General features: G+C 39.6%; 1 protein-coding gene and 1 pseudogene across 5 annotated transcripts; one reads left to right on the forward strand and one right to left on the reverse strand.

Annotated features, from left to right (window-relative positions):
* Positions 1–14,676: 14,676 nt before the first annotated feature.
* LOC128928057 (putative G antigen family E member 3) lies at positions 14,677–53,227 on the forward strand. 5 transcript variants are annotated; one of them, XM_078362804.1, is made up of 6 exons: positions 14,677–14,730; positions 50,176–50,267; positions 50,606–50,714; positions 51,290–51,415; positions 51,729–51,854; positions 53,106–53,226. In XM_078362804.1, exons 2-6 carry the CDS (start codon positions 50,184–50,186, stop codon positions 53,126–53,128), a joined length of 468 nt encoding a protein of 155 aa, XP_078218930.1. In that variant the 5' UTR covers positions 14,677–14,730; positions 50,176–50,183; the 3' UTR covers positions 53,129–53,226. The 5 variants fall into 5 exon arrangements, with proteins under 5 accessions (XP_078218930.1, XP_078218926.1, XP_078218927.1 ...); XM_078362800.1 differs by lacking the exon at positions 14,677–14,730 and adding an exon at positions 48,867–49,055 and having other exon boundaries at positions 53,106–53,227; XM_078362801.1 differs by lacking the exon at positions 14,677–14,730 and adding an exon at positions 48,867–49,013.
* Positions 43,089–43,869, reverse strand: LOC100411991 (eukaryotic translation initiation factor 5A pseudogene; annotated as a pseudogene).
* Positions 53,228–72,089: the final 18,862 nt, after the last annotated feature.

Raw genomic sequence — 72,089 nt, forward strand, 5'->3', positions numbered from 1 at the left:
TGTTAAATGATAATACTACTACATTGTCAAATTAGATGGTAGTTATGAAGGCCAAATTATAATGTATATGAAAGTACCTACCTAGAACAATATCTAACACATAGTAGAGGCTCACATATTAATTTCCATTTATCAGTTATTGTTACGTAGCAGTAGGGCTTACTGGCAACCTTACTATCATGTGCATAGATCATATCTCAATGGATCAAGATTCCTGCCCAAACTTTATTTGCCTGCTCCTATAATGAAAGGGATGACTCTGGGAGAGGAAGTATAGGAGAAGGCACAGGAAAAGAAGGTACAGACAATGAATATTTACTTTGTGCTTGGAACTGTGTTTGGGTGCTTTATATATTTAATTCAATATGTGCAATAGTCCCCTGATACTGATATGATCTCTATTTTATTAGCAAAGTAACTGAAGCCTTATATTACATTTCTTGCCCAAGGTGGAGGAGCTGAGATTTGAACACAGGTCTATCTGATGCTAAAATCTTTTATCCTGGAAAGGCTTTGGGCTGCAGATTTTGCAACTCCAGGTATTCTGATTTCAAAGAAGGGAAAGAACATATCAGAAATCATCTTTTCCTACCTCCCTTAAACCTAATCCTTCTCCCAGGCTGCTCTTTGGATAAATGACGTTCCTATCTACATGGTCCCCAGGTCAGAAGCTTGCTTGTCTTTCTAGACTCTTACTTTTTCCTCAGTTCCCATATTTAATCTATTACCAACGCCTCTTTATTCCTTCTAATCGCTCTCTTAACTTACTCCTTCTCTCTATTCGTAAAGTCACTGTTCCAATTTAAGCCTCATCTCTTGCTTAGACCAACATCTTCACTGGTGTCATTACCTTGAGTTTTACTTCTTATTATTGCTAGAATGGTCTCTCTAAAAATAAAATGTCCTAGTATAACATTTGTTGGCTTTCAAGATAATATGACATGACCCTTGTCTAGGTCTCCATCATTTGATGCCACCACTTCTCATTATGCATCCTCCTTAAATATGTCAAGCTCTTACACCTTCATGTTTTTTCACATTATATTCTTCCCTTTACTTGGACTTTTCTTTCTACCCCTATGTCCCTCACCCCCTTAACCCTTCCTAACTAGAATTACACTTAGTTAGCATTAGACTTCAAATATCACCTCCCCAGGGAAGGTTTTACTGACCTCAGCAGTGGTTAGATGCAGTTTTTTGGTGTGTCAATTGTACCCTATGCTTTACTTCTAGCTTTGTAGTTATCACGCTGTGTTATAATTATATATACCTGATTTTCTTCTATACCAGGCCATGAATTCTTGAAAGTAGAGATCTTTGACATAGATATTTCTGAGGCAGTATGGACAAGAATTAATGTGAATAATGGTGGTAAGGTAGAATCAGGGAGTTCTTACTCAGGCCTGGGCAACTGGGTAGATAACAATACCACTTACTGAGCTAGGAAATGTAAGAGTACACTCAGGAGGAAAGAAGGGCTAATTAGATCATGTCCTTGAAAATACCAACTTAGCCTTGACCTCAGCGATGATTCTGTCCATGTCCAGGGAGGGGCTGTTGTGTATGTAATGCACCACAGATGTGTCTGAGATCTGGGACTGCAGCTCCTGGATCGCCTCTCATACAACCTCCTGAGGAAGTTGATCTTATCAGTCAGCCCTTCCAGGCGAGACTCCAGCTCTATCGTGTTCATGTCAGGTTCATGTAAGCTTCATCCACATCCCTCTTGATGAGGGCAAATTTATTCTCCATTACTTTATGCTTGTTGATCTCATCCTCCTACTTGTTCTTGAAGTCCTCCACCAGCCCCTGCATGTTGCCAAGCTAAGCTCCACCTACAGCTTCAGCTTCTTCTGGCCCAGAGGGTCCAGCTGCCACTGAAGGTTGTTGATGTAGCTTTTGAACATGTTGTCCATGTTGCTCCAACTTGTCTTCTGCCACTGCAGGAGGCTCTACTTGGTCTCCAGCACCTTGTTCTGCTGCTCCAGGGCCGTACCTTGTTGATGAAGGAGGCAAACTTGTTATTGAGGGATTTGATCTGCTCCTTCTCCTATGTGCGCACAGCATGGATGTTGGGGTCCATCTCCCGCCTAAGGGAGCTTAATAGCTTCTGGTTAACCATGACAGCTGTGATGCCCCCCTACCACCCTGCAGCAGGGCAAGCAGGATATGGTGGCAGTTGCATGAGTACCAGGAACTGATGAATGTCAAGATTGACCTGGACATTGAGATCACCACCTACAGGAAGCTGCTTGCGGGCAAGGAGAGCCAGTTGGAGTCTGGGATGCAGAACATGAGTATGCATACAAAGACCACCAGGGGCTACTCAGGTGAGCTGAGCTCAGCCTACTGGGGCTTCACAAGTCCTGGCCTCCACTACGGATTGGGCTCTAGCTTTGGCTCTAGTAGTCTCCAGCTCCTTCAGCTGTACCAGCCTCTCCAGGGCTGTGGTTGTGAAGAAGATCAAAACCCGTGATGGGAAGCTTGTGTCCAAGTCCTCTGAGGTCCTGCCCAAGTAAACCACCATGGCAGCCACTCCTAGCCTACCCCTTCTGTGACTGCTCCAGAGCTTGTTAGGGAGGCAGCTATGCAGGGGGAGCATAGGTAACAGGAGACCCACCAGAGGCTCAGCCCTAGCCCTCAGCCCACCTATAGTGGGAGTTTACTGTCTGGGGTACCTGCCTTGCCCATGCCTCCAGCTACAAAACAATTCAATTGGGGTTTTTTCCCAAAGTAAAACCTCAGCTAGCTCTGCCAACTGTCAAGTAACAGCAACAACAACAACAACAACAAAGAAACAAAATACCAACTTAAAACCTTTTAACTTGTATATTATTAGAAAAAAATTGAAATTATAAAAATAAACCAGTATTTTTAGCCTTCGTAATTTAATAAGAATTATTGAATACCTAGTAATGCTAAGTGTAACACTATATGGGAGATTAAGTTCTACCGGAGATACTGCCAGTCTGAATAGGTAAATAACATTGAATACAATTTCACAATATAGAAACTAAAGGTAGTTAAATAGATACAGCTAAAGTACTATAGAAGGTCAGACCTATCAGAGATCAGGTTCAGATCTGGGGGAAAAAAACGCAAGCAAACCTTATAGCATTTTATATAGGTTTTGTTGATTATTCTTTTTTATCATGGTAAAATATACTTAAAATTGACCATATTACCATTTTTGGGTATAGAGTTAGATGAGTGGTTAAGAACAATCACATTGTTGTACAACTATTGTAATCATTCATCTCTAGAACTTGTTCATCTTCCCAAATGGAAACTCTGTATCCTTAAACAGTAACTTCCATTTCCCTCTCCCCCTGCCCCTGACAACCACCATTCTTTCTATCTCTATGAATATGATTGCTATAAGTACCTAACTTATATAAGTGGAATCATACAATGTTCATCCTTTGTGACTGGCTTATTTCACATAGTATAATGCTTTCAAGATTCATTCATGTTATAGCATGTGTCAGAATTTTCTTTTTTTTCAAGGCTGAACAATATTCTTTTGTATGTATATACGACATTTTGTTTATCCATTTATCCTTCAATGGACACTTGGGTTGTTTCCACCTTTCGGCTATTTTGACTAATGCTGCAGACATTACTTTTAAATATATTTCAGTTGTGTTCACTTCTGTCCATCTTCATTGCTACTGTGAAAGCTGATTATGTAAATTGGGTCATTCTTATCATACCCAACTAAAATAGAGTTAAGAAGCCAGGGGCAAAAAATCACTCATGGCACATAACATTGCTCCAAAAATATAATTTTCTGCAAGCTTGGCTGCTGAAACTGCCTGCTGTAACTTGAAAGCAGTTTTATTTCATGGCCACTGAAAAACAGCCTGCTGCAACTCTAAGACTATTTTTACCCACCATGAACACTCACCAATCAGAGCTTGCCACCTCCCTAAAAACATTACTAGTGCCAATGTACTTTCTCAAAGAGCAATATGTAATATTTCTGTTTTTAAATAAAACCTCTAAACTTCTCTTTGTTCTTTGGACATACTGAAGAACACCTGGTCTGCATGTATACTCCAAATTGCATTTTTTCTTCCCAAATTAAACGTTTTAATCTCAGAGATTTGTCTCTATATTTTGACTTCAACACTACCTCCTTATTCCAGGTTACCATCCAGTACTCACACATGAACTACTACAGTAAATTTCCTAACCACCAAATATCTAATTTTTAAATGCTAAATATAAGAATTTTAAATATCTAATATTGGATCTAACTGCACTTGAAGCATCATACCTAGTAAATTATGAAATTACAGAAGCTTCAGAAAATTTGACTCCATCGTCTTATTTATTGATACCTGCCTCTTCACAGATAGGTCAATTTCACTGATGGAAAGTAAGTGACAGCTAAACCCTATGTGGCCATTCATACAAATTCCTATTTAAATGTCCCTATTTAAAAGTTATCATCAAGTGTAAGTTGACAATTTGATAATTTCCAAAAACGTAGTAATCTCAGTAAATATATGCTAGGTCTGGCAGTGTTGAACCTATCATTTTATTGAGAGTAAATATAATGAACATATTCATGTTTTATAACTTCTTGAGACCAGTGATGTTTTTAATCCAGCCAGTTTAATGTAAACAGCTGTCAACTCATACAGGATGGGTGCTTTAAAAATTTCTTTGTTGACAAATGACGCTTTTTTAAAGACATAAAGTAAATACCATGCATCACTTATTAAATAAGGAAAGGCAAAAGTTTTCTTTACATATTATGAATATGTAAATTATATGGATAGAGAGCAGAATTGGATAAGCTTTTTTCTTTCCAGGTTTTCTTGCAGGTGGGCTGGGAGGGATTTGCTTGGGATGGGGGGGAAGTGGATGGAATTTGATGACGTTTTCATCTTTCAGTTTTTAATTAGGTTCAGCCTTTCCCTAATCACCCTTATCCTACTCTCAAAGTAAATCTGCCAAATGTCAGTCAAGGAAATGAGAAGCTTCTAACTTGAGAGTAATTATAGCAAAAGTAGACATGTAACTTTTTTCATTTCCTGCAAAATGTAAGTTTGCTATAGAAACAAGGTTATATTTGATGGCTCTTGTTTTTAGTCTCTCTTAGAAAAATATTTAATTGAACCCAGAGGGTGGATATGGGGAGAAAAGGAAGCTGGCTTAATGCAGAATCCTAAACGTTTTGGTAAAAAGAGTAAATGTAATACAGAGACGATTACTGAAGTTCAGGAAGCTCTAGCATAGTCATTAACAGTGAAGATTCTGGATACCTATCTGGGTAAAAATCATAGATCTACCGTTTTCTGGACATGTGACCTTAAAAGAATTGTATTTTCTTTATCAACTCTATGTGCTTCCTCTATGAAAGTCGGATAATAACCTAATAAATGGTAGTGACAATTATAGGATAGTCCATTTAAACTACTTAGTAGGTGATTAATAAGTGTTAGCTATCATTATTATCATTGTTTATGTTACTAGTGACCATCAACTCCTGGACCAGTGCTCCTCCTTTCATTACAGTAACCTAGGCACTAGGAGGATCATTGCTGGGAGGGCCCGTATTTAAAAAGGGAAGAGAAAGAGAGTGTCATAAGCTGATGAGGCTGACCTATCAATTCTCATGGCTCCCCTGCCATGTTTTCCTTCCATTTCCTTTTTTTTTTATTGTGATAACATAAAACTTAAAATTTTAATCACTTTCAAATGTACAATTCAGTGGCATTAAGTACATTCACAATGTTGTGCAATTATAACTACTATCCATCTCTAGAACTTTTTTGTCATCTCAAACAGAAACTCGTTGCCCATTAAATGATAATGCCTCATTCTTTCCTCCCTCTCAGTCATTGATAATCTCTCTTGGATGGTCTGTCTCTATGAATTTGCCTATTATAGGTACCTAAAATAAGTGGAATTATACAATATTTATCCTTTTGTGTCTGACTTATTTTACTTAGTATAATGTGTTCAAGGTTCATTCACATTGTAGAAAATAATCTTTATTTTTTAGGTTGAATAATATTCCCTCCATTGGATATATATACCACATTTTTTTTCTCCATTTCTTTGGTCATTTGGGTTGTCTTTGACTTTTGGCTATTGTAAATAATGCTTCTATGAATATTAGTGTACAAACATCTGAGTCCCTGCTTTCAGTTCCAGTAGTGGAATTGATGTATCATATGGTAATTCTATTTAACTTTTACTGGAGGAAAGGCCATTCTTGTTATAAAGTGGTAAGAATTTGGCTGAATTGTTTCTGTATCCTAGTGTTTCATGGAAGGCCCATGAACTAAAGAGTGATGAACTAGAATATTTGGTGGAAGAAATATATGAGCACAGTATTCAGGATGTCACATGGCTTCTCTTAAATACTTACAGTAAAATGCAAGAAGGGAGAAAGAAGCCAAGTGATAGGCACCAAGACAGTGCAAGAATGACCTCAAAGGCATTTCAGAGATCTTTGAGGCTACAACTCCTATCACAGGGCCAGAGTGCTAGGGCTTTGAGTGCAGAACAGTTTCAAAGGAGAAGCCCATGACACAATTGGGACCTCAGGGCTTACCTCAAGTCTCTGCTCCCTGCATTTCAGTGCAGTGCTCCTTGGATGCTCCAGCTATGGCTCAAGAGGGCCCAGGTATGGCTCTGGCCGCTGCTTTGGAGGGTATTGGTGGCATCCATATGATGCTAATTCTGTAGGCATGCAGAGTGCATGAACTTTAGAGGCATGGCTGCATCTACTTAGATTTCAGCAGATATCTAAGAGACTCTCAAGGTCCAAGCCATGAACTGTGAGGTTGGGGTCACTACAGAGAGTCCCCACTAGAGTAAGGCTTAATGGAGCCGTGGAAGCAGGGCTGTTGCAGAGACCCTAGACCACTAGAGCCACCAGAATGCAGTACCAGCTTGGGAGAGCCACAAGTAACTGATCCACCCTGTGAGAACTGTAGCATGAGCTGCACCTAGTAGAGTCATGGGGGAAGGGTCCCCTGGAGTCTTGGGGACTTAACCCCTACCACAGTGTGTCTAGAAGGCAGGACATAATGTCAAGAAGATTACTCTCAAGCTTTAAAATTTAATTTTATTTGGCCTCTTGGCTTTTTTTCTTACATGGGACCAGTTACCCCTATTTCCCTTTGGGAATGGCAATGTCTGTCCTGTGCCTGTCCTATTATTGTATTTTAGAAGCACATAACTTGTTTGATTTCACAAGTTCACTGCTGGTTAGGAATTTACCTCAGAATGAATTGTACCTTGAGCATCATATGATATTTAAATTGATATTTAAATGAGACTTTGAACCTAGACTTTAACGTTGATGCTGGAATGATCTAAGACTTTTGGAGCTATTGGGATGGAATAAATGTATTTTGTATGTAAGGACATACATTTGGGAGGCCAAGGGTGGAATGCTATTATTTGAATGTGTTTCCTTCAAAATTCAACTTTTTCCAATGTGATAGTAATATTAAGAGGTGGGGCGTTTAAGAGGTAATTCAGCTACTAGGGGTCCTCCCTTGTATATGGGATTAAGGCCCTTATAAAAGAGGCTTTACACAGCACTCAGTCCTTTGCTTTTCTGTCTTCTACCTTGTGAGGATACAGTGCTTGTGTCCTCCCCTCCAAAGGATCCAGCCCTTACTGAACAACTGCACCTGCTGGTGCTTTGACCTTCATGTTCCTGGCCTCCAGAACTGTGGGAAATAAATTTCTGTTCTTTAGAAATTACCCAGTCTGGTATTTTGTTGTAGTAGCACAAACAGACTAAGAAAGAAAAGTATTCACTTCTTTTCAATTTTTGGAAAAATTTCAGAAAGATTGTGGTTAATCATCTTTAATGTTTGATAGAACTCTACACCTGTGAAGCCATCTGGTCCTATGTTTTTCTTTGCTGAGAAGTTTGTTTTACTTCATGAATCTCCTTACTGGTTATTGGTCTGTACAGATTTTCTATTTCTTTGTGGGTGGGAGACCCCATAAGTGCCAAGGCAAGAATCAGAAGCCTCAGCCTCTTCCCATATAAATAACGAAGAAGAAAATAACTACAGATAGAACTATAGAAGTTATTCATAGGTGATCTTAGTCTTTCATAGGTGATCTTAGTTATTCACAGTTAACCGTTAAGATTATATATATATTTACTTATTTTCAGCATAATCTTTTACTAATGTTTCTCAGGTCGTGAAGTGTGAAACTAAGGTGACATTATGAAAGAAGTGACCCTAAGGCAAGATACTTTAAGCCCTCTGTCACGCCTGCGTAAGGGCTGCTGGAGGGCACCTTGGCTGTGCGGCAGCACCAGCGCTGGGAAAGCGCCCGCTGTTTAGCCAGCTGTGGAAGGAGACGTCTAAGATGTCTCCTTCCCCAGCAAAGCTAGGAGAAAATTCTGCTCCCCCAAGCTCTTGTGGTAGGCCTGACGGCTGTCAGGTAGGCTCACAGACATCCGGGGGCTTAATTGTCTCAGTGTGATGTTGTGCTTCAGTGGTCACGTTCCATGTCCACTTTCATGTTCCGCTTCTGCACTTGGTTCCTCTTTTTCTTAGAAGATATGATCAGTAAAAGTAACAAATCTTAACGTCTTGTTCTTTCTTGACAAGTATGGAAAAAGTGCTGACGCATTATGCTCCTTACCTCATCTCGGCTACTTGAAAGTCCTGAGCCCCTATCCCGATGACACATGATGTACTTGACCCTATCACTGACCACCAATGCCTTGCCCTACCTACCCTGCCCCCAGCTTTGTACTCAATAAAAGTAAGAGTGTCAGACACTCGGGGCCACTGCTTTGGTTGGCAGTGGACCCCTGGGCCCAAACTCTGTTTTCTCTTCTTGGTGTCTTGTGTCTTATTTCCACAGTTTCTTGTCTCCACACCTGTAGAGAGGGGCACACAGGACCCCGTAGGGCTGGACCCTACATTTCTTCATGATTTAGTCTTAGTAGGTTGCATGTTTTTAGAAATTTATTCATTTCTTTTGACACATGATTGTTCCTAGTAGTCTTTTATGATCCTTTGTATTTTGTGGTATCAGCTGAATGTCTTCTATTTTATTTACATTTTTATTTATTTGAGTCCTCTCTTTTCTTGGTTAATCTAGCTAAGGGCTTGTCAAATTTGTTTATCTTTTCAATTAAATGGTATTCTTCACAAAAGGAAAAGATTGTAAGCTGCTTTCCAGAAAAAATATAATCACATCTATATGTACATGATTAGAAATATGAATTTCATTTTTTTCAATGTGAAAGGTTGCCTCTAATCAGAAAAATTCTTACTGACAAGATTTTGAAAATTAAGAAATTGCAAGACAAATGCATTTTGTTTTACCAAGCTTAGCATTTTCAGAATCCCCAAATAGAAAATTATATATCACTTAAAACACTGTTATTATGAAAAGTCTTGATAACCCAAAAATCATATTATTTTTAACTTTTTCTGGATTTATCAGAACATAATGTCATGGTTTTGTTTTCACTTTTTAAAAATTAGTAGGCAAACAAATTTTTGATAACGTATTGGTCATTTGTGTTGTCTCCATTATTGGTTGGTGACTTATGCTATCTGCACAGTTCTCTTTTGAGATGTTTTTTGCTTACTGATTTTTAGTAGCCATTTAAAAACTTCATGATTTTTATCTTTTGTACTTCTACAATGTGGCAAATATTTTTGAGATTGTTGTTTGCATTTTGCATATGTTTATGTTCTTTAAAAAATTCTGTTGAATAGCAAAGACACGGAATCAACCCAAATGCTCATCAATGATACACTGGATAAAGAAAATGTCATACATATACACCATGGAATACTATGCAACCATAAAAAGGAATGAGATCATGTCCTTTGCAGGAACATGGATGAAGCTGGAAGTCATCGTCCTCAGCAAACTAACACAGGAACAGAAAACCAAACACTGCAAGTTCTCACTCATAAGCTGGAGCTGAACAATGAGAACACATGGACACAGGCAGGGGAACAACACACAATAGAGCCTGTTAAGGGGGTAAGGGGAGGTACAGCATGAGGATAAATAGCTAATGCATGCAGGGCTTAATACTTAGGTGATGGGTTGATGGGTGCAGCAAACCACCATGGCACATGTTTACCTATGTAACAAACCTGCACATCTTGCACATGTATCCCGGAACTTAAAAAAAAACTCGATTGAAATGTAACACACATACAGAGAGGTACTGTGCATAAGTCATACATGTACAGGTCAATAGATATTTTCACAAATTCAGTGTACTTGTATAATCAACATGCAGAGGAAATAACATAACATAGCCCCCATCCCAGGATTTCCTTCTGTGTCCATTTAAAATTATTAACCTATTCCCTATCCTGACATATTTTTCCACATTCCAATACATTTATTCTGCAAAAGCAACACATTTACTTCTTTTTTTTTTTTACAGTAAATTTTTTTTTTTTTTTGAGATGGAGTTTTGCTCTTGTTACCCAGGCTGGAGTGCAATGGCGTGATCTCGGCTCACCGCAACCTCTGCCTCCTGGGTTCAGGCAATTCTCCTGCCTCAGCCTCCTGAGTAGCTGGGACTACAGGCGTGCGCCACCATGCCCAGCTAATTTTTGTATTTTTAGTAGAGACGGGGTTTCACTATGTTGACCAGATGGTCTCGATCTCTTGACCTCGTGATCCACCCGCCTCAGCCTCCCAAAGTGCTGGGATTATAGGCTTGAGCCACCGTGCCTGGCCTACAGTAAATTTTTATGCTAAAAACCTCATATACTTACTTCAAAGATGTTCCAAGGACAAGCAGAACAGGATTAACAAAACCCAAACTGACTAAATGTGTTCTCACAATATAAGGGGGCATAAAAATAAATAAATAATCTAATATCACAGTAGCAACAATAATGCACACATAATAGTGATTTATAGGTCAATGTTAACTATTCTTATTCTACTTTCCAAAGAAAACAGCAGTTCATTTTAAAAGTCTATTTACATGTCAGTGTTTTGTCTGGTTTTCCAGAGGGCTGCTGCTAATTTCAGCTTTGAAATGTAAAGTATCCACTTTGAGCTCAAATTGTGTTGGCAAAAACAATGCTTTTATTTTGGAATAACACCAAAAGACTCATTAACTTCACATATAGAAACTGAGTCTGTGTTGTACATAACAACATGAATTTGGGAAGTATAGCTCTCAGCTAGCTATTTCTAATACTGTAAACTTTACACATGTACTCAAAACTGAAATCCAATTATAATTTCATCTTCAGTGTGCCAGTACTGTGCATTTAAGAATTAGTTCCTCAGTTCTGTCACAGACAGGAGACCCCATTCTTAAGCATTATGCTGAGTGGTCATTTAAAAGAAATGCCAATTTATTTTAACTAAGTGTTTGGTGATGATGGGGACCAGAGAATGGTGGATATCCTAGATATGCATAAATCTGTTCCAAAATCTTGATAATCCTTTATGGTTAAGGGCAATTTCATGCAACCAAATAACATGAAATTAAATCAATAACCTTTAAAAAGGATAACATGTGTTTTTTTAAACCACAATAGAGAGGAATATGAATACTGTACATAAAAACTGGGGTTCTGTCAATAATAACAAGGACCATGTGTTGGTTCATATAAAATCTAAGAACATCCACTAGGCTCGGTGGCTCATGCCTGTAATCCCAGCCCTTTGAGAGGCCAAGGCAGGTGGATTGCCTGAGGTCAGGAGTTTGAGACCAGACTGATCTCTAGATCACTAGAGATGGTGAACCCCCCGTCTCTATTAAAAATTAGCTGGGCATGGTGGTGCATGCCTGCAGTCCCAGCTACTCGAGAGGCTGAGGCAGGAGAGTAATTTTGAACTGGGGAGGCGAAGGTTGCAGTAAGCCAAGATCATGTCACTATACTCTAGCTTGAGACACAGAGTGAGACTCAGTCTCAAAACACAAACAAAATCTAAGAACATAAGACAACCAAACATTTAACCTTCTTGTGATTTCTTTTAATATGCAGCATTAATTATGGTAGGTAGGTCCCTTGACTGGTTTTCTGCAAGTTTGAAGCTGTTTCTTGTGTCATTGCAGGCATTTCCATCTTCAGATCTGCTTTTGATTTCCTCTTCTTTGCATTCTTCGTCATCTTCATCTCCAGGAGATGTCTGGAATGTTTAGAGGGCTTCTTTGACGTTTATGACTTTATTTTTTGTTTTGAGACTGATTTTTCATTCTTTCTTTTGCTTTTTACATCTTCATCTACTCTATCACCTTCTTATTGCCTGCACTGGCAGTGCCTTCTACCTCAGTTTCTGAAGATTATTGTTGCTGAATTGCCTGGCATCCAGTAAACTTTATTCCTGGGTTGTTTTCTATTTTCCACAATCCTTCACTAAATCCTTTCTATTTGTTTGACTTTCTAAACTCTCTTTGTAGTCCTCATATGGGAAAAGGTCTTTGGAAACTAGAAATGCAGTCATGGGTGCCGAAAGAAAAAAATAGAATGCTTTTTTTCTTGGAGACTTCATAGTTCTCTCTGGGAATTCGTCAATCCAGGCTAGCCAGTGTGAGTAGCCCGTCATCTTGGCAAAAAGCAGACAACCTGCCTTTTCCTCATGGGGCTGTGGATGCTCCATTTCGATAGCTCCTCTTCCAGGTTTTCTTTGGTCATTATGAATGTTCTGGGAGGCTAACACCCCTCAGACAGATGGACTGCTCTCCAGTCTTAACTTTTAAGGCCATGAATTAGTTTTGCCTGTGTTTGGACTGTATATAAGTAAAACCATATAGTATGTACTGTACTATATGGCTTTGTATCTTTTCTTTTAGCACAATATTACATTTATGAAATTCTTCCAGGTTGTTATGTATCATTTCTTTTATTCTTGTTACTACATAGTTTTTCACTGTAGTTTTTCACTCAGATGGACATCTGAGAAGTTTCTAGTTGAGAGTTAATTGTGTGATTTGAATATTCATGTACACATCTTTTGATAAATGCATATATACATTCTTTTAGGGTGTATACCTGAGAGGTGAATTGCTGGGTTATAACATGTATATTCTCAATTTTAGTAGGTAATGCCAAACAGTTTTTTAAAGAGGCTGTACCAATTTATACTCCCATCAGCAGTGTGTGAGGATTTTGATTGCTTCACATCTTAATCACTACTTACAAAATGAGACTGGTCAATAATTTCCATTGTGGTTTATTTCCTTTTTAAATGAATTCGTACCTGGTTAGATGCACATTTTGTTATATTTTATTTTAGCTGTTTCCTTACTTTTAAAATTTCTGAATAAAATAGTTTTTTTGGTATATCACATGAAGTAATTATGAAACATTTTTCCTCCAAATAGTTAATAATAATTTTTCCATGCACAAAGCCGAAGATTGCTGCTATTTTTCTTTTTCTTTTTTACTCAAACTTGCTTGCTGTACAATTCTGAAAATTCAGTTTATTTACTTTTAGTTTTTCTTATGTAACAGGAAAACACTTGAAGATGTAAATGAACCTGAGTATAGACTTGGATGCTTTCTTTAACTCTGGGTACATGCTTATGAATGCTAATTCAAATTAGCATATAATTATATGTTTAAAACTTCAACTTTACCTCGAGATAATTTCGGAGAACTTCATTGTTTTTAATCTGTGGATATGAGTGATGTTAGCTGATGTGGAGCGGACTGCAGGGTTCCAGTACCAGTGTAGTAATATGGACGGCTGGGCCTCTGAAAGAGAGAGCAGGTGTGGATAAGTATGAGTAGAGACACCTCAATCATTTGGGGGTCGAGAAGAAGTTGCAGGGGCATGTCTTAGCTCTTCAAGCTCTTTCCTCAAAATTTACTCTCTAGTCTCCTCCTTTCAATTACTCTGTTTTCCACAGAGAAGATATTAGTGGTGATATCCTTCTCCTACATTTCCCCTGAGGCCCTGTGGTGCTGAGGTTGGGAGAGTGGGGGAAGAAAAAGGATAAGAGAGGGATGGGAAAGAACATGGAAGCCCTGAAGTCCAGGTCAGTAGAAGAGGTAGGAGTCTTTTAGGCCAAAGAAAATAGAACCCAAGTATTTCCTTGAGCTTTATAGCAACTAAGGATTAAACTGCAGAAATGGAGAATCTTGAGGCAAGCCAAATACTTGCAGAGAGTCCATCTGAGGCACAAATTTGGGGTCTAATAGTATTGAGGCTTATCTTAGAGTTGGATTTCTAGAAAGCCCCTCAGGATGGGATAAAGGCGACAGAGTGGGCAGTTGTGGGAGGGTTCCTGGTAGAGGTTGGGGATTGGAGTGGTGGCCTAGGGTGATTTAAAGTAAGAACACAATGCTGGACTGAAGAAGATGGGGAAGGGTTCCAGCAAGAAAGCCACCCTTCAGAGTGCAACGTGGAGGTAGTGGCTGTAGTACCCAAGAACCTGGGTTTTGGAATACCTGCCACTAGGGATTCTAGATGTAGTGCTGGATTTCTTCCCTGTAGTAGTGAATTTCTTCCCTGCTTTCTTTTATTTCAGTAGACTGAAGGGGTGGAGGCAGGAGGGCAAGAAAAGATGGAGTCTTTTGCCTATGATTAATAATAAGAACACTATATTCTAGAAGCAGAGAGAGGCAGGATGAGGTACAAAGAAAAATATCTGTTCTGCTGAAGGTTCTTAGACTCTGGATCTCTTGTCAGGTTAACCATATATTTACTTGTGTATGGATGAGTTGACTAATTAGTACCAAACTGATGCAGAGAGGAAGGCAGGCAAGCGGGTCGGAGCATACACAGGTGAGATTAATCTTATTCAACTTCACCAGCAGACTTTGTTCATTTCTGGTGGGGGATGGCTGTAGTGGTAGAGAAATTGACTGTGGTGGGGAAGCGGAAAGGGGATAAGGAATAACATTTTCTAGACCTCCCTCCCCCATTTTGTGTTTTTTCGTTTCTCTCTTCTCATGACCAGAAGTCTAGACAGGAAGCAGAGGTCGGTTACCAGGGAAACTGAAGCTGAGTATGCTTGATTCATGAGCTTGTGAGATAAAAGCAAAATTGCTAATCAAAATGCAAGACTGTATGGAGGATGGGTATTAACCAAACAAGCACAGATTTATTCATCCTTATTATTATGTTACATACATATATAAGTTCACAAAGATAAAGAGCCTTTCCTAAAGGTTTAGTTGAGAATCAGTCTATGGAATGGCCTTGAATCCTGCCCCTGCCACCTTCCATTCTCTCTGGTGGCCCCATGCTACCAGTCTCCCAACATGCGTCATGTCTGAGTATGATGGAGTCCTAATGATATTGCCTCTATACATGGCTCTGTCAGTTACAGGGAAAGAAACTGAGGGAAAAAGAAGGCATCAATTCACCTAGCTTTAAAAGCAACAGAGAGATAAACCTCACCCATCAAAGTCTTTCCCTAGAATTCCACCTAAAAATCCTAGAAAATCTAACTAAAGTACTGGTCTTTCAAGATCTAATTAATATTTATTTGTTTTTGGTCCAGTATCAAAGAGTTCTATGGAAATGCAGTTAGAATACATCACCATTCCTTATACGCTGCTGCCCCTTGTGTAAACACATGTGGATTGCAGTCTCTTGACAGCTGTAGCCAAGTCAGAGCACATTTTTTCCATTTCACTGCTGTATGACGGGTATTAGACTTGTATCTGTATTTTTGCAAATTTTAAGTTGAATATTTCTGTTAATCTTTTTGATTACAGAGAAATGAAACAGATAGTTTGCCACAGGCCATAATATTTTTCTGATGGAAAAATACGTTCTGCTCTGTGGCAACTGCTTTCTGATGCAATCTCCATTGTTGGACTTTAATAAAAACCATCCTCTGCTTGTATATTATCATATGATTTCAGAAAAGTCATGCTGATGTCAACTGGGTTGTAATAATGTGATCTTCATTGAGACCTTAGAAGTTAATGTGAACCTGCATTTAAAGTTTAAGGAGGAAGTAAAAAAGGTGAGGGGTGTTCATATCTGTCTGTACTCTCTCCTAAGACTGGAAAATTTCCCTAAAAAACAAAGAACTTGGATTTAAGTAGGGTGTGTGTGTGTGTGTGTGTGTTTGTGTGTATGTGTGTGTGTGTGTAGAGGGGGCATAAATATGACAAGCACTAATATTTATGAAGCACTACAAGGTGTGATATAATTTGCATTATTTTATCTGAGTATTACAAACATACAGTAAGTTGGGTTTTGGTGCAATCACTGAACCTTTCACAGGCTATTTTTTAAATTTTATGAGGCTAATTGCTTGTGGATAGCAGGGTGAAGAGAAATATTATTGGTTCTTTCTGTCACTTTTGGTTGCTATAGCCCTTTGTAGTTTAGGGAAACTTCTGATAAGGAAATTAATTCTCATGGGCTAGGCTTGCTTTCCATGCAATACTTCATTTAACCCTTCCTACAAACACTTCGATGTAGGCACTATACTATCTTCAATTTGCAGATGAGGTAGTTGGTGATGAGAAGGACCCAAGCCCAGGTCTTCCTGTTTCTAAGACTGTGCTCTGAAACTATACCTTATTCTGCCTGCCTGTCAAGTTTTTCTGCTTCCCTTGTGTGGTAAAACCAGAGAACAGTCTTGAGTGTTATTCTTTGAAAATTTTATTGATGCTATGCACAAGCATTTCCTGAAACACCAGGGAGACACTGACATATCTCAATTCTTCCTCCAAAAGGGCCGTTATATATATAAATTAACTGCCCTCCACCCACTAATTGTACACTCATTTCTCCATTCAGCCCTCTCTTTACTAAAAAAAAAAAAGGAGAAATATTGAATGCCTTCAGGATTGAGAAGCTAAATCTGATGGAAATCTGGCACATTAGCATGGTACATTCGTTTGCTATGGCTGCAGTAACAAAATACCACAGAATGGGTGGCTTAAACAACAGACATTCATTTTCTCACAGTTCTGGAGGCTGGAAGTCCAAGATTGAGGTGTATATCATCTTAGTTTCTTCTGAGGTCTCTCTCTTTGGTGTCTGAGGTCTCTCTCTTCAGCGAGAAGATAGTCACCTTCTCACTGTGTTCTCACATAGTCTTTCCTCTATGCCTGTGCACCCTGCTGTTTCTCTGTGCATACAAATTTCCTCTTCTTATAAAAGCATCAGTTAGATTGAATTAGGACCACCTTAAGGTCTCGTTTTTACTTATTCACATCTTTATAGGCTTGATATCCAATTATAGCCATATTCTGGGGTAATAGAAGTTAGAGCTTCTCAAGTAGCACTTCAATTAATTAATTAGCTAACTATTTTTTAATTGAAAAATATAAATTATATATACATATGCGGTATAACATATTTTGACATATGTGTACAATGTGGAATGATTAAATCAAGCTAATTAGTATATCCATTACCTCATATTCTTATAATATCTATTGCAGTAAGAACATTTAAAATCTACATTTTTAGCAATTTCAAGTATATGATACATTATAATTTGCTATAATCAGTCACCATACTGTACAATAGAGCTCTGGAACTTATTCCTCCTTCCTAACTGAAACTTTGAACCCTTTGACCAACATTTCCCCATTCCCTACATCCCTCTGCAAGTCCCTGGTAACCACTATTCTACTCTCTGTTTTTATCAATTCGATTTTTTTAGAGTCCACGTATAAATGAGATTATACAGCATTTGCCTTTCTGTGCCTGGTTTATTTCACTTAGCATAATGTCCTCCAGGTTCATTTGGATTGTTGCAGATTAAAGGATTTTCTTTCTCTTAAAGCTGAATAGTATTCCATCGTGTGTGTGCATCTGTGTGTGTGTGTACTCCACATTTTCTGTATTCATTCATTTGTTGATGGACACTTAGGCTGATTCCGTATTTTGGCTATTGTGAATAATACTGCAATAAACATGGAAGTGCAGGTATGTCTTTGACACAGTGACTTTATTTCCTTTGGGTATATTGCTAAAAGTAAAATGGCCGTATCATATAAAACCTCTATTTTTAATTTTTTGAGGAATCTCCATACTGTTTTTCATAATAGCTGAACTAATTTACATTCCCACTAACGATGTACAAGAGTTCCCTTTGCTTAATCCCCCCAACATTTTTTTAATTGATAGTAGATATTTTAATGGGTGTGAGGTGATATCTCACTGTGGCTTTAATTTTCATTTCCCTGATGATTAGTGATGGTGAGCCTGTTTTTATATAACTGTCGGAAATTTGGATGTCTTCCTTGGAAAAATATCTATTCAGGTCCTTTGCCCATTTTTAAATCAGGTTATTTATTTTCTTGTTATTGAGTTGTCTGAATTCCTTATATATTTTGGATATTAACCCATTATCAGATGCGTAGTTTGTAAATATTTTCTCTCATTGTGCAGGTTTCATCTTCACTCAGTTGTTTCTTTTGCCATGCAAAAGCTTTTTAGTTTGATGCAGTCCATTTGTCTATTTTTGCTTTTGTGGCCTATGCTTTTGGGGTAATATCCAAAAAATAATTGCCAGGACAAGTGCTAATAAGCTTTCCGCTAAGTTTACTTCTAGTACTTTTACAGTTTCAGGTCTTATATTTAAGTTATTAATCCATTTTGAGTTGATTTCTATTGTGTTTGCATATGCATTTTTGTTTTAGTAAATTATATTTTCAGTAAGTTTTCAATAACCAAATTGAAAAATGTGGCTATTTATTCCTGAATAGAGTAAGACATGTAGGAATATATCACTACTGCTCAACTGTTGGGAGTAGGGAGGCAAGGAACACAGAGAAACTCAGACAAAGAAATGTAAATGAACATCTCAAAATATTATGTTATTACTTTAAAATTATTTAGTAAATCACATGGTTTTCTTATTTGAAAGAGAGGAACTGTGGGATGGTAAGGGTGTACAGAGGATAGCTCCTAGTGAAAGTCCAGTTGGCTCCAATTATTCTATAAAATCACAATATAATGTATAAGAGAAAGAAAAATAAAGGAATGAGCAACTTTATTTTCATATGATTTCTTTTAAAATAGTGATTTGTGACACCTGTTTCTTTTTTCTTATTATTTCCAACTCCTATTTTAGGTTCAAGGGGTACATTTGTAGGTTTGTTACATGGGTAAGTTATGTGTTGTGGGGGTTGGCATTACAGATAATTTTGTCACCCAGGTAATCAGCATAGTACCTGATAGGTAGTTTTTCAAACCCCACCCTCTCCTGCTGTCCACTGCCAAATAGGCCCTAGTGTCCATTGTTCTCTTCTTTTTAAATATTTTTAATTTTTGTGAGTATATAGTAGGTATACATATTTATGGGTTACATGAAATATTTTGTTATAGGCATGCACTGTGTAATAATCACATCAGGGTAAATGGTAACTGTAATAATCCATCACCTCAAGCATTTATCCTTTGTGTTACAAACAATACAATTATACTCTTTTAGTTATTTTTAAATGTATGATTAAATTATTATTGACTATAGTCACCCTGTTTTGCTAGCAAACACTAAGTCTTACTCATTCTTTTTAACTATATTTTTGTATCCATTAACCATCCCCAGTTTCCTGCCACCCCGCCACTATATTTCTTAGCCTCTGGTTATCATCTTTCTATTCTCTATCTCCATGAGTTCAATTATTTTAATTTTTAGTTCTTACAAATAAGTGAGAACATGTAAAATTTGTCTTTCAGTACCTGGCTTATTTCACTTAACATAATGACCTCCGGTTCCACCCATGTTGTTGCAAATGACTGGATCTCATTTGTTTTATGGCTGAATAGTACTTCATTATGTATAAGTACCACGTTTTCCTTATCCATTAATCTGTTGATGGACACTCGGGTTGCTTCCAAATCTTGAATATAGAGAATAATGCTGCAGTAAACATGGGAATGCACATATTTCTTCATTATCCTGATTTTCTTTCTTTTGGGTATATACCTGAAAGTAGGATTGCTGGATTGTATGGTAGCTCTATTTTTAGTTTTTTTTGAGGAATCTCCAAACTGTTCTCCATAGTGGGTGTACTAATTTACATAGCCACCAACAGTGTAGGAGAGCTCCCCTTTTCTTTACATCCTCACTGGCACTTATCATTATCTGACTTTCAGATAAAAGCCATTTTAACTGGGCTGAGAAGATATCTCATTGTAGCTTTAATTTGCATTTCTCTGATGATTAATGATATTGAGCATCTTTTCATATACCTGTTTGCCATTTGTATGTCTTCTTTTGAGAAATGTCCATTCAGGTCTTTTGCCCATTTTAAATGAGACGATTAGATTTTTTTCCTATAGAGTTCTTTGAGCTCCTTATATATTCTGATTATTAATTACTTGTCAGATGGGTAATTTGTATCTATTTTGTCCTATTATGTCAGTTGCCTCTTCACTTTGCTAATTGTTTCCTTTACTGTGCAGAAGCTTTTAAACTTGATATAACTCCATTTGTCCATTTTTGCTTTGATTGCCTTTGCTTGTGGAGTATTGCTCACGAAATCTTTGGGCAGTCTGGTGTCCTAGAGAGTTTCCCCAGTATTTTCCTTTGGTGGTTTCATAGTCTGAGGTCTTGTGATTTAAGCCTTTAATACATTTTGATTTGATTTTTGTATATGGTGGGAGATAGGGCTATCGTTTTACTCTTTTGCATGTAGATTTCCAGTTTTCACAGCACTGTATATTAAAGAGACCGTCCTTTCCCTAGTGTAAAGTCAAAAGTGAGTTTGCTGTAGATGTGTGGATTTATCGATTTATCTCTGGGTTTTCTATACTGTTTCATTGGTCTATGTGTCTGTTTTTATGCCAGTACTGTGCTGTCTTGGTTACTATAGCTCTGTAGTATAAAGTCAGGTAATATGATTCTTCCAGGTTTGTTCTTTTTGCTCAGGACAGCGTTGGCTCTTCTGGGTCTTTTGTGGTTCCATATAAATTTTAGGGTTCTTTTTTCTATTTATGTGAAGAATATAATTGGTATTTTAATAGGGATCACAGGTATTTTAATAGGGATTACATCAAATCTGTAGATTTTGATTTTCCCAATCCATTAACATTTAATGTTTTGCATCAATGTTTTATGTTTTTATTGTAGAGATCTTTCACTTCTTTGGTTAAGTAAATTCCTAGTATTGTATTTTATTTGTGTCTATTGTAAATGGGATTACGTTTTAAAATTTATTTTTCTGATTGTTCACTGTTAGCATATAGAAATGCTACTGATTTTTGTATGTTGATTTTGTATCCTGAAACTTTCTTGAATTTATCAGTTTATTAGTTTTCTTATGGAGTCTTTAGGATTTTCCAAACATAAAATCATCTCTGTAAAAAAGGATGATTTGACTCCTTCCTTTCCTTTTTGGATGCCCTTTATTTCTTCCTCTTGTCTGATGCTCTAGCAGGACTTCCAGTACTATGTTGAATAACAGTGGTGAAAATGAGCGTCCTTGTTCCAGTTTTTAGAGGAAAGGATTTCAGTTTTTCCCCATTAAGTATGAGACTAGCTATGGACCTATTGTATATAATTTTATTATCTTGTGATAAGTTCCTTCTATATATAGTTTTTTGAGGGTTTTTATCATGAAGGGATGTTGAATTTTACCAAATGCTTTTTCAGCATCTATTGGAATGAACTTATGTTTTTTGTCCTTCATTCTGTTGATATGATTTATCACATTAATTGATTTGTGTATGTTGAACCATCCTTGCATCTTTGGGTTAAATCCCACTTGGTCATGATTAATGACTTTTTAAAAAGTGTGTTGAATTTGGTTTGCTAGTATTTTGTTAAGAATTTTTATAATAATATTCATCAGTGATATTGGCCTATAGTTTCCTTTTTGTGATGCATCTTTGTCTAGTTTTGGTATCAGGGTAATACTGTCTTTGTAGAACGAGTTTAGAAGTACTCTCTCCTCTTCTATTTTTTGGAATAGTTTGAGTAGGTTTGGTATAAGTTTTCTTTAAAGGCTTGGTTGAATTCAGCAGTGCAGCCATTGGATCCTGGGTTTTCTTTGCTGGGAGACTTTTTATTACGGATCTCCTTTCTTGTTATTGGTTTGTTCAGGTTTTGGAGTTCTTCGTGGTTTAATCTTGGCAGGGTGGATGTGTCTAGGAATTTGTCCATTTCTTCTAGATTTTCCAAAATCTTGGCATATAGTCGCTCATAGTAGTCGCTAATGATCCTTTGAATTTCTGTAGTATCAGTTGTCATGTCTCTCTTTTCATCTCTGATTTTACTTATTTGGGTCTTGTCTCTCTCTCTCTCTCTCTCTCTCTCTCTCTTTTTGCGATGGACTCTCCCTCTATCACCAGGCTAGAGTGTAGTGGCAAAATCTTGGCTCACTGCAACCTCTGACTCCCTGGTTCAAGTGATTCTCCTGCCTCAGCCTCCCAAGTAGCTGAGATTAGAGGCACACACCACCACGCCCAGCTAATTTTTGTATTTTTAGTAGAGATGGGGTTTCATCATATTGGCCAGGATAGTCTCAATCTCCTGAACTCGTGATCCTCCCACTTTGGCCTCCCAAAATGCTGGGATTACAGGCATGAGCCACCGCACCCGGCCCATCTCTTTTTTTTCTTAGTCTGGCTAAAGATAATTTTGTTTATCTCTTCAGAAACCAGCTTTTTTGTTTCATTGATCTTTGGTATATTTTCTTCATTTTACATTCATATATTTCTGCTCTGATCTTATTTCTTTTCTTCTAATTTTTGGTTAGGTTTGCTCTTGCCTTTCTAGTACTTTTGGATGCAGTGTTAACTTTTTAATTTGATTTTTTTGTTGTTTTTTGATATAGGCATTTATAGCTATAAACTTCCCTCTTAGTGCTTCTTTTTCTGTATGCTATAGGCCTTGGTATGTTGTGTTTCATTATCGTTTGGTTCAAGACATTTATCAGTCTTCTTCTTAATTTCTTCAGTGTCCCACTGGTCATTCAGAAGCATATTGTTTGATTTCCATGTACTTCTGTAGTTTCCAAAATTCCTCCTGCTATTGATTTCTAGTTTTATTCCATTTTGGTCAGAGAAGATGCTTGATATTATTTCAATTTTTTGCACGTTTGAATACTTCTTTTGCGACCTAACATATGGTCTATCTTTGAGAATGCTCCATGTACTAAGGAAAAAACTGTGTATTCTGCAGCTGTTGGATAATATGTTCTGTAAATATCTGTTAGGTCCACTTTTTCTGTCTCTCTCTCTGTGCTGGCAGTGTGGTGATACAAGCACTCCTGTGGCCAACACCACTGGGATTGCTCTGGGTAAGACCCAAATCCTGCACACCACTGGGTCTTGCTCAAAGCCTGCTGTAACTACTAACTGGCTGCCACCTATCTTCACTCAAGGCCCTAGGGCTCTACAATCAGCAGGTGGTGAAGATAGCCAGGATTGTGTCCTTCCCTTCATGACAGCAAGATCCCCCAGGCCCAGGGAATGTCCAGAGGTGCTGTCCAGGAGCCAGGGACTAGAGTCAAAACCTTAGAAGTCTACCTGGTGTTCTATTGTACTATGGCTGAGCTGGCACTCAAACCATGAGATGCAGTCATCCACACCCTTCCCTCTCTCTTCTGCAGACAGAAGAGCCCATGGGGAGTGCTGCCCAGCTACTGTCAATGTTCCTTTAGAGCCCATGGGCTTTTTAGTCAGCTTGTGGTAAAAGCTGCCTGGTCTGGGACTCACTTTTTAGGGCAATTGGCTCCCCTCTGGCCTTAGGCAGTTTCAGAAATGCTGTCCATACACCTAGTCCTGGATGTGGGAGCCCCAAGAACCTACCTGTTGCTTTATCCCACTGTGGCTGAGCTGGTACCTATGGTGCAAGACAAAGTCCCCTTTACATTTCTGTCTGCTTTTCTCAAATGGAGGGTATCTTTTACCATAACCACCAAGGTTGGGAATGTGATGGGTCATACCTGTAATCAGCACATCTCAGAGCCCAAGGCCCATGGCATACTGGCTGGGTATCACTGCTGGTTATTCAGGGCCCAAGAGCTCTTCAGTCATCAGGTGATGAATCCTGCCAGGTGTGAGTTCTTCCTTCAAAGTAGTTTGTTCTCTTTTGGCCCAGAGTGTGTCTAGAAATGTTGTTTGGGAGCTAGGGCCTGGTATAGGGGACTCTGCCTAATGCCCTATCCTACTGTGTCTGAGCTGGTATTCAAGATGCAACACAGCGCCCTCTTCACTCTTTGCTCTCCTCCCCTGAAGCAGAAGAAAGAAGTCACTTGTGTCGCTGCAAGCTGCACTGCCTGGGGTTCGGGAAGAGATAGCACAAGCACTCCTTTAACCACCCCAGCTTGTGTCTCCCTAGCTCACCTGCCATCCTAGTCCTCTGGCTCTGAGCTCAGCCTAGCACCAGTAGTTGCCTAGGAATTTCAGTCCTTATGTCCTAGACTGCCATTCAAGTTTACTTAGGACCCCAGAGCACTTTGGCCCACAGTGGTGAGGTTTGCCAAGACACTTGAGTTCCAACCTCTGGGATGTGTGATTCCTCTCTGGCTAGGGCTGATCTAACTGATTCCTCCGTGGGCAGGTGTCACCTGGGTTCAACCTGGTTTGCTTTCTGCTGTGGTAGGGCAGCACTGAGTTCAATTCAGTGTCTCACATTTGCTACACTCTGTCTGCCAAGTACACAGCTTTTCTCTGTGTCACATGGCTGCTGCCAGGGGATAGGAGTGTTGCTGGCATCAGTGATTCAAGGCTGTGATTCCTACCCTCTTCCAGTGCCTCTTTTGGTGATGTGAAGTAAAAACCAGGTATTGTGAGTGCTCACCTGATTTTCTGTTTCTTATGAAGGTGCTTTTTTTTGTGTGTGTAGATTGCAGTTAAATTAGTGTCTTTGGGGGGAAAATTGGTGAAGTCTTACATTTAGCCATCCTGCTCCACCTGCTCCTATTTTTCCCTTCTTTGTGTCTATGTGTCCTCAAGGTTTAGCTCCTATTATTAAGTGAGAATATGTAGTATTTGGTTTTCTATTCCTGCCTTAATTTGCTTAGGATAATAATCTCCAGCTCCATTCACGTTGCTGCAAAGGCTATGATCTCATTTTTTTATAGCTGCATAGTATTTAATGGTATATATGTACCAGATTTTCTTTATCCAGTCTACCACTTATGGGTATCTAGGTTGATTCCATGTCTTTTCTATTGTGATTAGTGCTACAGTGAAGATGCTTGTGCATGTGCTTTTATGGCAGAATGATTTATTTTCTGTTGGGTATACACCCAATAATGGGATTGCTCAGTTGAACGGTAGTTCTATTTTAAACTCTTTTAGAAATCTCCAGACTGATTTCCACAGTGGCTGAACTGACATTCCCACCAGCAGTGTATAAGCATTCTCTTTTCTCTGCAACCTTACCAGCATCTGTTATTTTTTGACTTTTTAATAATAGCCATTCTGAATAGTGTGAGATGGTATCTCATTGTGGTTTTGATTTGGATTTCTTTAATGATTAGTGATATAAAGCATTTTTTATATGCTAGTTGGCAGTGTGTATGTCTTTTTCTTGAGAAATGTCTTTTCTTTTTTTTTTTGTGGCTTATTCTCAAGGTCTTTTCTTTTTTTTTTAATTTTTTATTGGATTATAGGTTTTGGGGTACATGAGCAGAGCATGCAAGACAGTTGCATAGGTACACACATGGCAGTGTGCTTTGCTTTTCTTCTCCCCTTCACCCACATTTGGCATTTCTCCCCAGGCTATCCCTCCCCACCTCCCCCTCCCACTGGCCCTCCCCTTTTCCCCCCAATAGACCCCAGTGTTTAGTACTCCCCTTTCTGTGTCTATGTGTTCTCATTTTTCATCACCCACCTATGAGTGAGAATCTGCGGTGTTTCATTTTATGTTCTTGTGTCAGTTTGCTGAGGATGATGTTCTCCAGATTCATCCATGTCCCTACAAACGACACAAACTCATCATTTCTGATTGCTGCATAATATTCCATGGTGTATATGTGCCACATTTTTCCAATCCAGTCTATTATCAATGGGCATTTGGGTTGATTCCAGGTCTTTGCTATTGTAAACAGTGCTGCAATGAACATTCGTGTACATGTGTCCTTATAGTAGAACGATTTATAGTCTTTTGGATATATACCCAGTAATGGGATTGCTGGGTCAAATGGAATTTCTATTTCTAAGGCCTTGAGGAATCGCCACACTGTCTTCCACAATGGTTGAACTAATTTACACTCCCACCAACAGTGTAAAAGTGTTCCTTTTTCTCCACATCCTCTCCAGCATCTGTTGTCTCCAGATTTTTTAATGGTCGCCATTCTAACTGGCGTGAGATGGTATCTCAATGTGGTTTTGATTTGCATCTCTCTGATGACCAGTGACGATGAGCATTTTTTCATATGATTGTTGGCCTCATATATGTCTTCTTTCGTAAAGTATCTGTTCATATCCTTTGCCCACTTTTGAATGGGCTTGTTTGTTTTTTTCCTGTAAATCTGTTTGAGTTGTTTGTAAATTCTGGATATCAGCCCTTTGTCAGATGGGTAGACTGCGAAAAAAAAAATTTTTTTCCCATTCTGGGAAGGGACTCAAGATGGCGCTGTGAGAACAACCCAGGATTGGAGCCCGCGTTGAATTCGCAAACGGTGAGTCAGTGCTGCATTTCCAGACTGATGTTTGTTGCCCACAGAACGGGGAAACTCCCAAGTATAAAAAGACACGGGACGCCAGGCAGTAGGTCTGCCTGGCGAAGCCGGCAGCCGGGGCGGCGGCGGCCGGCCCTACCCAGCAATCCCCACAGGGCGCGCTTGTCCGGGTGCCTTGTTGAACCGGCAACCTGAGACTTGAGAGGGCTGGACTTGAGACTGAACGAGACTTGCACAGTAGCCCAGCCCAGGGGATTGCAGGGACAGATCGCTTGGGATACCCAGTGGGATGAACAAAACCGCGATTTCAAACTATCCCGGGCAGACGGTCCGAGACGCTCTGTGGGGGAGGGGCGTCCACCACTATGGAGGCAACCTGCCCCAACTGATATACACGCCCACTGCTGAGGCAGCCAGCCGTTGCCGAGGCAACCCGCCCCAACTGAGATACACGCCCACTGCTGACGCAGCCAGCCGTTGCCGAGGCAACCCGTCCCTACTGAGATACACGCCCACTGCTGACGCAGCCTGCCCTTGCTGAGGCAACACGCTACAACGAAGAGACTCCGCCGCAGGGCGTGGCAGAGACCACAGCAGAGCCGGCAGGAACAGCGCGAATCACACAACAGCAGGGCGGAGCCTCGGCAGCCAAACAGTGGCTAGTCTGCCTTTGAGCTGGGCAGGACACCTGATCGGACATCCAAAAATAAAGCCCAAACCCCTCAACACAGAGCATTTGAGAAAAAAAAAAGGGTTGTTTAATGAGCTGTGTTGCAGCAGAATCAAACATAGCAGCCTAACAGCCCTGAATGAACAACAGAGTGCACAGCTCAGCAATTAAACCCCTATAAAGTACAAACTGTCTCCTCAAGCAGCTCCCTGACCCTTCTATATCCAAAAGACTGTCATTAGGCAGGCATCATCCTGGGACAAAGAGAGCAGAAAAAGAAACTGGTAGCATCCCTCGCTGTGCCACGGCTACTAGAGGTGCACCCCAGACAAGCAGGGTCTGGAGCGGACCTCAACAGTCGTACAGCGAAGGGGCTAGACTGGTAGAAGGAAAACCAAGCAACAGAAATACTTCATCATCAACATTCTGGGTGTCCACTCAGAGACCCAAACGAAAAGTCAGCAACTACGCAGACGACCAGCGGACAAATCCACAAAGATGGGAAGAAACCAGCGCAAAAAGGAGGAAAACACCCGAAACCAGAACACATCGCCTCCTAGAAAGGACCAAAACTCCTCACCAGCAAGGGAACAAAGCTGGACGGAGAATGACTGTGACGAAATGACGGAATTAGACTTCAGAAGATGGATAATGAGAAACTTTTGTGAGCTAAAAGATCATGTATTAAATCAATGCAAAGAAACTAAGAACCTTGAAAAAAGATTTGAAAAAAGATTCGAGGAAATGATAACAAGAATGGATACCTTAGAGAGGAATATGAATGAATTAAAGGAGCTGAAAAACACAATACGAGAACTTCGCGAAGCGAACGCAAGTTTCAATAGCCGAATTGACCAAGCAGAAGAAAGAATATCTGAAGTCGAAGACCAACTCAATGAAATAAAACGAGAAACCAAGATCAGAGAAAAAAGCGCAAAAAAGAATGAACAAAGTCTCCAAGAAATGTGGGACTATGTGAAAAGACCTAACCTACGTTTGATAGGTGTACCAGAAGGGGACGAAGAGAATGAATCCCAGCTGGAAAATACTCTTCAGGACATCATCCAGGAAAATTTCCCCCCCCTAGCAAGACAAGCCAACACTCAATTGCAGGAAATACAGAGAACACCACAAAGATATTCCGCAAGAAGAGCAACCCCAAGGCACATAATCGTCAGATTCAACAGGGTTGAAATAAAGGAGAGAATACTAAGGGCAGCCAGAGAGAAAGGTCGGGTCACCCACAAAGGGAAGCCCATCAGACTCACAGCAGATCTCTCGGCAGAAACACTACAAGCCAGAAGAGAGTGGGGGCCAATATTCAACATTCTTAAAGAAAAGAACTTTCAACCCAGAATTTCATATCCAGCCAAACTGAGCTTCAGAAGTGAAGGAAAAATAAAATCCTTTGCGAACAAGCAAGTACTCAGAGATTTTGTCACCACCAGGCCTGCTTTACAAGAGCTCCTAAAAGAGGCACTACACATAGAAAGGATCAATCAATACCAGCCATTCCAAAATCACACTGAATGCTAAAGAGCTTCAACATAATGAAGAATCTACAACAACTAACAGGCAAAACAGCCACTTAGAATCAAAATGGCAGTATCAAATTCACACATAACAATATTAACCCTAAATGTAAATGGACTAAATGCACCAATCAAAAGACACAGACTGGAAAATTGGATAAAAATCCAAAACCCATCAGTGTGCTGTATCCAGGAAACCCATCTCACATGCAAGGATACACAAAGGCTCAAAATAAAGGGATGGAGGAAGATTTACCAAGCTAATGGAAAGCAAAAAAAAGCAGGAGTTGCAATTCTCATCTCTGATAAAATAGACTTTAAAGCAACAAAGATCAAAAGAGACAAAGAAGGCCATTACATAATGGTAAAAGGATCGATACAACAAGAAGAGCTAACGATCCTAAACATATATGGACCCAACACAGGAGCACCCAGATACATAAGGCAAGTTCTTAATGACTTACAGAAGGACTTAGACTCCCACACAATAATAGTGGGAGACTTTAACACTCCACTGTCAATACTAGACAGATCAACCAGACAGAAAATCAACAAGGATACCCAGGGCTTGAACTCAGACCTGGAGCAAGCAAACCTGGTGGACATTTACAGAACTCTCCACCCCAAATCCACAGAATACACATTCTTCTCAGCACCACATCACACCTACTCTAAAATTGACCACATAATTGGAAGTAAAGCACTGCTCAACAAATGCAAAATAACTGAAATCATAACAAACAGCCTCTCAGACCATAGTGCAATCAAGTTAGAACTCAGAATTCAGAAACCGACCCAGAACCGCACAGCTTCATGGAAACTGAACAACTGGCTCTTGAATGTTGACTGGGTAAACAACGAAATGAAGGCAGAAATAAAGAAGTTCTTCGAAACCAATGAGAATGAAGACACAACGTGCCAGAACCTCTGGGACACATTTAAAGCAGTCTCTAGAGGAAAGTATATAGCAATAAGTGCCCATATGAGGAGAATGGAGAGATCCAAAATTGACACCCTATCGTCAAAATTGAAAGAGCTAGAGGAGCAAGATCAAAAAAACTCAAAACCCAGCAGAAGACAAGAAATTACTAAGATCAGAGCTGAGCTGAAGGAGATTGAGACACGAAAAACCCTTCAAAAAATCAATAAATCCAAGAGCTGGTTTTTTGAAAAGATCAACAAAATAGACAGACCACTAGCCAGATTGATTAAAAAGAAAAGAGAGAACAACCAAATAGATGCAATAAAAAATGATAAAGGGGAAATCACCACAGATTCCACAGAAATTCAAACCATCATCAGAGAATATTACAAACAACTCTATGCACATAAACTAGTAAACCTGGAAGAAATGAATAAATTCCTGGACTCCTGTGTCCTCCCAAGCCTAAACCAGGAGGAAGCTGAAACTATGAATAGACCAATAACAAGGTCTGAAGTTGAGGCAGCAATTAAGAGCCTACCTCACAAAAAAAGCCCAGGTCCAGATGGGTTCACAGCCGAATTCTACCAGACACACAAGGAGGAGCTGGTACCATTCCTTCTAAAACTATTTCAAACAATCCAAAAAGAGGGAATCCTTCCCAAATCATTTTATGAGACCAACATCATCCTGATACCAAAAGCCGGCAGAGACCCAACGAGAAAAGAAAACTTCAGGCCAATATCCATGATGAACATAGATGCAAAAATCTTCAATAAAATATTGGCAAGCCGATTGCAACAGCAAATCAAAAAACTTATTCATCATGATCAAGTAGGATTCATCCCAGGGATGCAAGGCTGGTTCAACATACGCAAGTCTATCAACGTAATTCACCACATAAACAGAACCAAAAACAAAAACCACATGATTATCTCAATTGACGCAGAGAAGGCATTTGACAAAATTCAACAGCCCTTTATGCTAAAAACCCTCAATAAACTCGGTATCGATGGAACGTATCTCAAAGTAATAAAAGCTATTTATGACAAACCAACAGCCAATATCATACTGAATGGGCAAAAACTGGAACCATTCCCTTTGAAATCAGGTACTAGACAAGGATGCCCTCTCTCACCACTCCTATTCAATATAGTACTGAAAGTTGTAGCCAGAGCAATCAGGCAAGAAAAAGAAATAAAGGGTATTCAAATAGGAAAGATGGAAGCCAAATTGTCTCTATTTGCAGACGACATGATAGTATACCTAGAAGACCCCATCGCCTCAGCCCAAAAACTCCTGAAACTGATAAACAACTTCAGCAAAGTCTCAGGATATAAAATCAATGTGCAAAAATCACAAGCATTCGTCTACACCAATAACAGACTTAAAGAAAGCCAAATCAAGAGCGAACTGCCATTCGCAATTGCTACAAAAAGAATAAAATACCTTGGAATACAACTCACAAGGAACGTAAGGGACCTCTTCAAGGAGAACTACAAACCACTGCTCAACGAAATCAGAGAGGACACAAACAGATGGAGAAACATTCCATGTTCATGGTTAGGAAGAATTAATATCGTGAAAATGGCTATACTGCCCAAAGTAATTTACAGAATCAACGCTATCCCCATCAAGCTACCATTGACTTTCTTCACAGAACTGGAAAAAACCACCATGAACTTCATATGGAACCAAAAGAGAGCCCGCATAGCCAAGTCAATTCTAAGCAAAAAGAACACAGCGGGGGGCATCACACTACCGGATTTCAAACTATACTACAAGGCTACAGTAATCAAAACAGCATGGTACTGGTACCAAAACAGAGATATAGACTAATGGAACAAAACAGAGGCACCGGAGGCAACACAACATACATACAACTATACAATCTTTGATAAACCTGACAAAAACAAGCAATGGGGCAAGGATTCCATGTTTAACAAATGGTGTTGGGAAAACTGGCTAGCCATGTGCAGAAAGCAGAAACTGGACCCCTTCCTGACACCTTACACTAAAATTAACTCCAGATGGATTAAAGACTTAAATATAAGACCTGGCACCATAAAAACCCTAGAAGGAAATCTAGGCAAAACTATCCAGGACATAGGAGTAGGCAAGGACTTCATGAACAAAACACCAAAAGCATTGGCAACAAAAGCCAAAATAGACAAATGGGACCTAATGAAACTCCACAGCTTCTGCACGGCAAAAGAAACAGTCACTAGAGTGGATCGGCAACCAACAGAATGGGAAAAAATTTTCGCAGTCTACCCATCTGACAAAGGGCTGATATCCAGAATTTACAAACAACTCAAGCAGATTTACAGGAAAAAAACAAACAAGCCCATTCAAAAGTGGGCAAAGGATATGAACAGATACTTTACGAAAGAAGACATATATGAGGCCAACAATCATATGAAAAAATGCTCATCGTCACTGGTCATCAGAGAGATGCAAATCAAAACCACATTGAGATACCATCTCACACCAGTTAGAATGGCGACCATTAAAAAATCTGGAGACAACAGATGCTGGAGAGGATGTAGAGAAAAAGGAACACTTTTACACTGTTGGTGGGAGTGTAAATTAGTTCAACCATTGTGGAAGACAGTGTGGCGATTCCTCAAGGCCTTAGAAATAGAAATTCCATTTGACCCAGCAATCCCATTACTGGGTATATATCCAAAAGACTATAAATCGTTCTACTATAAGGACACATGTACACGAATGTTCATTGCAGCACTGTTTACAATAGCAAAGACCTGGAATCAACCCAAATGCCCATTGATAATAGACTGGATTGGAAAAATGTGGCACATATACACCATGGAATATTATGCAGCAATCAGAAATGATGAGTTCGTGTCGTTTGTAGGGACATGGATGAATCTGGAAAACATCATCCTCAGCAAGCTGACACAAGAACAGAAAATGAAACACCGCATATTCTCACTCATAGGTGGGTGATGAAAAATGAGAACACATGGACACAGGGAGGGGAGTACTAAACACTGGGGTCTATTGGGGGGAAAAGGGGAGGGCCAGTGGGAGGGGGAGGTGGGGAGGGATAGCCTGGGGAGAAATGCCAAATGTGGGTGAAGGGGAGAAGTAAAGCAAAGCACACTGCCATGTGTGTACCTACGCAACTGTCTTGCATGCTCTGCTCATGTACCCCAAAACCTATAATCCAATAAAAAATTAAAAAAAAAAAAAAAAATTTTTTTCCCATTCTGTTGGTTGCCGATCCACTCTAGTGACTGTTTCTTTTGCTGTGCAGAAGCTGTGGAGTTTGATTAGGTCCCATTTGTCTATTTTGGCTTTTGTTGCCAATGCTTTTGGTGTTTTGTTCATGAAGTTCTTGCCTACTCCTATGTCCTGGATAGTTTTGCCTAGATTTCCTTCTAGGGTTTGTATGGTGCCAGGTCTTATGTTTAAGTCTTTAATCCATCTGGAGTTAATTTTAGTGTAAGGTGTCAGGAAGGGGTCCAGTTTCTGCTTTCTGCACATGGCTAGCCAGTTTTCCCAACACCATTTGTTAAACATGGAATCCTTGCCCCATTGCTTGTTTTTGTCAGGTTTATCAAAGATTGTATAGTTGTATGTATGTTGTGTTGCCTCCGGTGCCTCTGTTTTGTTCCATTGGTCTATATCTCTGTTTTGGTACCAGTACCATGCTGTTTTGATTACTGTAGCCTTGTAGTATAGTTTGAAATCCGGTAGTGTGATGCCCCCCGCTGTGTTCTTTTTGCTTAGAATTGACTTGGCTATGCGGGCTCTCTTTTGGTTCCATATGAAGTTCATGGTGGTTTTTTCCAGTTCTGTGAAGAAAGTCAATGTTAGCTTGATGGGGATAGCATTGATTCTGTAAATTACTTTGGGCAGTATAGCCATTTTCACGATATTAATTCTTCCTAACCATGAACATGGAATGTTTCTCCATCTGTTTGTGTCCTCTCTGATTTCGTTGAGCAGTGGTTTGTAGTTCTCCTTGAAGAGGTCCCTTACGTTCCTTGTGAGTTGTATTCCAAGGTATTTTATTCTTTTTGTAGCAATTGCGAATGGCAGTTCACTCTTGATTTGGCTTTCTTTAAGTCTGTTATTGGTGTAGACGAATGCTTGTGATTTTTGCACATTGATTTTATATCCTGAGACTTTGCTGAAGTTGTTTATCAGTTTCAGGAGTTTTTGGGCTGAGGCGATGGGGTCTTCTAGGTATACTATCATGTCGTCTGCAAATAGAGACAATTTGGCTTCCACCTTTCCTATTTGAATACCCTTTATTTCTTTTTCTTGCCTGATTGCTCTGGCTAGAACTTCCAGTACTATATTGAATAGGAGTGGTGAGAGAGGGCATCCTTGTCTAGTGCCGGATTTCAAAGGCAATGCTTCCAGTTTTTGTCCTTTCAGTAGGATATTGGTTGTTGGTTTGTCGTAAATAGCTTTTATTACTTTGAGATACGTTCCATCGATACCGAGTTCATTGAGGGTTTTCAGCATAAAAAGCTGTTGAATTTTGTCAAATGCCTTCTCTGTGTCAATTGAGATAATCATGTGGTTTTTGTTTTTGGTTCTGTTTATGTGGTGAATTACGTTTATAGACTTGCATATGTTGAACCAGCCTTGCATCCCTGGGATGAATCCTACTTGATCATGATGGATAAGTTTTTTGATGTGCTGTTGCAATCGGTTTGCTAGTACTTTATTGAAGATTTTTGCATCTATGTTCATCATGGATATTGGCCTGAAGTTTTCTTTTCTTGTTGAGTCTCTGCTGGGTTTTGGTATCAGGATGATGTTGGTTTCATAAAATGATTTGGGAAGGATTCCCTTTTTTTGGATTATTTGGAATAGTTTCAGAAGGAATGGTACTAGCTCCTCTTTGTGTGTCTGGTAGGATTCAGCTGTGAACCCATCTGGACCTGGGCTTTTTTTGAGTGGTAGGCTGGACTTCAGACCTTGTTATTGGTCTGTTCATAGTTTTGGCTTCCTCCTGGTTTAGACTTGGGAGGACACTGATGTCCAGGAATTTATCCATTTCTTCTAGGTTTACTAGTTTATGTGCATAGAGTTGTTTGTAGTATTCTCTGATGATGGCTTGAATTTCTGTGGAATCTGTGGTGATTTCCCCTGTATCGTTTTCTACTGCATCTATTTGGTTGTTCTCTCTTTTCTTTTTTATCAGTCTGGCTAGTGGTCTGTCTATTTTGTTGATCTTTTCAAAAAACCAGCTCTTGGATTTATTGATTGTTTGAAGGGTTTTTCGTGTCTCTATCTCCTTCAGTTCAGCTCTGATCTTAGTTATTTCTTGTCTTCTGCTAGGTTTCGAGTTTTTTTGATTTTGCTCCTCTAGCTCTTTCAATTTTGACGATAGGGTGTCAATTTTGGATCTCTCCACTCTTCTCATATGGGCACTTATTGCTATATATTTTCCTCTGGAGACTGCTTTACGTGTGTCCCAGAGATTCTGGTATGTTGTGTCTTTGTTCTTGTTGGTTTCGAAGAACTTCTTTATTTCTGCCTTCATTTCATTGTTTATCCAGTCAACGTTCAAGAGCCAGTTGTTCAGTTTCCATGACGCTGTGTGGTTCTGAGTTAGTTTCTGAATTCTGAGTTCTAACTTGATTGCACTATGGTCTGAGAGACTGTTTGTTATGATTTCAGTTGTTTTGCATTTGCTGAGGAGTGCTTTACTTCCTATTATGTGGTCAATTTTAGAGTAGGTGTGATGTGGTGCTGAGAAGAATGTATATTCTGTGATTTTGGGGTGGAGAGTTCTGTAAATGTCTATCAGGTTTGCTTGTTCCAGGTCTGAGTTCAAGCCCTGGATATCCTTGTTAATTTTCTGTCTGGTCGATGTGTCTAATATTGACAGTGGAGTGTTAAAGTCTCCCACTATTATTGTGTGGGAGTCTAGGTCTCTTTGTAAGTCATTAAGAACTTGCTTTAGATATCTGAGTGCTCCTGTATTGGGTCCATATATATTTAGGATCATTAGCTCTTCTTGTTGTATCGATCCTTTTGCCATTATATAATGACCTTCTTTGTCTCTTTTGATCTTTGTTGCTTTAAAGTCTATTTTATCAGAGACGAGAATTGCAACTCCTGCTTTTTTTTACTCTCCATTTGCTTGGTAAATCTTCTGCCATCTCTTTATTTTGAGCCTTTGTGTATCCTTGCCTGTGATATGGGTTTCCTGGATACAGCACACCGATGGGTTTTGGATTTTTATCCATTTTGCCACTCTGTGTCTTTTCATTGGTGCATTTAGTCCATTTACATTTAGGGTTAATATTGTTATGTGTGAATTTGATACTGCCATTTTGATGCTAGCTGGCTGTTTTGTCCGTTAGTTGATGCAGATTCTTCTTTTTGTTGATGCTCTTTAGCGTTTGGTATGTTTTTAGAATGGCTGGTACTGGTTGTTCCTTTCTATGTATAGTGCCTCTTTCAGGAGCTCTTGTAAAGCAGGCCTGGTGGTGACAGAATCTCTGAGTACTTGCTTGTTCTCAAAGGATTTTATTTTTCCTTCACTTATGAAGCTCAGTTTAGCTGGATATGAGATTCTGGGTTGAAAGTTCTTTTCTTTGAGGATGTTGAATATTGGCCCCCACTCTCTTCCGGCTTGTAGAGTTTCTGCCGAGAGATCTGCTGTGAGTCTGATGGGCTTCCCTTTGTGGGTGACCCGACCTTTCTCTCTGGCTGCCCTTAGTATTTTCTCCTTCATTTCAACCCTGGTGAATCTGACGATTATGTGCCTTGGGGTTGCTCTTCTTGCGGAATATCTTTGTGGTGTTCTCTGTATTTCCTGGACTTTAATATTGGCCTGCCTTGCTAGGTTGGGGAAATTTTCCTGGATAGTATCTTGAAGAGTATTTTCCAGCTTGGATTCATTCTCTTCGTCACATTCTGGTACGCCTATCAAACGTAGGTTAGGCCTGTTCACATAGTCCCACATTTCTTGGAGACTTTGCTCATTCCTTTTTGTACTTTTTTCTCTAATCTTGGTTTCTCGTTTAATTTCATTGAGTTGATCTTCGACTTCTGATATTCTTTCTTCTGCTTGGTCAATTCGGCTGTTGAAACTTGTGCATGCTTCGCGAAGTTCTCGTGTTGTGTTTTTCAGCTCCTTCAATTCATTCATATTCCTCTCTAAGTTGTCCATTCTTGTTATCATTTCCTCAAATCTTTTTTCAAGGTTCTTAGTTTCTTTGCACTGATTTAGAACATGTTCTTTTAGCTCACAGAAGTTTCTGATTATCCACCTTCTGAAGTCTGATTCCGTCATTTTGTCACACTCATTCTCCATCCAGCATTGTTCTCTTGCTGATGAGGAGTTTGGTCCTTTGTAGGAGACGAGGTGTTTTGGTTTCAGGTGTTTTCCTCCTTTTTGTGCTGGTTTCTTCCCATCTTTGCGGATATATCCACCTGTCGTCTGAGTCGTTGCTGATTTTCGATTGGGTCTCTGAGTGGACGCCCAGATTGTTGATGCTGAATTATTTATGTTACTTAGTTTTCCTTCTAACAGTCTAGCCCCTCTGCTGTATGATTGCTGAGGTCCACTCCAGTCCCTGCTGCTGTGGGCTCTGCCCTGCTGCTGTGGGCTTCGCCCTGCTCCTGTGGACTCCACCCTGCCATCCTGGGCTTTGCCCTGTTGCCCTTGGGCTCTGCCCTGCTGTTGTGGGCTCCGCCCTGTTGGCGGAGTCTCTCTGTTGTGGTGGGTTGCCTTGGCAACAGCAGGCTGCATCAGCAATGGGTGTGTACCTCAGTAGGGGCAGAATGCCTCGGTAGTGGCGGATGCCCCTCCCCCACGGAGCTGCCCCGTCCTGGATTCAGCTGTGCCCACAGTAAAACTCTCAACCCCGAGCGTTTCCAATCACCGTTTTGTTTGTCCCTTTGGGGGTGGGACCTGCCGATCTTGATCACCTGGCTCCCTGCCTCGGAGCCCTTTCTCCCTCTTATTTTTTTTTAAGTTGAACGTTTGACTCTCTCCCAGGTGTTTTAGTCACCTGCTGGTAGGGCACCGGGATCTGTGTGATTTCCCATGCAGGGGCCCACTGCACCAGCTCAAATATCGCTTCCCGGGAATCTCCTTGTCTGGCTCACTGTCCAAGTCCCGTTTAATCAGATGGATATGCTAATCTGCCCTCCCAAATCTCAGATTGCCAGTTTAACAGGGCACTCAGATCAGCGCATTTTGTGAGGGGTGCCACTGCACTGCAGCGCTGGCTGAAAAGGCCAGTGCTGGCCGGGAGGGATGTGCTGGCTTCCCGTGTTTCTCCTACACCTGGGAATTTCCCCGTTCTTTGGGCAGCAAAGATCCGTCTGGAAATGCGGCTAGGACTCGCCCTTTGTGCCTTCACTGAGAGCTGCAATCCCGAGTTGTTCCTACCGCGCCATCTTGGAAAACCCCATACTTGATCCTTATCTGTTCCTGTGGAAATCCTCTTCCCTTCCCTTCCCTCCCACTCTCCCTTTCCCTCCCCCTTCCCCTCCGCCTCCCTGCTCTTTCTCTCCCCTCCCTTCTCCCCATCCCCCTTCCCTCCCCTCCCATCCCTTCCCTCTCCTCTTTCTTTCTTTGTCTTTTTTCTTTGTCTTTCTTTCCGTCTTTCTTTTTCTTTCTTTTCTTTTCTTCCTTCCTTTCTTTTTCTCTCTGTCCCCCGCCCCTCCCCCTCGCTCCTTCCCTCCCTTCCTTCCCTTTTCTCTCTTTCCTTTCTTCCATTTCTTCTCTTTCTTGAAACAGGGTCTTGCTCTGGAACCCAGACTAGAGTACAGTGGGATGATTATGGCTCACTGCAGCCTTAACCTCCTGGGCTCAAGAGATCCTCCCATGTCAGCCTCCTTTGTAGCTGGGACTACAGGTGCATACCACCATGCTAATATTGCTAATATGCTAAGCTAATATTTATTTATTTATTTTTATTTTACTTTAAGTTCCGGGATACATGTGCTGAATGTGCAGGTTCGTTACGTGAGTATACACGTGTCATGGTGGTTTGCTGCACGTATCAGCACGTCATCTAGGCTTCAAGCCCCTAATGCATTAGGTACTTGTCCCAGTGGTCTCCTTCTCCCTTCCCCCCACCCACTGACAGTCCCTGGTATGCAATGTTCCCCTTCCTGTGTCCGTGTGTTCCCACTGTCAACTCCCATCTATGAGTGAGAATATTCGGTGTTTGGTTTTCTGTTCCTGTGATTAGTTTGCTGAGGATGATGGTCGCTAGCTTCATCCATGTCCCTGTAAAGGACGTGAACTCATTCATGTTTATGGCTTCATAGTATTCCATTGTGTATATGTGCCACATTTTCTTTATTCAATCTATCATTGATGGGTATTTGGGTTGGTTCCAAGTCTTTGCTATTGTAAATAGTACTATAGTAACATATGTGTGCATGTGTCTTTACAGTAGAATGATTTATAATCCTTTGGATTATACCCTGTAATGGGATTGCTGGGTCAAATGGAATTTCTATATCTACATCCTTGAGGAATCACCACACTGTCTTCCACACTGGTTGAACTAATTTACACTCCCACTAACAGTGTAAAAGTGTTCCTATTTCTCCAAATCCTCTCCACCATCTGTTGTTTCCTGACTTTTTAATGATAGCCATTCTAACTGGTGTGAGATAGTATCTCATTGTGATTTTGATTTGCATTTCTCTAATGACCAGTGATGATGAGCTTTTTTAAAGTTATATTTGTTGGCCACATAAATGTCTTCTTTTGAGACGTGCCTGTTATATTCTTCACCCACTTTTTGATGGAGTTGTTTGTTTTTTTCCTTGTAAATTTGTTTAAGTTCATTGTAGATTCTGGATTTTAGACCTTTGTCAGATAACGAGATTGTGAAATTTTTCCCCCACTCTGTAGGTTGCCTGTTCACTCTGATGATAGTTTATTTTGCTGAGCAGAGGTTCTTCAGTTTAATTGGATCCCATTTGTCAATTTTGGCTTTTGTTGCAATTGCTTTTGGTGTTTTAGTCATGAAGTCTTTGCTCATGCCTATGTCCTAAATGGTATTGACTAGGTTTTATTCTAGAGTTTTAGGTTTTACAATAAGTCTTTAATACATCTTGAGGTAATTTTTGTATAAGTTGTAAGGAAGGGGTCCAATTTCTGTTTTCTGCACATGGCTAGCCAGTTTTCCCAGCACCATTTATTAAATAGGGAGTCCTTTCCCCATTGCTTGTTTTTTTCAGGTGTGTTGAGTGAAGATCAGATGGTTGTAGATGTGTGGTGTTATTTCTGAGGCCTCTGTTCTGTCCCATTGGTCTATGTATCTGTTTTGGTCCCAGTACCATGCTGTTTCTGTTACTGTAGCTTTTAGTTTGAAGTCAGGTAGCGTGATGCCTCCAGCTTTGTTCTTTTTGCTTAGAATTGTCTTGGCTATACGGACGCTTTTTTTGGTTCCATATGACATTTAAAGTAGTTTTTTTTTTCTAGTTCTATAAAGAAAATCAGTGGTAGCTTGATGGGGATAGCATTGAATCTATAAGTTACTTTGGGTAGTATGTTCATTTTTACAATATTGATTCTTCCTATCCATGAGCATGGATTTTTTTTCCATTTGTTTGTGCCCTCTCTTATTTCTTTGAGCAGTGGTTTATAGTTCTTTTTGAAGAGGTTCTTGGTGTCCCTAGTAAGTTTTATTCCTAGGTATTTTATTTTCTTTATAGCAATTGTGAATGGGAGTTCACTTGTGATTTGGCTCTCTGCTTGTCTATTATTGGTGTATAGGAATGCTTGTGGTTTTTGCACATTCATTTTGTATCCTGAGACTTCGCTGAAGTTGTTTATCAGCTTAAGGAGTCTTTAGGCTGTGATGATGGGGTTTTCTAAATATACAATCACATCATCTGCAAACAGAGACAATTTGACTTCTTCTCTTCTTATTTGAATACCCTTTATTTCTGTCTCCTGCCTGATTGCCCTGGCCAGAACTTCCAATACTATGTTGCATATGAGTGGTGAGAGAGGGCATGCTTGTCTTGTGCTGGTTTTCAAAGGGAATGATTCCAGCTTTTGCCCATTCAATATGATATTGGTTATGGGTTTGTCATAAATAGCTCTTACTATTTTGAGAAATGTTCCATCAATACCTAGCTCATTGAAAGGTTTTAGCATGAAGGGGTGTGGAATTTTACTGAAGGCCTTTTCTGTATCTATTGAGATCATCATGTGGATTTTGTTATTGGTTCTGTTTATGTGATGGATTACGTTTATTGATTTGTGTATGTTAAACTGCCTTGCATCCCAGGGATGAAGCCAACTTGAGCGTGGTGGATAAGCTTTTTGATGTGCTGCTGAATTTGTTTTCCCAGTATTTTATTGAGGGTTTTTGTGTCAAAGTTCATCAGGGATACTTGCCTGAAATTTTCTCTTTTTGTTGTGTCTCTGCCAGGTTTTGGAATCAGGATGATGCTGGCCTCATAAAATGAGTTAGGGAGGAGTCCCTCTTTTTCTATTGTTTGGAATACTTTCAGAAGGAATGGTACCTGCTCCTGTCTGTACCTCTGGTAGAATTTGACTGTGAATCTGTCTGGTCTTGGGCTTTTCTTGGGTTGGTAGGCTATTAATTATTGCCTCAATTTCAGAACTTGTTATTGATCTATTCAGGGATTTGATGTCTCCCTGGCTTAGTCTTGGGAGGGTGTATGTGTCCAGGAATTTATCCCTTTCTTCTAGATTTTCTAGTTTATTTGTGTAGAGGTATGTATAGTATTCACTGATAGTAGTTTATATTTCTGTGGGATCAATGGTGATATCCCCTTTATCATTTTTTATTGTGTCTATTTGATTCTTCTTTCTTTTATTCTTTTTTTTTTAATTTTTTATTGGATTATAGGTTTTGGGGTACATGAGCAGAGCATGCGAGACAGTTGCGTAGGTACACACATGGCAGTGTGCTTTGCTTTTCTTCTCCCCTTCACCCACATTTGGCATTTCTCCCCAGGCTATCCCTCCCCACCTCCCCCTCCCACTGGCCCTCCCCTTTTCCCCCCAATAGACCCCAGTGTTTAGTACTCCCCTCCCTGTGTCCATGTGTTCTCATTTTTCATCACCCACCTATGAGTGAGAATATGCGGTGTTTCATTTTCTGTTCTTGTGTCAGTTTGCTGAGGATGATGTTCTCCAGATTCATCCATGTCCCTACAAACGACACGAACTCATCATTTCTGATTGCTGCATAATATTCCATGGTGTATATGTGCCACATTTTTCCAATCCAGTCTATTATCAATGGGCATTTGGGTTGATTCCAGGTCTTTGCTATTGTAAACAGTGCTGCAATGAACATTCGTGTACATGTGTCCTTATAGTAGAATGATTTATAGTCTTTTGGATATATACCCAGTAATGGGATTGCTGGGTCAAATGGAATTTCTATTTCTAAGGCCTTGAGGAATCGCCACACTGTCTTCCACAATGGTTGAACTAATTTACACTCCCACCAACAGTGTAAAAGTGTTCCTTTTTCTCCACATCCTCTCCAGCATCTGTTGTCTCCAGATTTTTTAATAATCGCCATTCTAACTGGCATGAGATGGTATCTCAATGTGGTTTTGATTTGCATCTCTCTGATGACCAGTGACGATGAGCATTTTTTCATATGATTGTTGGCCTCATATATGTCTTCTTTCGTAAAGTATCTGTTCATATCCTTTGCCCACTTTTGAATGGGCTTGTTTGTTTTTTTCCTGTAAATCTGCTTGAGTTGTTTGTAAATTCTGGATATCAGCCCTTTGTCAGATGGGTAGACTGCGAAAATTTTTTCCCATTCTGTTGGTTGCCGATCCACTCTAGTGACTGTTTCTTTTGCCGTGCAGAAGCTGTGGAGTTTCATTAGGTCCCATTTGTCTATTTTGGCTTTTGTTGCCAATGCTTTTGGTGTTTTGTTCATGAAGTCCTTGCCTACTCCTATGTCCTGGATAGTTTTGCCTAGATTTCCTTCTAGGGTTTTTATGGTGCCAGGTCTTATGTTTAAGTCTTTAATCCATCTGGAGTTAATTTTAGTGTAAGGTGTCAGGAAGGGGTCCAGTTTCTGCTTTCTGCACATGGCTAGCCAGTTTTCCCAACACCATTTGTTAAACATGGAATCCTTGCCCCATTGCTTGTTTTTGTCAGGTTTATCAAAGATTGTATAGTTGTATGTATGTTGTGTTGCCTCCGGTGCCTCTGTTTTGTTCCATTGGTCTATATCTCTGTTTTGGTACCAGTACCATGCTGTTTTGATTACTGTAGCCTTGTAGTATAGTTTGAAATCCGGTAGTGTGATGCCCCCCGCTGTGTTCTTTTTGCTTAGAATTGACTTGGCTATGCGGGCTCTCTTTTGATTCCATATGAAGTTCATGGTGGTTTTTTCCAGTTCTGTGAAGAAAGTCAATGGTAGCTTGATGGGGATAGCGTTGATTCTGTAAATTACTTTGGGCAGTATAGCCATTTTCATGATATTAATTCTTCCTAACCATAGGTGAAGGGCAGGGGCTCCCCGACAGATTGGGGGGGAAACCAAAATAAAACGTCAAATAAATTGTGTAGGAGTCGTCCAGCCTAGGACCAGGCCAGAGCCAGGCCAGGCTGGGGGAGGGGGCCTCTGCAGGTTCAGAGGATCACTGCTGCCACCACCGCCACCCAGGGAGCCAGTTATTTTGCCATGGCCTTGATTGCAACAGCTGCCTCCTCTGTCATGGCAGACAGCACCGTGATCAGGATCTCTTCTCCACAGTCATACTTCTGCTCAATCTCCTTGCCAAGATCTCCCTCAGGCAGACGAAGGTCCTCTCGCACCTCCCCACTGTCCTGGAGCAGTGATAGGTACCCATCCTGGATGTCAATCAGCTGGAAATCATTCCTTTTGATGTTGGGGACATCCATATTATGAGTTGACAGGCAGATATCTTCATATTTCTTCCCAGTAAAGATGTCAATACCAACCAGGTGGACCTTGGCGTGGCCGTGCTTGCCAGTCTTCGAAGTAGACATCTCGACGATCTTACATGGCCGGCCTTTGAGCACCACAAAGCCATTCTTACGTAATGCTGAGCACTGCATTGGGAAGGTGGCTGAGGCCCCTGCATCTCCTGTCTCGAAGTCCAAATCATCTGCCATTTTAAGAAGCTTCGATTCCAACTCGCGCGAACGCACTGACTCGACCCCGTCCGCCCGTCGCGAGCCCAACCGCTGCCTCCGAGCCCGCTGCCGCCGCCGCCTCTACCGCCGCCGCCGCTGCTGCACACGGGTCTTAGTCTCTTTTATTCTTAACTAGTCTGGCTAGTGGTCTATGTTTTATTAATCTTTTTTGAAAACCACCTCCTGGATTCGCTGATTTTTTGAAGGGTTTTTCGTGTCTCTATCTCCTTCAGTTCTGCTCTGATCTTTGTTATTTCTTATCTTCTACTAGCTTTTGAATTTGTTTGCTCTTGCTTCTTTAATTTTTTAAATTGTGATTTTAGGGTGTCGATTTTAGATCTTTCCTGCTTTCTGCTGTGGGCATTTAATGCTATAAATTTCCCTCTCAACATTGCTTTAGCTGTGTTCCAGAGATTCTGGTACATTCTGTCTTTGTTCTCATTGGTTTCAAAGAACTTCTTTATTTCTGACTTAATTTCATTATTTTCGCAGTAGCCATTCAGGAACAGATTGTTTAGTTTCCATGTAATTGTGCGGTTTTGAGTGAGTTTCTTAATCCTGAGTTCTAATTAGATTGCATTGTGGTCTGACAGATTGTTATGATTTCCATTCTTTTTGCATTTACTTAGGAGTGTTTTACTTCCAATTATGTGATCAATTTTAGAATAAGTGCTATATGATGCTGAGAATAATGTATAGTCTGTTGATTTGTGGTAGAGAGTTCTGTATACACATATTAGGTACACTTGGTCCAGAGCTGAGTTCAAGTCCTGAATATCCTTGTTAATTTTGTGTCTCATTGATCTGTCTAATATTGACAGTGGGGTGTTAAAGTCTCCCACTATTATTGTGTGGGAGTGTAAGTCTCTTTGTAGGTCTCTAAGAACTTGTTTTATGAATCTGGTTTCTGCTGTATTGCATGCATATATATTTAGCATAGTTCTTTCTTCTTGTTTGATTGATCCCTTTACCATTCTGTAACGCCCTTCTGTGTATTTTTTGACCTTTGTTGGTTTAAAGCCTGTTTTTTTTCAGAGACCAGGATTCCAGCTCTTGCTTTTTTTTTCTTTTCTGAGCCTATGTGTGTCTTTGCACGTGAGACAAGTCTCCTGAATACAGCACACTGATGGGTCTTGACTCTATCCAATTTGCCAGTCTGTGTCTTTTAACTGTGGCATTTAGCCTATTTACATTTAAGATTAATATTGTTATGTATGAATTTGATCCTGTCATCATGGTGCTAGCTGGTTATTTTGCACATTAGTTTGTGCAGTTTCTTCATAGTGTCATTGGTCTTTATATTTTGATGTGTTTTTTTGCAGTGGCTAGTACCAGTGTTTTTTCTTCTCCATATTTAGTGCTTTCTTCAGGAGCTCTTGTAAGGCAGGCCTGGTGGTGACAAAATCCTTCAGCATTTGCTTGTCTGGAAAGGATTTTATTTCTCCTTTGCTAATGAAGCTGAGTTTGGCTGGATATGAAATTGTGGGTTGAAAATTCTTTTCTTTAAAAATGTTGAATATTGGCCCCCACTCTTTTCTGGCTTGTAGGGTTTCTGCAGAGAGATCTGCTGTTAGTTTGATGGGCTTCCTTTGTAGGTAACATGACCTTTCTCTCTGTTAAGGTTAAGCTGCCCTTAACATTTTTCCCTTTGTTAAGCTGCCCTTAACAATTTCCCCTTTGTTTCAACTTTGAAGAATCTGATGACTATGTGTCTTGGGGTCGATCTTCTCTAGGAGTATCTTAGTGGTGTTCACTGTATTTCTTGTATTTGAATGTTAGCCTGTCTTGCTAGGTTGGAGAAGTTCTCCTGGATAATATCCGAAGTGTGTTTTCTAACTTGGTTCCATTCTCCCTGTAACTTTCAGGGACCTCAATCAATTGTAGGTTTGGTCTTTACACATAGTCCCATATTTATTAGAGGCTTTGTTCATTCCTTTTTCTCTAATCTTGTCTTCATGCCTCATTTCAGTAAGATGATCTTCAATCTCTGATATCCTTTCTTCTGACTGATTGATTGATTGAGCTGTTGATACTTGTGTATGCTTCACAAAGATCTTGCCCTGTGTTTTTCTGCTTCCTCAGGTCATTTATGTTCTTCCCTAAAACAGGTTCTTATGGTTAGCAGTTCCTGTAACCTTTTGCGAAGGCTCTTTGCTTCCTTGCATTGGGCTAGAGCATGCTCCTTTAGCTAAGAGGAGTTTGTTATTACCCACCTTCTGAAGCCTACTTCTGTCAATTTATCAAAGTCATTCTCCATTCAGTTTTGTGCCCTTGCTAGAGAGGAGTGGTGATCATTTGTAGGAGAAGAGGCATTCTAGTTTTTGGAATTTTCAGCATTTTTTGCCCTGGTTTTTCCTCATCTTTGTGGATTTATCTGCCTTTGATCTTTGAGGCTGTTGACCTTTGGATGGGATTTCTGTGTGGGGGTCCTTTTTGGTGATGTTGATGTTATTGCTGTTAGTTTTTTTTTTTTTCCCCTAACAGGCTCTTCTTCTGCAGGTCTGCTGAAGTTTGCTTGAGGTCCACTCCAGACCTGGTTTGCCTGGGTATCACCAGTGGAGGCTACAGAATAGCAAAGATTGCTGCTTGCTCCTTCCTCTGGAAGCTTTGTTCCAGAGGGGAAACAACCTGATGCCAGCCAGAGCTCTCCTGTATGAGGTGTCTGTTGACAACTGCTGGGAGGTCTCTCCCAGTCAGGAGGCATGGGGTTCAAGGACCCACATGAGGAGGCAGTCTGTCCGTTAGCAGAGCTCAAGCATTGTGCTGGGAGAAACCTCCTTGTCAGGAGGTTTCTCTTCAGAGCCAGCAGGCCAGAACGTTTAAGTCTGCTGCAGCTGTGCCCACAGCTACCCTTTCTCCCAGGTGCTGTGTCCCAGGGGAGGTGGCAGTTTAATCTATTAGCCCCCAACTGGGGCTGCTGCCTTTCTTTCAGAGATGCCCTGCCCCATGAGGAGGAATCTAGAGAGGCAATCTGGCCACAGCCGCTTTGCCATACTTTGGTGAGTTCTGCCCATTCCAAGCTTCCAGGCCTCCTTAACACTGTCAGGGGAAAACTGTCTACTGAAGCCTCAGTAATGGCAGACACCCCTCCCCCTACCAAGCTCCATAGTCCCAGGTCGACTTCAGAGTGCTGGGCTGGCAGTGAGAATTTCAAGCCAGTGATTCTTAGCTTGATGGGGTCCGTGTGGGAGTGGGACTCGCTGAGTGAGACTACTTGGCTCCCTGGCTTCAGCTCCCTTTATGGGGGAGTGAACAGTTCTGTCACACTGGGGTCCCAGGTGCCACTGAGTTTTGAAAAAAAATGAAACTCCTGCAGCTAGCTCAGTGTCTGCCCAAACAGCTACCCAGTTTTGTGGTTGAAACCCAGGGCTCTGGTGGTGTTGGCACATGAGGGAATCTGCTGGTCTAAAGATTGCAAAAACTGTGGGAGAAGCATACTATTTGAGCCAGATAGCACAGTCCCTCACAGCTTCCCTTGGCTGGAGGAGGGAGATTCCCAGCTCCTTGCACTTTACAAGTGAGATGGTGCTTCACCCTGCTTCTGCTCGCCCTTCATTGGGCGGCACCCACTGCCTAACCAGTACCAGTGAGATGAACTGGGCACCTCAGTTGGAAATGCAGAAATCCCTTGCCTTCTGTATTGGTCTCACTGGGAGCTGCAGACCAAGGCTGTTCCTATCAGGCCATCATGCTAGATTCCCCCCAACCATCACATATGAATTTTAAAACAGTTTTTTTTTTCTAGTTCCATGAAGAATGTCATTGGTAGTTTAACAGGAACATCATTGAATTTATAAATTGCTTTGGTCAGTTTGGCCATTTTGACAGTATTGCTTCTTCCTGTTCATGAACATGGAATGTTTTTCCATTTGTTTGTGTCATCTCTGATTTCTTTGAGCAGAGATTTTTTTCCTCCCTAGTTAGCTGTATTCATAGGTATTTTATTCTCTTCATGGCAATTGTGAATGGATTGTGTTTCTCAGTTGGCTCTCAGCTTGAAGGTTGTTGGTGTATAGAAATGCCTTGTTTTTGTACATTAATTTTGTATTCTGAAACTTTCCTGAAGTTGTCAGATCAAGGAGCTTTTGGGCAGAGATTTTGGAATCTCCTAGTTATAGAATCATATTGTTTACAGATAGTTTGTTTGATTTCTATAAAAAACATAATGGGGTAAAAGCAGACATCTGTCAGCAGTGGAATAGAACAATAAAAATGCCCAAGAATAAATTTAATTTGAATGTAAAAAACTAATATGAAGCAAATAACACAATCATTGTGAGAGATAAGTAAAAAGCTTGAGGAATTGGGGAGTGTCTTTTTCTTGGATAGAGAGATTCTAAAATCAAAGGATGGTTATTGTCTCTAAGTTAAGATGTAATTAAAAAATAATAACTAGTGTCTCAATAGGAATATTTTAGCACCTGATCAAATGATTCTGAAGTTCACCTAAAAGACAAACGTGTCAGAATAGATAGAAAAGGAGAAAGCAATGAGGGAGGGAAGCATTATTTCACATTTCAAATATAATTAAGCTATAGCAATTAAAATAGTATAGTAGTGGTACAGGTATAAACAACTCAATGGAGGAAATTTAAGAGAGTTACATGCAAAATTGAGTGGGGAGGTAGGAGATGATAAAAGAGCCATTTCAAAACAGTGGGTGAAACAAGGATTCAACAAATGATGATGAGTCTCTACCTCTTTAATTTTGTCCAGATGGATCAATGATTTTGAATGTACAATAATGTAACAAAATATGAATCTCTTATTGTATTGGAGTGGGTAAGATCATTGCAAGCATGACAGCAAACTCGTGAACAAGGCAAGAAAATGATTTATGAAAGCATATATATAATATGTATTAAAATACGTGACGGTGAATTTTTCTGAAATGCATTCTTCCCTTAAAGTAATCTGGGCTCATACTCTACAAAGCCATTGGAAGTGAAAGAAAGGTTGGGTGGGGAAAAAGAAAAGTGCTTTGCAAGTTCATTTTCGTTGTCAGGAGAGCTTGTTAGGTTCTCCACAGAGGCAGGAAAACTTCAGTCACGTGGCAAATGCCCCACTCAGTGCGCGTGCTGCACAGACCGTTGCTGCGCATGTCTGTTGCTGCGCATGTCTGCGCATGTCTGTTGCTGCGCATGCGCCTTGTTGCCCACCTTTGTCCACGTAGAGTTCTGCAAGGAAGCGTTGCGTCTGAGTTCTTGCCGCCATCTTCATTCTTACTCACGGACTGAGATTCAGCCGCTAGGTCCGCAGATCGGTCTTTCAGGGAATTTAGTTGTGCGTGAATGTGAGTAGGAGGCAGCGGGCTTCGGACAGGTCCTGCGGCATAGTCCGTGGCTTCTGAGGGAAAAGGGCCTCAAGGTGGTTGTTTGGCTCCTCGCAGGTCGCGATGCCGCCATAGGCCTTGTTGACGTGGCTGGGCTGGGATGAGGGAGGATGGTGAGCACGGAGGGGAGGGATCACGTAAAGATGGGACGAGAGCTGGGGGTGCTGTTAGAGATGTCTGAGTCCGAAATGCCTAGAACCCCGTGAGCGGGGACAGTTTCCATACTCCTTATTAGAGATGTGGGAAGGGACGGCGTGGGCGGTAAGGAAGGGGCCTGGGAATTGGGAATGCTATGGGCTGGCGACTGTGGCCCCGAGGTCTGTAGAATGCCTGGCAGAGGTGTCCTGTGAGGAGCATAACCTTCACTCTGTTTCGCAACTTCTCACCTCCGCCATGGACATCATGGGAAGGAATGGGCGACGCTGTGCATGCCAGCAAAACTTGATTTTGGGAGGGGAATGAGCCTAGAGTGGGACGAAAGCTGTAGTCACTTCAGTTTCAATATTTGGCCCGTATTTTCAAAAACGTCTTCATGATGGCAGGTCTTATTGTGAAACCAAAACTCAAAGTCCTCTGTTTTTTGCTATGGCTTTAAGGTGACTCCTATGCCTGTTTTACTGTTATATAAACGAGTCTGTCCTTTTTTTTTTTTTTTTTTTTTTTTTTGAGACAGAGTCTTGCTCTGTTGCCAGGCTGGAGTGCAGTGGCACAGTATCGGCTCACTGAAACCTCTGCCTCAGCCTCCCCAGTAGCTGGGACCACAGGCACCTACCACCTCGCCCAGCTAATTTTTTTTTTTTTTTTGTATTTTTAGTAGAGACGGGGTTTCACCAGGTTGGCCAGGATGGTCTCAATCTCTTGATCTGCCCACCTTGGCCTCCCAAAGTACTGGGATTACAGGCGTGAGCCACCGCGTCTGGCCTGTTCTTTGGAAAGCATGTGTATTTACCATTGCTTGGTGACTTATTTTGAAAATATTTTCAAAATTTAAAAAGTACAAGTCTCTATCTTGCCATGCAATGTTCATATATGTAGCTAAGTTGTTACACACTTTTTCCAAATAACAATATTCTATTTTCAGTGGGAACTATGAGTGAGCATGTGAGAACAAGACCCCAGTCCTCAGAAAGAGGAAATGACGAAGAGCCTTCCCAGCTGGTTGGACCTGCGATTGTGAGTCCTTCAACGTTTGATGTTTTCTATTAACACAATTTATTTTTAAATATATTTTTCAGTTAGTGTACATGCACTGATAGGGGTCTTCCATGATAAAAAATAATGATGGCATCTCATGAAGGAAACTTTGGTTCAGGAGTATTATATTCTGGTGTTGTCTGTATGGATATGGATATTTTTTTCTCTCTCTCTCTGTGTGTGTGTGTGTGTGTGTGTGTGTGTGTGTGTGTATATATATACTGTTGAAAAATGTCATTAGACTTATGATTAGATGCACATATGCATTGTGTGCATTTATATTACAGACTTTTTCACACACACACTTATACCCTTAGGTCCAGCAGCCCACTGAGGAAAAACGTCAACAAGAAGAACCACCAACTGAAACTCAGGGTATTGCACCGAGTGGGGAGATTGAAAATGAAGGAGCACCTGCTGTTCAAGGTAAAGGGAGAATGAAGGATAATGATTATGGGTGGTGGAGGTGTATTTATGCATTATATTTTATGACATACCTGTAACAGGAGGAAAGAAAACATTAGGAAGGAATCTTAAACTTTTCTTACTGCTGCTGTAGGGAGGAGTGGGACAAGGACACAGAAAAAGCCACACATTTTTCTACCATTTTGATGGAGGCTTTTAATTTATTATTTATTTATTTACACACATTTATTAATGCTTCATCATGCCGCATAATATATATACTAAGTGCTGGAGATGTCCATGCTAAATTTCTGCGTAAAGCTCATAGTTCAGTCAGACTGAATCAAACAAATCACTGATTTAATGTGACAAGTATAATAACAAATGAGTACAAAAGGGACAGTTGTCTAGGGCCAACCTTGGGAAAGGAAAGGGCCGTTTCTGAAAATCTCTGCTTTCCTGTTTTTTTCTGGCAACAGACTCCTGAAATAATTAGCCTACAAGTTTTTATTTTGTAATGATGAGGGAATAAATATAATTTCCTTGTTCATAGTTTATGTTTTAATTTGTAAATTGATGGCCTTTTTATCTTTAAGGGCCTGATGTGGAAGCTGTTCAACAGGACTTGGCTCTGTTTATGATAGAGGATGACTCTGGAGATGGTCCAGATGTCAAGGAGGGGATTCTGCCCACTTTTGATCCCACTAAAATGCTGGAAGCAGGTATGTTATTCATTAAGATGCAAATTATAGGGTCTCATAGTCTAGTCAGACTGACTCAAACAAATCACTGATTTAATGTGATAAGTATAATAACAAATGAGTACAAAAGGGACAAGTAAGTTGTCTAGGGCCAACCTTGGGAAAGGAAAGGGCAGTCTCTGAAAATCTCTGCTTTCCTGTTTTTTTCTGGCAACAGACTCCTGAAATAATTAGCCTACAGGGTTTTATTTTGTAATGATGAGGGAATATATATAATTTCCTTGTTCATAGTTTAAGTTTTAATTTGTAAATTGATGGTCTTTTTATCTTTAAGGGCTTGATGTGCAAGCTCTTCAACAGGACTTGGCTCTGCTTATGATAGAGGATGCCTCTGGAGATGGTCCAGATGTTGAGGAGGGGATTCTGCCCACTTTTGATCCCACTAAAATGCTGGAAGGAGGTATGTTATTCATTAAGATGCAAATTATAGGGTTTCTATTTTTACAATTTTATATTTTGTGTGACATAGAGGCAAAACTATTACTGCTTGAATATAGTACTTTACATATAAAGATTCCTTTAAGCTAGTTCAGAACCCAAATGGCTGCCTTACACACTATCAGAGATAGAGGGCCAGGTGTGGTGGCTCACACTTTTAATCCCAGCACTTTGGGAGGCTCAGGCAGAAGGATCACTTGAGGCCAGGAGTTCAAGAGATAGAGAAAAATTGGGTCTAACCTAATTGAATTATATGAATTATGTGAAACATGCTATGAGATTAGATTTTGAGTGTCTTCACTGCTGTGTGGAGTAATGCATATTTTAATTAGCTTGATTGAGCCATTTTACAATATATATTTATTTTAGAACATCATGTTGTATGTGATAAAAATAGACAACTTTATGTGTCATTTTACAAGAAAGATATGAAAACGTTTTCTGACTTTTGAATGTAATTCATTTAACCAACAGCCAACAATTTTCAGGTTTTTTAAAATAGAGGCCCATTTTTAACATATACATAACATGTTTATAATATACATCAGTTTCTATTGTGATGTTAACTGTGATGGTAGTGCCTTAAAGCTAGTGTGGGCATTTAGTTTACTGTATAAGCTGAAATGCTTTTAAGTGTGTAAAGAGGCAGGAGTACTGGCAAAAATAGTGACAAATGTTCTCCCTACTTAAAGCAGCTGTATAATGGCTAAGCTAGTCCAAAGTAACATTTTTACACTTTTCCACAAGAGACACAAAACAAATGTAATACTGACTTTTCTATTTACTTCACTTAGGCAGTGCTAAGCATACTCTATATTCAGAGTGTTATTTCATATCAAAATATTTAAATGATACTTTAAAAATATCTTTTTCTCCTTAGGTTTTTGTTTGGTTGAATTTTTACTGAAAGTATATGCTTGTTTTTGCTTTCTACTTATACATATAAAATAGATTCACTTGATTTAATTCATTCTGAACTTGAACAGTCTCTTTGTTTTCTCCTCCTACTAGAAAAAGTAGCATGAAATAAAATATCGTTAATATGCCTAGAAGTCTACTTTCAGAGTTAATTCAGAAGCTAACAGGACATAAGCTAAAGGGTCACCCTTAGGGTTCTGATTTTAGTTAATCAACATGGTAGTTGTATACCTTTAATGTAATCGGAATACAAATCTGCTGAGTAACATGCCATCATTTTATATTTATATTATAGGTGATGGGCAACCAGAGGTTTAAACCAAGACAAATGAAGACCGAAACCAAGAATGTTGCTCTTATGTTGAAAATTTGCCTGCTGACATTCTCTTAATAAAGTTTTACATTTTTCTGCAAATAATTCTTGTACACTTTTGTTAAGTTTATTTCTAGATTTTTAATTCTTTTGAAAATTGTATCTTTTTTGAAAGTTTAAATTTTGTGTTTGAGATAAAATGTTGGTACATTGGTTTTCTGTCATAGATAGGAAACTGGAAGCTTTCATGGGGGGGTGCCAGCAGCTACTTAGATAGAAAAGGCCACCTGGGGTCAAGCATGTCCACCATGGGTGTTCCACCTCCCCTTTTTTTAGCATGTGGACAGTAAGAAATGAGCAACATGGAGTAGCTCAGGCTGAGGACCTGCCTGCATAATAAAAGATTAGGGGCTGCCCGAGATTCACGCCCTATGCAGATGGTACACCTGGTCCTAACTGGTTGGTTGTACCCTACGTAGATCAGATACTGCCTCCCCACTAGCTCATCTATAATAACTCCTGCATTTCACTGCAGGATGGCAATCCTTTTTTACTGGCCCTCTCTGAAGTAAAGAGCCGTTCTCTTTCTTTTGCCTCTTAAATTTCTGCTCTAAATCTCACTCTTGGTGTGTCTGTGTCCTTGATTTCCTTCACTGTGAGACCAAGAACTCTGTTACCCCAGACAATGAGGCCTCTTCAGTACTAGTTGTGGGTCTGTGGTATATGGCTTTTAACACATTGAAGTACGTTCCTTCTATTTCCAGTGTTTTGAGGGTTTGTATCATGATGACATTGAGTTTTAGTAAATGCTTTTTCGGCATCAATTGAAATGATTATATGGTTTTTAATCCTTCATTCTGTTGATAACGCTTTATCACATAAATTAATTTGCATATGTTGAACCATCCTTCCATCCCAGGGATAAATCTCACTTGGTCATGGTGAACATTCTTTCTAATGTATTGTTGAATTTGGTTTGCTAGTATTGCAAAAATTTTTCCTAATCTGTAGGTTGTCTGTTTGCTCCGTTGATAGTGTCTTTTGCTGTGCAGAAGCTCTTTAGTTTAATTAGATCCCATGTGTAAATTTTTGCTTTTGTTGTAATTGCTTTTGGCATGTCCATCATGCTTTACTTGCCCATGCCTGTGTCCTGAATGCATTCTCTTCTAGGATGTTTAGTTTTGGCCTGTACATTTAAGTCTTTAATCCACCTTGAGTTAATTTTTCTATAAGATGTAAAGAAGGAGTCCAGTTTTTATTTTCTGCATATGGCTAGCCAGTTCTTCCAGCACCATTTATTCAATAGAGAGTCCTTTCCCCATTGCTTGTGTTTGTCAGGTTTGTCAAAGATCAGAAAGTTGTAGGTGTGTGGTCTTATTTCTGAGTTCCCTATTCTGTTTCATTGGTCTGTGTCTCTTTTTGTGCCAGTACCATGTTGTTTCGGTTACTGTAGCCTTGTAGTGTAGTTTGAAGTCTAGTAAACGTGATGCCTCCAGCTTTGTTCTTTTTGCTTAGGATTGTCTTGGCTATATGGGCTCTTTATTTGGTTCCGTATGAATTAAAAATTTTTTTTTGTCTAATTATGTGAAGAATGACAATGGTAGTTTAATGGGAATAGCATTGAATCTGTGAATTATTTTGGGTATTATGACCATTTTCGTGATACTGATTCTCCCTATCCATGCGCATGGAAGATTTTTCCATGTGTTTGTGTCATCTCTGATTTTCTCGTGCAGTGGTTTGTAGTTTTCCTTGAAGAGGTTCTTCACTCCCTTTGTTAGCTGTATTTTTGGTTTTATTCTCTTTGTAGCAATTGTGAATAGGAGTTCATTTATAATTTGGCTCTCTGCTCACCTGTTGTTGATGTTTAGGAATGCTAGCAATTTTCGTGCATTGATTTTGTATCCTGAGAGTTTGCTGAAGTTGCTTATCAGCTGAAGAAGCTTTTGGGCTGAGATGATGGGGTTTTCTAGATACCGGGTCATGTAATCTGCAAACAAAGATAATTTGACTTCTCTTCCTATTTGAATACTCTATTTCTTCTTGCCTGATTGCTCTGTCCAGAACTTCCAATACTATGTTGAATAGGAGTGGTAAGAGAGGTCATCCTTGTGACAGTTTTGAAGGGGAATGCTTCTAGCTTTTGCTCATTTGGTATGATATTTGGCTGTGGGTTTGTCATGCATCACTTTTTTATTTTGAGGTATTTCAATACCTAGATTATTGAGAGTTTTTAACATGAAGGGATATTGAATTTTATCTGAAGAATCTGTTTCTTAAGGTTTCACCCCACTCCCCTACTCCTTTCAAGATGAGGAAGGGGTATGGTTTATGACTTGTTTATAGTCATATGGGAAGGGGATGCCTTCTGGATGATAAGGGAAAATTCTTATATTTTGGCCCTAAAGTAAATTTAGCTTGAGGCAATAATTTACATAATTCTTGTTAATTGTGAGAGTACATAAAAGCCAAGATAAATTGTTACTTGGCTAATAGCTTCTCCTTGTTTCTCACTCTCATTTACTACGGTTAATTCTTGAACCAGGAGATCAAAAGGAAATGACCACAAAATAATTTCAAGGCTTAGATAGGCGGCAAGACAAGAAAAATGACTCCTTTTATTTGAGTGGCGAAAGTCAGAACATTGAACATGAAAATGGGTGATTGTGACAAATGCTACAAAGGAAATGTATTGTTTCATTACAAATTACCACACATTTAATGGCTTCAACCAACACTCATTAATTGGTCACAGTTCTGTAAGTTAGAAGTTTGGTCCACTGTGGCTGAGATCAAGATGTCCACTTACTGTGTTCTTATATGGAGCTTGCAGTCTTCTTCCAAGTTCATTCCTGTTAGTGGAAAAACTCAGTTCATTGTGATTGTAGGACTAAGTTCTCAGTTCCTTGGCTGTCATCTGGGGCCAATTTTAGCTTCTAGAAGCTATCTGCATTCCTCATTAGGTGACGTCTTCCATATTCAAGCCTGCAATGCCTCCTCAAGTTTTTATGTTTCAAATCTGACTTTTCCTACTGTCACCAGCCAGAGAAAACCCAGCTTTTAAAGGACTCATCTAAAGAGGTCAGGGCCACCCAGAAAAAATATCCATGTTTCAAAGTCAACTCACTGGGGACTTTAATTACATCTGTAAAAATCCCTTTTAAGCAACATCTAGATAGGCATTTGATTGAATAACCAGGAGACATGAATCTTGAAAGGCCATCTTTAGAATTCTGCCCATCATGGGAAATAATTGAGTGAAAGGACCGAAAAAGCAGTGTATCATTCAGGACAGAGTTACTTATGCTATAGAAACAAACTCACAAAGCTCAGTGGTATAAAAGATAGTATTTTTCTTAACCATACTACATATAAATCATGAGATGAGTTGTAATGTGGTATTTGCAGTTATTTAGGTATCATAATTAACAAAACAGCTGCCATCTTGAATCTTACTGGTCACTGTGCCAGAAGAAAAGAGAATGCTCTGTAGAGTGTTGCCCTAGAAATTAAATACTCTGTCTCAGATATGATATAAATTATATCTGTTTATGTAGGCCACTAGTTACATGACACTCACTACCCAGGCAATGCAATCATATATCTTCATAGAAGATACACTAGAAGGCTGGGCACGGTGGCTCACACCTGTAATCCCAGGGAGTGATTTGGGAGGCCGAGGCAGGTGGATCACAAGGTCAAGAGATCGAGACCATCCTGGTCAACATGGTGAAACCCTGTCTCTACTAAAAATACAAAAATTAGCTGTGCATGGTGGCACGCACCTATAGTCCCAGCTACTTGAGAGGCTGAGGCAGGAGAATTCCTTGAACCCGGGAGGCAGAGGTTGCAGTGAGTCAAGATCGTGCCATTGCACTCCAGCGTGGGCAACAAGAGCATAACTCCATCTCAAAAAGAAAAAGAATATATACTAGAAATATTTTTTATAATTATAAATAACTACTAACTACCACTGTCTGAAAATATTTTAGAGGCATGTCAGAGAAGTCTTCTCTAAGTAGATGACAACCTACCTCACAGAGGGCCTAGAGTTCATTTATTGCCAGCGTGACAGTACTTGATACTCAACAAAATGTAACTACTATTTGCGTTATTAATAATTAAAAATATATTATTAATGGGTGACCATAGCAAATCCTTCTGCATGAACTTCTGTTCACTCAGACTAGGATTTGTGACTATCATCCTGCGCTTTGACCAGAAGCATCTAGTGGTTGTGCATTCTCCACATGATTTTCATTCATAACAAATCTTTGATAAACTCTTACTCTCTCAACCTGAAATCTGCCATCAGAATGGGCCTGCAGTCCATAATTCACTGAAGAGATACCTTGCTACACTCATGTATAGAGATTGTGGCTGGGGCTGGGTCCAGGTTGCTGGGAAGGTGAGATCTGATGGCCAGAGACTGAATGAAGGATGTTGCTGAAGAAAATGTTATGGAGGAGGAGGCTGATGCCCACACCACAGCCTTGGGGAAACGGTAGAAGTTTGCACAGGAGATGTCGTGACTTTTTGCTACAGGGTCTGTAGTATCATTGCTTTTTCCTGTCCTGACAGTGTCCCCCAGATGATCCTACCTCCAGCCTTCAATAATTGCTCATTTAGGTGAGTGTCTGTGTGTCATCCAAGTGGTAGGTGTTGTATAATAGATTCAGTGATGGGGCTGGGCACGGTAGCTCACACCTGTAATCCCAGCACTTTAGAAGGCTGAGGCGAGTGGATAACGAGGTCAGGAGTTCAAGACAAGCCTGGCCAAGATAGTGAAACCCCAGCTCTACTAAAAATACAAAAATTAGCTGGGCACGGTGGCATGTGCTTGTAATCCCAGCTTCTCGGGAGGCTGAGAGAGGAGAATCCCTTGAATCTGGGAAGCAGAGTTTGCAGTGAGCTGAGTTCGTGCCATTGTACGCCAGCCTGGGCGACAGAGGGAGACTCTGTCTCAAAAAAGAAAAAAAAAAAAAAAAAAAGATTTAGTGATGGGAAGAGCTGCTGTTTACGAAAACTACTGGGTTCCCAAGTGTTTTACATGTATTATCTCACTTAAATCTCACTGTCCATGTAGAGTAAGTATTCCCCTTACCTCTTTTATACAGACGAGGAATCTGAGGCTCAGTGTGGTTAAGGGGAACAACATTTCACAGCCTGTGGAACCCGTATAGCTTGGAGGTTAGAAAAGCAGACTCCTGGGAATACCTGGCTCTTCTTCTTAGAGGAGCTATGTGATCTGGAGCTAATCAGCTAATATCTAGGCTTTAATTTCTTCACCTATAAAGTGTGAATAAGCAGCACATCAAAACAGTCTGTTTTCATTCAGTGCACAATCTTGCACTTTGAAATCTATCCTGCTGCAAATTCTCTTTATCTCACTTTTCCTGCCTTCCCCCTACACACACAAAGCCTCTCACAACAGTGTGTATGCTGGTGTAGGGACTATTGTGCTTGACTCTGTGACATCCATTGCATTCCAAAATCTTTCCATCTCAGACTTTAATGGTCATCCTTTCTATCTTGAGAAAGGGGTATGTGATCCAGTGTTGGCCTAGGTGAAAGAAGAAAATGTATCCTGGGGACTCCTGTGAAAGAATTTTTTGCTCCTAGAAAATATCAGGCACAGAAATTCCTCTTTTGCTTAGGGATATCAACATTTTAATCCATGAGGCCTGGAAAAAATGATAGCTATCTTCAGACAACCCTGAGGTTTAACCCAGCATGTGAAAGGGTAGAGCAGAGAGAAAAGAACTTGGGTCTGCGATGACATCTTTGGTCCCTTGAAATGTCAAAGGAGAATTAGAGTACTTAGCTTGAAGGTCTGTTGAGAGACTCAGGTGAAATAGTGAACATAAGACATGCAGCTCTGCTTGGAAAAAGGAACAGCTAGTTCCTTTGCCACTCACAGACTTCATGACTGGGTTCATTCTCTAGCCTTGTATCTCCATCCTCCTTCATATTTACATATTCATTCATTCATTTAATGAAATAAGCAGGCAGTGAGGGTCTGTGCTTCACCATGGCCTGCTCTAGGAATAGGGGATAAAGCAGTGGCCACAACAGATAGCACATCTGCTTTCCTGGACCTCATGTTCCTTCACAGAAGAGAGAGTGTATACTAACAGACAAATATAAACATGATGGAAGCCTAGTGGGCTTGTTTTCTGTAACTTTTTCCCTTCAGGGACCATGAATGCAGAGTGTATTGTGTGTATACATAGTTCCTGTTTTGTGTGTATGGACCGATAATCTCAAGGTACATGTAGAATTGGGGCTACTCAATTACATGACTCATGCATTGATTGGTTCTTTGGCTAGACAGAGCAGGCTTTTCTTGGGGCTTTTTTTTCTGCAACCATTGGCTTCTCTGGATTACCTGCTTCTCCAGTTTCCATTGTGGAATATATAAGGCAGTAAGAATACCCAGAGCATGAAGCAGAAGGAAGCAGATTCCTTCACCCACAGCATGAATTTCTGCATGTTGGTGCTAATGCCTCAGCTTAATAGATACAGGAGCTTTCCATTTGGTCTGGTATCTCTTATGTGGGAGTGCTAATAGCACTCTCATGCCTGCTGCATGGATCTCATGGAATAATTGGGTTAATTAAAAATTGTTGAGGGTATAGGTATTTATCTTTATTTTTCATGACACAATTGATAATCACTCATTAATCATTTTTCTGTATGTGTGTGTGTATATATATACATGTCTTTCATATATGTATATATATACATACATATATCTTTCATATATAGACATCTTTTATATATGTATGCGTATATACATACATATATGTCTTTTATATATGTATGTGTATATACATACATATATGTCTTTTATATATGTATGTGTATATATGTATATACACATGTAAAAGGGATATATGTGTATATAAGGGATAATCTGCATGTCATTTATGTGTGTAGCTGTAAGACATGCAGATTACATATATACACACACACATATATATAAGACATATATATATATATAGTGTGTTTATATGTATTATATGTATTGGAGTTTGACGAGGAGCTGGGTGACCTGCAGGTTAAATAATATGTGTGTGTATATGTGTATTTTATATATATATATTATATATATATATATATATAAGCACATACACACATATAAAAGACATGCAGATCATCCCTATGTCCTCTTCTCTGACTATTCTTCCCATGGCCCTCCTTTACCAGAACTTAACTACCTCACACAGACTTGCTTTCAGTATTTATACCCATTGGTTGTTCTTTTCAGACTAGCTTACTGAGTAGGAGCTTACCAGGTCCAACAGGATCCTGTCATCTCCTGCCTTCTGTTTAGCCCTCACTCCTGCTCCCAGCTGCACTGTTTGATTGCAGTGTCTGTGCTGTGTCAGGCAAGCTCTGCTTCAGACACTTTTTCCAAACTGTTTTCTCTGTCTGGAAAGTACTGACCCTATGTGTCTGCTTGGCTGACTCCTCTCCCCCTTCACATCTTCATCGAAATGTTACTTCCTCAATGCAGCCTACCTTGGTCGCTTTATGTAATAATTTAATCTGCAGCTCACCCAGTTCCTTGTCAAACTCCAAATTTCCCTTGCCTTGCTTGACTTCCCTCTTTTTGACAGCACTTAACACTTTGTAAAATACCGTGCAACTTGTGAATTTAACCCACTGATGGTTTCAGTCTTTGTCAATATCACCACCTTCAGAATCTAAGACATTGCTTGAAAGCTGGCAGGCATTAATGAATGTTTGTTGAGCTAATTGATCTTTTGGAAGTAGCATAAATAGGAACATCATTTCCATTCCTGTAAGGAGATGGAATTTACCTTTGTAGCCACAATATATGTGAGTTTAAAAAAATTAGATGTATTGCAAATCTGTCTAGTCAGCTATGAGGTCTTCAGTGGCTAGAACATGAGAAATTTTTCTATGAAATTCCACATAGTAGCTGGCACAGTTCTCAATGTAGTGTGAAATTTAAGGTACCATTTCCCAAGTCTCAAACCGTAAATGACATCTTTATGCTTCCGAGGCATACAAGTATTTTTTATTTAATATATATTTTTGATTCAAAAAGTGTTCTCTAATAAATGCAATGATAAAATAAACTATTGTTAAAACCATACTATGGGATATCTTAAGTATCAGTAGGCGTAATGGTACAGCTAATAATTTGTATTATTTTAAGAACTTTTTCTATTTTGTTTCATTTGGTCGTCATGTCAGACCTTCAAAAAATACCATCTGTACCTCCATGATACCTTTAGTAAGATAGTTGAGATATGTATAACTAATTCTACTAACATATAAGGAACCATTTCTTACACTTTATTGATATAATTGCATTTAGTTCATATAGCTGAAGTCCTCCGTGTTTGGTAATATGAAAATTCCTTTTTCTCCGATCAGAACGCTGAGACATAAAGAACTTGTGTAATTTGCAAGTGATTGCAGACTGTTAAAATAGCATACAAGGGATTAGAATTCATCGAGGGTTATTTTGGAGTATAAAAAAATCTATATTGCTCATTGTGTCAGTAGGGATGATTCTGAACGAAAGTAGCAGACTATTCCTACCTAAACTGTTTCAAACCAAGAAGCAATTCCTATTGATTAACAAAAAATGAGTAGAGTTGGAAAAGAGTGGGTTTCAGTGGTACAGGTATTGGAAGGGTCTACAGAGAGTTCCAATGAGATATCAGTAGCTATCTATTAGAGCAGCTGAATTGGCTATTACAAATGAGAGCAAATGTCCACAAAAAGACTTGTTCGTAGAAGTTTTATTTGCAATAGTCCAAATCTTGGAGCCAACCTGTCCACCAACAGGTCAATGGATAAAGAAACCATGGCGTATCCATACCATGGAATGCTACTCAGCAGCTTTTGATACATACAACAGACTGTATGGATCCTGAGGGCATTATGCTGAATGGAAAAGGCCAAGCCCAAAAGGCTACATATTGCATGATTCTTTTTTATGTATTAGTCTTAAAATGAAATGATTAGAGAGATGGAGAACAGTTGAATTGTTACCTGAGCTTAGAGATGGTGCTGGGATGCTGGTGAGTGTGACTATGAAGGGGTAGCATGAGAAAGATCTTTGTGGTGATGAAACAGTTCTGTAATTTGATTGGTGATTACACATATCTACACATATGATAAAATGACACAGAACTACATACACATTGTTCCAATATCAATTTCCTGATTTTGACACTGTGCAATTGTTACGTAAGCTGCAAACTTTCTTGGGGCAAAGTAGGTGAAGGGTGTATTATTTTTGCAACTTCTTGTGCATCTATAATAATTTCAAAATAAAAAGTGAACACAGACAAGTATATTTCAACAGACCTAGTACTTCTGGATCAAATCAATAAAGTGAAATGAAAGCATTTACAAAACAGGAAGTCAGTAACACTGAATACATGCTTTATACTTTATTGTCAACACAGTAAGGGAGGAAAGACTGAAACCCAAGGAGGGAAAATGACAGTTTGCACCATGAAAACAATATTACCAAGAGTATAGAATCATTGCTACCCAGTTGCCATTGCCAAAGAGCAACTGCTCCCAGCATATGCCAGGGTGATGCTAAAACACTGGAGGAAAGATGCTGATGCCTCAGTTGGATTGAATTGCTAGCTGATGTGATTGTTTGTCATAAAACTGGATGCTGTTACTCCTCCTGACCATGTTTTCAAAAGGGTTTCACTCAAGCAGTCAGTAATGTTGACATTCATGACCCCATTTATTCTGACCTTCCTTTACCTGAGGATGGCAGTCTCAGAGTTATTTTGCTTATGTTTACAGGAGCCTCTAAGATGTAATTTTGCTTTTCTGATGCCTTTGTTTTTGGATCTTCTTGTTTCTTTCCTGTGCCCTTTCTTGTAGGAGAGAAGACTGGGTAGTTCCAGCGTTGAGCATCAAGTTACTGAGTTCTTGTGTTAGGTTATCCAAGGAAGAATGGGAGGTTACTTTCTTCCTGATTGAGATCCCAGAAGTGTTCCCCGTACACCGCTAACAGTAGTGGCATTCACATTTGAATCTTTTCTGATCTGTATCACGTGAGAAGGAGGCTTTTGCTTTTCTGTCAACCTGGTAAGGTGCCACAGGCTTGATGTATTTCTGTCTCATGCTTTTTACTAACTTTTTTTCTTCTGAGGTAACCTTGAACTTTCCCACTGCTGATCTTTCATCCTCTCAAAATAAAAAAGCATGTGTCAGAAACACAAAGGTTGTATTTAAAACACATTATGTTGCATATCATTCCTGCAATGCCCATAAACACACCTACACACATTTCAGGAAGAGTCCTGATAATTTCAGCAACTGAAATCTAATTAATTTATTTAGTAATTTCTTTCAGTAAGCATCAATATAAGCCAATAATGTAGTCTGAAAATGGGAAATATTGGCTTTAACCTTATTTTATCCCTACTGGATTACACATTCCACAAGAAACCTCAGGATCACACATCTTCAAGTGGAGAGTACATATCACAATTTCTAAAGGTACAAACACTGATATCTTTTGCAGCACTGCTCTTCAAAAAACCTATCTTTGGCTTAAAAAAAAACCTCATACTCCCTCCATTAGTTTCATGTAATGTAATATAAGGCAGTCCTATCTCAATGGGTACCGTGAGATTTTTAGGCCCCACAGATAAATTTATTCCTGATCCTAGGAGGTAAGCTATTAGGGACAATGATACATTTACATTGCCATTTATTTGGACTGGAAGAATGAAAGCAATAAAAGCAAGCCCCAGCTAATTCAGCTCCTCATGACTCCTCTCTCCCTCAGCTACAGTTACTCCCTCTTGAGGGTTAAATATTCGATATTCCTTGGCACAAATATGTACTTAAATTGCTCATTACCTAGGGTTTCCTCCATCAACCTACATCTTTTCTTAAGACAAGAAAAAGACTGGAAAAAAGGAAAATGAACCAAAGCAGAAAGTCATTGGTCACAGATTCCATTTGGTGGGTGATTTCCCACATTTTACTCTTCCAGCCTTTTGCAAGATTTTCCTCTAATTCAATCTTACACACACTTACTGAGTGCCTGTCTCATGACTTCCCCTGTGCCAGTGATACAGAGATAGGTGACACATAATAACGACCATTTATTTAGTGTAGCCTGTGGGCCAGATACTGAGAATTAGGAGTTTTGGTTGCAAAATTTCTTTCTTTCTTTCTTTTTTTTTTTTTGAGAAAGAGTTTCACTCTTGTTGCCTAGGCTGGAGTGCAATGGCATGATCTTGACTCACCACAACCTCCACCTCCTGGGTTCAAGCGATTCTCCTGCCTTAGCCTCCCGAGTAGCTGGGATTACAGGCATGCACCACCATGCCTGGCTAATTTTGTATTTTTAGTAGAGATGGGGTTTCTCCATGTTGGTCAGGCTGGTCTTGAACTTCCGACCTCAGGTCATCCACCTGCCTCAGCCTCCCAAAGTGCTGTGATTACAGGAGTATGCCACTATGCCCAGCTGAGAGTTAGGAGTTTTAGATCCATTAGCTTACTAATCCTCCCTGAAACTTACAAAGTAGGTAAGGTTATTGTTATTTTGCAGATGAAGAAACTGAAGCTTAATGGCAGAGTGACTTAAGTGTCAGGGCCATGACTGAAATTCCTATGTGTTCTAGATTACATCAAAGCCAATGTTAATAATAATTGCAAATGCAAGAGTGAAGGGGGCTGAGAATGGAAAGGTAGTCAGGATCAGGTCATGGAAAGCACTGAATGTTGTGGTAAGAGTAGCAACTAAAGGACAGACCATGTGACTGCATGGACCAATCTCCATCCAGCATGAAGCCGCAATATCTCTGGGGACAGAATTGGACATGAGCTCAGCTGATCCAGACAATATATTGGTTATATATTTATAATGCTAGGCATGGACACATGCATTGGGAGCAGGTGGTTTGTGTGCAGGATCCTACTGAAGTGGGTGATGTGTGGAAGAAAAGCTGAGAACACTTTCATAGAGGAAGAAGTGGCTCTTGGCAAGACTCTCTAACTCTCTGAACCTGTTTCTTTCTCTGTAACTAAAGAATAATGACTTCTGGTCTTAACATGGTGGTATAGAAGCAAGCTGACTTCACTTCCCCCAGCCTCAGCAAAATGGGGAGGAGGTGGAGTTAAAGTGTAGAAATTTTGTGCCTATTCTTTTATTTGTGATATAAGTTGTATTGTTCAAATAGCTTGTTATATCTATACAATTTTGTGTAAGCCTCATAACAACAATGGTACAAAAACCTATAATAGATTCACTAAAAATTAAAAGCAACAAGTTAAAACATACTACCAGAGAAATCACTTAACCACAAAGGTAGACAGTAAGAAATGAAGAGAGGAGTCTCAAAACAACCAGAAAATAGGCAACAAAATGCCAGTAGTAAGTCCTTACTGAACAATAATAACACTGAGTGTAAATGGTCTTAATTCTCCAATTAAAAGGCACAGAGTGGCTGAATGGATAAAGAAATAACACCCAACTATATGTTGCCTTCAGGAGACTCATTTCACCTATAAAAACACACATAGCCTGAAAGTGAGGGGGTGGAAAAAGATATTCCATGCAACTGGAAGCCAAAAAAGTCCAGGAGAAGCTATACTTTTATCAGATAAAATAGAGTACAAATGTAAGATTTTAAAAAGAGACAAAAAAGATCACTGTATAATGATAAAGCGGTCAACTTAGCAAAAGGATATTACAATTCTAAGTATCTATGCACCCAAAATTGAAGCTCCCATGTATATAAAGCACAAGTAATAAATCTAAAGGGAGAGATGGACTGCAATGCAATATTAGTAGGAGACTTTAACATTCCACAGTCAGTAATGGATAGATGATCCAGATGGAAAATCAACAACAACAAACAAATCAGAGTTAAACTACACAGTAGATCTAATAGGCCTGACATTTATAGACCATTTCAGCCAATTACTGCAGAAGACACATTCTTTTCATTAGCACATTAAGTATTCTCCAGAATACATCATATCTTAGGCCACAAAACAAGTCTAAATGAATTTTAAAAAATAGAAATTATGTTAAAGATCTTTTCTGACCACAGTGGAATAAAACTAGAAATCAATAACAAGAGGAACCTTGTAAAATACACAAACACATAGAAATTAAACAACATGCTCCTAAGCAACCAATGGGTCAATGAAGAAATTAAGAAAATTAAAAAATTTCTTGAAGCAAATACCAAAATCTATGGAATATGGCATAAGCTGTACTAAGAGGGAAGTTTATACCATAGGAAGTTCCTATTAAAAAAAGTAGAAAGACTTCAAATAAACAAACTAATGTTGCATCTCAAGGAACTAGAAAAGAAAGAATGAACCAAACCTCAAATTAGTAGAAGGAAATAAACAATACAGATCAGAACATACATAAATGTAATTGAAACTTAAAAATGGAAAGATATTCCATGCTCATGAATCGAAAGAATTAATATTGTTGAAATGACCACATTATTCAAAGTAATTGACAAATTCAGTGCGATTCCTATCAATATATCAATGACATTATTCACATAAATCAATATATAAGAATGACATTTGCACTCCCATGTTTATTGCAGCATTATTCACAATAGCAAAAACATGGAATAAACCCAAGTTTTCATCAATAGATGAATGGATAAAGAAAATGTGGTACGTATATACAATGGAATACCATTTCAGTATAAAAAAGAATGAAATTCTGTCATTTGTAGCAACATGATTGGAACTGGAGGCCGTTATGTTAAGTGAAATAAGCAAAGCACAGAAAGACAATATTGGAGATTCTCAAATGTGAAAGCAAAAAAAGTGGACAGCGTGAAGGTAGAGAGGAGAATCGTGATTATGAGAGGCCAAGAAGTTCAGAAGGAGAGAAGGATGAAGGGAAAAAAGAAAATAAATTTATTCATTACCCACGAAATTGTATAGGTAAAAATGATAAAGCTGATAAATTTTATATGTATATTTTGCTTCAATTAAAAAAGAATAATCCACCATTTCTTGTTATATTGTATATGAGTGGCCTGTCCATTATAGGCTTTTGGGAAATAGCCACATTTTCCCTTCTAAAATTGATGCCAAGAAATAACTGAATGTAAAAAGATTTGCCATCGAAGATGTTTACACTAGCCTTTTTTTGTAACGTGGACAATGTCTGGCTCTAGAGGTTGTGAACATTCCATCACATGTTTCAAGTGAAAATATTGACATTGCTGGGAACAACTGTGGAAGGCCACATTGAAAGGTCAATCACTGGGGCGGGGTTAGTAGGCAGATTTGGATGCTGGGTCAGTTTCCTGTTACTTGCAAATTATAAGCAGAAACATACATTTTACTAGAAGGAATATGAAGAGGGTGGATTTAAAAGTTTCTGAATGGACCAAGATTTAATTCTGGCTCAGAAAAGGATACTTAAAAGTAGAATCTATGTATTATACTTGATATTTCTGTTTGCTTGAATGCATGTTTGTAAAATATTTTATTTTGATTTTTAAACAGTATAGAAGTGCCTCAAAAAACTTAAAAAAAATAGAACTATCATATGATACAGCAGTTCCGCTATTGTATATATACTGAAAAGAAAGGTCCTCAATTAATGTTTATATCTGGAATGAATGAAGTGCTTGGCATGGAGAGGGTGCTGAGTGAATTACAGCCTTCACTATTGCTGCTCTCCTGGTTTACTGAAACTAATAGGAGAGGAGATAGTCAATAAGAGAATAGTAGAAGTTGCCGAGTCAGTGAGGAAGGAAATTGCTTGGATGTGGTCACCAACATCCACTTAGTTGCCCAGACCAGCACCCTAGCAGTCATTCTTGATTGAGCAGGTGCCACTCTTATTAGTCAGATGGTCCACACCCAGTGTGGAGAGGAGCCCTGAGGCAGGAAGTGGCAGCTGGACTCCTTTGTAGCTTCCTTTATGTCACCTTATCAATCCTCAAGTTTACTTTATAAGTGCTTCAAATTCCCAGTCACCCTATGTTCAGTTGTCAGTTTTAATAACAGATAATATTACCTCACTAAATATGAATACAATTCCAGTACAATCTGATCACTCCCTTCTATTAAATGACTATCAAGAGTAATGACAGTGATTATTATTTCCAATCACTATGTGTTGAACACACCAACACTGTAATATAAACTATTAACCCTAATGTATAGAGGGGGAAAATAGAGCTCAGCAAGAAATAGTGGCAAGGCTAAAGTTAAAGAGCCAGTTAGTTGGACAACATTGTGGTGGCATATGTGCACAATGGAATAGTATTCAGCCTTTAAAAGAAGGAAAGAAAGAAACCCTGTTATATGCAACAACATGGATTAACCTGGTGGGCATTATGTAAAGTTAAATAAGCTAGGCACAGAAAGAAAAATATTGCATGATCTCACTTATATGGGAATCTAGAAAGTTGAACCTAGAAACAAAGAGTAGAATGGGGTTACCAGGGCTGGGAGGTGAGTGGGGAGATACTGCTTGAATGATACAAAATTTCAGATAGGAGGAATAAATTCAAGAGATCTATTGTAGGTTGCTCTGTGTATGGAGTAGCTGCTCTTTTATTCCATTACTTTCTTAATAAACTTGCTTTCACTTTGCACTGCAGGCTCACCCTGAATTCTTTTTTTTAAAAATTTTTTATTGCATTTTAGGTTTTGGGGTACATGAGCAGAACATGCAAGACAGTTGCGTAGGTACACACATGGCAGTGTGTTTTGCTTCCTTTCTCCCCTTCACCCACATTTGGCATTTCTCCCCAGGCTATCCCTCCCCACCTCCCCTTCCCACTGGCCCTCCCCTTTTCCCCCCAATAGACCCCAGTGTTTAGTACTCCCCTCCCTGTGTCCATGTGTTCTCATTTTTCATCACCCGCCTATGAGTGAGAAAATGTGGTGTTTCATTTTCTGTTGTTGTGTCAGTTTGCTGAGAATGATGTTCTCCAGATTCATCCATGTCCCTACAAACGACACAAACTCATCATTTCTGATTGCTGCATAATATTCCATGGTGTATATGTGCCACATTTTCCCAATCCAGTCTATCATCAATGGGCATTTGGGTTGATTCCAGGTCTTTGCTATTGTAAACAGTGCTACAATGAACATTCGTGTACATGTGTCCTTATAGTAGAACGATTTATAGTCTTTTGGATATATACCCAGTAATGGGATTGCTGGGTCAAATGGAATTTCTATTTCTAAGGCCTTGAGGAATCGCCACACTGTCTTCCACAATGGTTGAACTAATTTACACTCCCACCAACAGTGTAAAAGTGTTCCTTTTTCTCCACATACTCTCCAGCATCTGTTGTCTCCAGATTTTTTAATGATCGCCATTCTAACTGGAGTGAGATGGTATCTCAATGTGGTTTTGATTTGCATCTCTCTGATGACCAGTGACGATGAGCATTTTTTCATATGATTGTTGGCCTCATATATGTCTTCTTTCGTAAAGTATCTGTTCATATCCTTTGCCCACTTTTGAATGGGCTTGTTTGTTTTTTTCCTGTAAATCTGTTTGAGTTGTTTGTAAATTCTGGATATCAGCCCTTTGTCAGATGGGTAAACTGCAAAAATTTTTTCCCATTCTGTTGGTTGCCGATTCACTCTAGTGACTGTTTCTGTTGACGTGCAGAAGCTGTGGAGTTTGATTAGGTCCCATTTGTCTATTTTGGCTTTTGTTGCCAATGCTTTTGGTGTTTTGGTCATGAAGTCCTTGCCTACTCCTATGTCCTGGATAGTTTTGCCTAGATTTCCTTCTAGGGTTTTTACGGTGCCATGTCTTATGTTTACGTCTTTAATCTATCTGGAGTTCATTTCAGTGTAAGGTGTCAGGAAGGGGTCCAGTTTCTGCTTTCTGCACATGGCTAGCCAGTTTTCCCAACACCATTTATTCAACAGGGAATCCTTTCCCCATTGCTTGTTTTTGTCAGGTTTATCAGAGATTGTATGGTTGTGGATATGTTGTGTTGCCTCCGGTCCCTCTGTTTTGTTCCATTGGTCTATATCTCTGTTTTGGTACCAGTACCATGCTGTTTTGATTACTGTAGCCTTGTAGTATAGTTTGAAATCGGGTAGTGTGATGCCCCCCGCTGTGTTCTTTTTGCTTAGAATTGACTTGGCTATGCGGGCTCTCTTTTGGTTCCATACGAAGTGCATGGTGGCTTTTTCCAGTTCTGTGAAGAAAGTCAATGGTAGCTTGATGGGGATAGCGTTGATTCTGTAAATTACTTTGGGCAGTATAGCCATTTTCATGATATTAATTCTTCCTAACCATGAACATGGAATGTTTCTCCATCTGTTTGTGTCCTCTCTGATTTCGTTGAGCAGTGGTTTGTAGTTCTCCTTGAAGAGGTCCCTTACGTTCCTTGTGAGTTGTATTCCAAGGTATTTTATTCTTTTTGTAGCAATTGTGAATGGCAGTTCGTTCTTGATTTGGCTTTCCTTAAGTCTGCTATTGGTGTAGACGAATGCTTGTGATTTTTGCACATTGATTTTATATCCTGAGACTTTGCTGAAGTTGCTTATCAGTTTCAGGAGTTTTTGGGCTGAGACGATGGGGTCTTCTAGATATACTATCATGTCGTCTGCAAATAGAGACAATTTGGCTTCCATCTTTCCTATTTGAATACCCTGTATTTCTTTTTCTTGCCTGATTCTGGCTAGAACTTCCAGTACTATATTGAATAGGAGTGGTGAAAGAGGGCATCCTTGTCTAGTGCCGGATTTCAAAGGCAATGCTTCCAGTTTTTGCCCATTCAGTATGATATTGGCTGTTGGTTTGTCATAAATAGCTTTTATTACTTTGAGATGTGTTCCGTCGATACCGAGTTTATTGAGGGTTTTTAGCATAAAGGGCTGTTGAATTTTGTCAAATGCCTTCTCTGTGTCAATTGAGATAATCATGTGGTTTTTGTTTTTGGTTCTGTTTATGTGGTGAATTACGTTTATAGACTTGCGTATGTTGAACCAGCCTTGCATCCCCGGGATGAATCCTACTTGATAATGATGAATAAGTTTTTTGATTTGCTGTTGCAATTGGCTTGCCAATATTTTATTGAAGATTTTTGCATCTATGTTCATCATGGATATTGGCCTGAAGTTTTCTTTTCTTGTTGGGTCTCTGCCGGGTTTTGGTATCAGGATGATGTTGGTCTCATAAAATGATTTGGGAAGAATTCCCTTTTTGCATTATTTGAAATAGTTTTACAAGGAATGGTACCAGCTTCTCTTTGTGTGTCTGGTAGAATTCAGCTGTGAACCCGTCTGGACCTGGCCTTTTTTTGTGTGGTAGGCTCTTAATTGCTGCCGCGACTTCTGACCTTGTTTTTGGTCTATTCATAGTTTCAGCTTCCTCCTGGTTTAGGCTTGGGAGGACACAGGAGTCCAGGAATTTATCCATTTCTTCCAGGTTTGCTAGTTTATGTGCATAGAGTTGTCTGTAATATTCTCTGATGATGGTTTGAATTTCTGTGGAATCTGTGGTGATTTCCCCTTTATCATTTTTTATAGCATCTATTTGGTTGTTCTCTCTTTTCTTTTTAATCAATCTGGCTAGTGGTCTGTCTATTTTGTTGATCTTTTCAAAAAACCAGCTCTTGGATTTATTGATTTTTTTTAAGGGTTTTTTGTGTCTCAATCTCCTTCAGTTAAGCTCTGATCTTAGTTATTTCTTGTCTTCTGCTGGGTTTTGAGTTTTTTTGATCTTGCTCCTCCAGCTCTTTCAATTTTGATGATACGGTGTCAATTTTGGATCTCTCCATTCTCCTCATATGGGCATTTATTGCTATATACTTTCCTCTAGAGACTGCTTTAAATGTGTCCCAGAGATTCTGGCATGTTGTATCTTCGTTCTCATTGATTTCGAAGAACTTCTTTATTTCTGCCTTCATTTCGTTGTTTATCCAGTCAACATTCAAGAGCCAGTTGTTCAGTTTCCATGAAGCTGTG

The sequence above is a fragment of the Callithrix jacchus genome, chromosome X (assembly GCF_049354715.1).
Source record: "Callithrix jacchus isolate 240 chromosome X, calJac240_pri, whole genome shotgun sequence".
Classification (NCBI taxonomy): Eukaryota; Metazoa; Chordata; class Mammalia; order Primates; family Cebidae; genus Callithrix; species Callithrix jacchus.

Coding starts and splice junctions, on each gene's coding strand:
- LOC128928057 (XM_078362800.1), top strand. CDS start 48,878: ATGTCTGCGCATGTCTGTTGCTGCGCATGCGCCTTGTTGCCCACCTTT. Junction 50,715..51,289: donor AGGAGCACCTGCTGTTCAAG/GTAAAGGGAGAA, acceptor TTTATCTTTAAG/GGCCTGATGTGGAAGCTGTT. Junction 51,416..51,728: donor CACTAAAATGCTGGAAGCAG/GTATGTTATTCA, acceptor TTTATCTTTAAG/GGCTTGATGTGCAAGCTCTT.